The sequence below is a fragment of the Schistocerca americana genome, chromosome 4 (assembly GCF_021461395.2).
Source record: "Schistocerca americana isolate TAMUIC-IGC-003095 chromosome 4, iqSchAmer2.1, whole genome shotgun sequence".
NCBI classification, from domain to species: domain Eukaryota; kingdom Metazoa; phylum Arthropoda; class Insecta; order Orthoptera; family Acrididae; genus Schistocerca; species Schistocerca americana.
Window position 1 is genome coordinate 277,758,893 of NC_060122.1, and position 72,089 is coordinate 277,830,981.

General features: G+C 43.8%; 1 protein-coding gene across 1 annotated transcript; it reads left to right on the top strand.

The window, feature by feature from the left end:
• The first annotated feature begins 303 nt into the window (after positions 1 to 303).
• LOC124613403 (carboxypeptidase B-like) lies at positions 304 to 35,304 on the top strand. The gene is made up of 6 exons (XM_047142107.1): positions 304 to 318; positions 9,355 to 9,445; positions 22,656 to 22,801; positions 30,282 to 30,338; positions 30,462 to 30,546; positions 35,117 to 35,304. Exons 1-6 carry the CDS (start codon positions 304 to 306, stop codon positions 35,302 to 35,304), a joined length of 582 nt encoding a protein of 193 aa, XP_046998063.1.
• Positions 35,305 to 72,089: the final 36,785 nt, after the last annotated feature.

Genomic DNA, 72,089 nt, shown 5'->3' on the forward strand with positions numbered 1-72,089 from the left:
CTTCTCCGCGTCTTCTACTTGTTTAACCAAATCCGTATATTCGTCTACTAATATCACATTATAATGGGAAGACTTTTTGTTTTTACTCTGCAAAATTTCCTCCAGAAACTTTTATCTCCAAAGCTTTTGATTGGCTTGTCTACTACACGAAGGCTCATCCATGATGAAACGCCTCACAATAATACTACTAGGATTGTAATAAAATCTTTAAAACGCAACCAGGAACTCAACACGCGCAATCGTCGATGCAAAATACCGTTCAAAACAAAGAGCAGTGCGAGTGAAGAGCGGTTGAGAGGCGGGATGGACGAGCCGGAGGTAATCCGGGGGTTCCCCGTTCGTACAGGAAGCGACATGCGTTCTGACTAAGAAAAATTAGTTCAGACGTACGAGTTTGTCCCAAAGCAGGTATGTACATTCTAACTAGGATAAACCGATTCGACCTAGACCAAACTGTTTTATTCAGTCGGTAAGCCGCGCGGGGTAGCCTTGTCCACAGTCCGCGCGGGTCCACCCCTCCCTCCCCCCCCCCCTCCCCCCCGTCGTAGGTTCGAGTCCTCGCTCGGGTATGGGTGAATGGGTGAGGGACCGATGACCTCAGCAGTTTGGTCCCATAGAACCTTACCACAAATTCCCAGTTTCCTATTGGTAACAGGATGAACGAGTTAGACCTAGGCGAAACTAGTTCATCCTAAAATCAGGTTTTGCCGGTAACACATACATCTGATGTCTTCAACAACTGTAGTCACTGTCAAGACACAAATGTAGCAAGAGAGCACTGTGCATCGTTATTTAAAACCTACAACCAAAAATGTTCGAAATTGGTTTAATATTAATAACGAATACTGCTAATGAAAAGTCGTGCCTAATGATCATGTGACCACTCTGAAATCGTGTCCGGACCAGCGTGGTCTAATTATAGCATGCGGAGGCGAAGTTAACATCCCTCAGTGAGTGGTCATCGGCTATTAAGCAGCGACCTGATGAAATAAGTGATAAAACTGTGAGGTTCCTTTTTTTTTTGCCGTGAAAGTTTGAAGCGTTGGTATGAGAAGGATGATCCAAGGATAACACACACTGTGTGATTCCCTAGATGCTTGTTTCTGATTTGTGGATAATATCTGTCGAATGAAAAATGTTATAATTATAGCAGGTGACATTTTAAATATTAAACTAACAGCAAAGTGTCTTCTGAACAGCATATGGTGTCTCTCACTACAATGCCTGATCTCCCCACTACAGAGCACAGGCCTAAAATGAAGAACAACAGGCACTTTTGGACACTAAATTAACTATAGGCATTGATGGAGTGTCACTCCAGTGTGCGTGTGTCACAAGTGCGATACCATCGTTATATCGACATGATGCATATTATGCCAGGGTATACAATTTCTCAATTATACAAACAGATTTGATGCCACTCGACTAACATATTTTTGCAGGCTATGCTGTGATGTCATTATTTTAAACTGTCAAAGTATCTTACCTCACCAACAACTACAGCGTCTTATCTACTCACTACAAAGCTAATTACCTAGAAACTGTAGATCCCTATAGCTTTTTTACTTTTTTGAATTTTTCGGTTTATTTACGATTCCACAACAGTGCATGATTAATGAATAATTCAGAGCAGCTTTCGTTAGTGGTTATACAGTAGGCACATACACACACATCCACATAAAGCATTCATTTATTTTGACTTCATAAGAGTGGGGAGGGGGGGGGGGGGAGTGGGAGGCGATGTGGCAGGAGGCAGGGGTGGCCTTGATAATACAAAAGTGCCGTTACGGATTCAGGATTCCTGGAATGACTGTGCCTTGTTGCAGGATGCCATGATGTCATGACCTTGACTATAAAGAAATGCTGATTCTGATAAGCAAGTGCTGATAGATGACGAGTCAGAGAATTCTGTCAAAATGCCCAGTGAGCCACTACTTCTTATGTCAATTAAAGCTTTGTTGTACTTAATACGCCACTGAAAGAACATATAAATCATTATTTGACTAAATAACGTCTACCTGAAGAAACGAATGTGGGGAAGACTAATGTGGAACTGTGACAAATATCTTGGTGGCAGTGTACTAAGACGGACATATTTACATCTGAGGAAGTTTCAAAAGCACAAGAAGTTACATGTATATCGCAATTAAAGATCCAGTTTCAAAACGCTGTAAATATCACTGCTCAGAATTACGTCAAATTTGAAAGGAATGTTACGGAAGAACGTGGAAACGGTAGGGGGAAAAAATTTACCACTGGATGGCACTGTAAAGGGCAGAATAAAAGACGATCAATGTGATTGTCTCATAGGATTGCGCGCTGCTGGTAAAGCTCTTTTACGAAGACGGTGAGTATCTGCAAAAGTTCAGAACGCTCAGCGGTATGAAAGAGGTCGTTGGTTTGATGTCTGCCAAAGATCTCTAGAAAACAGTTACGAAATTCAGGTTCTTTTGAAGTACATTATGGCAGGGGGAGGAAAACAATTGATCCAATGTTGGTAGAATACGAGGTGCGACAGTAAAGTAATGAGTCTGATGTGAAAAAAAAATGTCGCTTACCGTTTTAGTCAAGTTTAGTGTTGTCTCCTTCAAAGTGGTTCCCTTCTGATTGGACACACTTTTTCGAGCTTCTGCCATTGATGGTAACATTTCTGGAACTCATCTTCTGTAATATCCTCCGAGACGCTCGTCACAGCTTTTTGGACATCTTGTGTTGTTTGATAATGGTGTCCCTTGACCGCCGTTTTGACTCTTGGAAATAGAAAAAAGTCGCACAGAGCAATATCTGGTGAATGAGGTGGCTGTGGTAGAATTGAAATTCGTTTTGAGGTTAAAAATTGCTGTACTGACAGAGCAGTATGCGATGGCGCACTATCGTGATGCAGAATCCAACTATCAGCAATGTTGGTACGGACACAAAGAACTTTTTTATGAAGTCTTTCTAAAATTTCTTTGTAGTAATATTGTGTAACTGTTTGTCCAGGAGGCACCCACTCTTTATGAACAATTCCCTTGGAATCAAAGAAGCACACAAGCATGCATTTCACTTTTGACTTTGACATATGAGCTTTTTTTGGTCTGGGTGATCCCTTTGAGCACCATTGCGAACTTTAGCGCTTTGTCTCTGCATCGTACTGAAAAAACCAACCTTCATCACCAGTGATAACACGGCTCAACAGTTCTGGACTGATTTCCGTTTGCTCTAATAGATCGGCTGCCACATTTCTCCGTGTTTCTCGCTGTTGTGGTGTGAGATTTTTGGGGACCATTTTTGCACAAATCTTTCTCATACCAAGATCTTCAGTTATTATTAGACGAACCTTTTCTCGATTGATGTTCAGTTCTTCTGCAATCATTTTCACGGATAATCTTCGATCAGATCGTAAGAGCTCACGCACCTTGGCCAAGTTGACATCCGTCAGTGAGGTTGATGGTCTTCCACTGTGGTCTTCATCTTCAACATTCGTTCTGCCTTCACTAAACATTTTATACCAATGAAAAACTTGAGCTCTTGACATAACCTCCTCTGAAAAAGCCTTCTGAAGCTTACCGTAAGTTGTTGTCGCGTTTTCACCCAATTTAATGCAAAAAGAAATGGCATACAATTACGCAATATTATACGGTTCCATTTCCGTGACGAGAGAGACAAACACATGTTAACTTATTACAGCACAACTCACGACTGAGCAGTTGCATCGATGTGCCGCTTGGACTAGAAGCAGCTTATAGACCAAGGTCAAAGATATTGTGCCTCCGCATGCCTGCAGGGTTGCCAGGGGGTTGCCACATCTTACAAAGAATATCAGCCTCATTACTTTATTGTCGTACCTCGTATATGGTCACAGTGTTGCAGAAGGGGGGTGGAGTGGAATCAAGGAGTGCAAAGGAAACTGCCCAAACTTTGAACATGGCTGAGAATATGGTGCACAAAATTTTACGAAATATCTTGCCCTGTTGTCCATACAAGACTACCCATGTGCAGGGGTTGCTTCATGCTGACCTGCCACTAAGACAAACGACTGAATTTCTTGCTCACATGGAAGTGCACAATGAATGGCAATGGTACATTCTGTGGAGAGGCGAAGCCTATTTCCAACTCCAATGACATGTCAGTGCACAGAGTTGTAGGATAAGGGCAATGTAAAATCGGCTTGCATGTCAACTGGTTCCACTTCATTCCACACAACTGCTGCATATGCTGCAGGTTGATGGCATTTTTTGTCGGAGGACCACATTTTTTGTGAAGAGATTGGTCCAGCAGGTTCTGTTACCTGTCCTGTCACTGGTAAACGCTATGAGAGTCTTTTGTGCACCAATTCATTTGAAACCTTCAACAGCGTGAATGTGTGGGTAGGATCATTTTTATGCAAAATGGAGCTCCTCTGCACATTGCACAGCCAGTGAAGCAGTTGCTCCAGAGGCATTTTGGAAATGCTAGAATTACCAGCCGTCACTTCCCTACAGCCTGGCCATCCATATCATCTACCTTAATCTGTCTGACTTCTCACTGTGGAGTTATCTGAGAGATGCAGTGTTAATAGTAAAGCATTGCGCAACGCATTCTGAATGTAGCCCTTGAGACACTCATTCCTGTTGTGGAGCATGGTGTTTCTCGGTTTCAACTTGTGGCTGAAAACGGTGGTCATCATACCGAAAATGTCTTTTGTTAGTCTCATGGCAGTTAGAAACTGATGTCACTGTTATTTTTATTGCCGTTTTTGGCCTAGGGTCAATTAAAAATCAGTTTTTCGATCAGATGTGGTACGATCTTGCTGTGGTAGGTGGGCTAACCCAGTGCCACAACTGAAGATTGCCCAACTTGTGCAGTCATGTACATTGCACAATATGGCTGGTTTAATCTGTAACTCACAACATAGCCGTCGCGCTGCGATTCATCTGTCATTTGTAGCCAAACCCATTATATTATGGCGCTTAGAGCGCCATCCAAGGGAAAAATTTTCGTTCAGGTTTTTTGGTTTCCATAACGTTTATCCGTACTTCAATAGTATTTCATCAAATTTTACGTTATTCTGAGCAGCGGTAAATATTTTGTAAAGCGTTTTGAATCTGGAACTTTAATTGTAACCGCCCTGAAGGTAGTCAAAGCGCAGCAGAATCGAAACAAACGAATCGGTCACAAACAAACCGAGCCAGACACAAAGGAAGGAAATGGCAAATTCTGGGAACAAGTATAACTAGCAGAAAAGACGGGAAAATGGACTCCCTCCCCCCCTTCCATCCTGTTTTTTCGCAACCTATCCTCTCTCTTCCTCCCTTCTCTCCCCCGAGTCCTTTTGCATTCTCCTCCACTGCCTTTTCCCACTCCCTGTTGCGTCTGCCCTGTCCCCCCCCCCCCCCCCTTTATGAGTACTCTCCCTCCATCGGCTCCTCCCCCCCACTTCGTTTTTCCTCTCCTTCCCGCCCTTTTCCCCCTCATCTGTCCAGGTCCCCCCCCCCCCCCCCCTCATCAGCCCTTGGCTGTGGTGTGTCATCTTCATGCCAACTTTTTAGTGCAGTGTTTTAAGTGAGTGTTAAGTGTTGTGCATCTTTTCCGAAGTGTTGCGAACAGAAATCATACTGTCGCCGCGTGTGATTTTTATATCTCTTGCGAACAGAAACCAAACTGTGGCAGTGTTTTTTTAATTGTCTGTCTACTATTTTCCCTGTCTACTTCCTGTGTATTTTATTAGAATCGCCAACCCTCTGTTTTATTTTCAAACTTCCACAATTTTCCACCATTTTACAATTTAAGGCACCTTTTTTACCTCCTGCTTTTATTGTTTATTATCTTCTTCTTCTATTTTAAAAATCTGTAGGCTGAAGAGTGCCGTACTAAGCTGCTGCAAGCCCGCCCTCTTTGGGAATCGAAAAAAAAAAAAATTCAAATGGATATGGATTCGAGGATGGTCAAGGCCAATATTGTATCGCAGATAGTACCAACGTGGTATATAAAACTGAGTAAACTATAAAATAATAAAGTTCTCTGATTACGATGGAGATCTAACTTTGTTGGCGGGTAGTGACACTTAAGTGTGCCTGTCTCGAAGATACAGACATACTAATTAGCTACACTAAATGTACCTGACACAAAGTTCTTTAGTTGTAAATTATATTTACACTTGAAGAGGAATGAATCACTGATTAATATAGAGAGTGAGACCAGGACAGCACACATACGAGGAAGGTACTGTGTGCGAAACGCTTCTGCTTTTACAAAACGTGAAGGAACTGTATAGTACAGATACAAGATCTACTTTTTATCGACATATACCCACCCTCTTTCCCCACTGGGTGTGACGCAAGATGGGAAGTTTTTATCAACGACACCGCAGGCTGACACATTATCCTAGTGGGAGATTTTTATTGTGTCCTACGCTGAGAAGATTACATCCAAATTTTAATCACAGCGGAGAATTACAAGCACTAACGAGCGAACTTTTTTGAAAGTGATTAGTACTTGGCGACATGTGCACCCGGCGAAAATAGCTTACACCCAAATGGCCTCCACTTCAGCACTGATCTACTAGTCTCCACACACCCAAAGGGACTACAACTTGAAGGTCAAGAGATTTGTTCGTCAGGGGTCATCGAGAATTTACAAGTACCTTGACGGCGGATTCTCAAACCAGCAGACCCACTGTCTCCTGAGGTCAGGGCTGTACGCTATAAAAGCTGCAACTTAGACGATTTCACCCAGTACCAAAATTCCAGGGAACAATTTCTCTTGCGGTGATAAAAATAAAAGGAAGCGTGAGTTCAATAAATTGTATTCCCGTTATTCCATTAGTTCTATAATGTCCAACCACATTAATGCCATCACCTGAATAAACACGTTTTTCAGCGAGGACTGCTGCTGGACGTGCATGGAAAAGGTCAGTGAGGTTCTGGAAGGCACCGGCAGGTATGCAGGTATGTGGGGCCACGCCGACTCCAGTGTCGTGGCCAGATAGTATAGGTTTCTCGGTGAAAGATCCATGGCGCGAACAGCTCGATCGAGATGTCCCAGAAAGGTCACAGTTCGTAGTAATAGACGGAAAGTCACCGACTAAAACAGAAGTAGTATCCGGCGTTTTTCAAGGAAGTGTTATAGGCCCTCTGTTGTTCCTGATCTATAGTAACGACATAGAAGACAATCTGATTAGCCGTCTTAGATTGTTTGTAGATGATGCTGTCATTTACCGTCTTGTAAAGTCATCCGATGATGAAAACGAATTACCAAATCATTTAGATAAGATATCTGTATGGTCGAAAAGTGGCAGTTGACCCCGGATAAAGAAAAGTGTGAAGTTATTCACATGAGTACTGAAATAAATCCGCTAAATTTCTATAACGGGTCAAGTCGCACAAACCTGAAGGCTGTAAATTCAACTAAATACTTAGCGATTACAATTACAAATAACCTAAATTGGAAAGATCTCATAAACAATGTTGTGGATAGAGCAAACCAAAGATTGCGATTCATTGGCAAAATACTTGGTAGGTGCAACTGGCCTACTAAAGAGACTGCTTACACAACGCTTGTCCGTCCTATTCTGGAGTACTGCTGCGCGGTGTGGGATTTGCATCAGGTGGGACTGACTGATGACTTCGAAAAAGTATAGAGAAGGACGGCTCGTTTAGTATTATAGCGAAACAGGGGAGATAGTGCCGGAGACATGATACGTGGTCTGGAGTGGCAATCATCAAAACAAAGGCTTTTTCGTTGCGACGGGGTCTTCTCATGAAATTTCAGTCATCTGCTTTCTCCTCCGATTGCGAAAACATTCTATTGGAACCCACCTACATAGGGAGAAATGATAATCACGATAAAATAAGAGAAATCAGGGCTCGCACTGAAAAATTTAAGTTCTCGTTTTTCAGGCGCGTAGTTCGAGAGTGGAACGCTAGAGAGACAGCTTGAAGGTGGTTCATTGAACCCTCTTCCAGGCACTTTGTTGTGAATAGCAGAGTAATCAAGTAGATGAAGGTGCGAGACGTTCCGCATACTGTCCGTCAGTCTACGAAGTGACGTTTTCTGCCAAAGGGGTGGCGCAGTGGCAGGCGCCTGTAAGTTCGTCACTCTGTAGCGTCGTTGACACAGGCTCCTATTCCATACTTGTTCCTCGAGACACCTTCTACAACACCTCGAAATTTGTCACTACCTTTGCGGGACACCCTGTTTACCAAATATGCTCCAGGCGTCTCTGAGTTACGTTTCTGTGTGACACCTTTTCATCTACACCCTCAGTCGTAGGCATGATAGGGTTGTCTTCCTGTCAAATAATGATTTCCACGAAGCAAGTGTGGCAAAGACGTTGCTTCAGGTTTTACCGAGGTACGCTGATACGTTGCTATCTTTGGCCCCCTACCCCTCCACCACGAATAGGGGTCTGTCACCACTGAGCCCAGTGACCCCCATAAAACTATGGATTAGATACTAATGTGAGGTCGTTGTCGAATTTATCTGCATGAGATGGCTTCTCATCCTCAAGTTCACCGCTGCGGGTATACTCCCATAGTATTTTTGCACAAATAATACAAATAATAAGTATTTTTTTTCAGTAACTCAAGAAGTTCCTGACTTAATATTCTATGTCAGCTCCTTTTTATCCTCACCTGCACCTGTATGGGCAGTAGGTGTGTCTTGCCTCACAGTATTTTTTTTTCAGATAATATGTTGTAAGTGTAGTTTCCATTTAATTTTGATAATAATCAGTCTTTAATAAAAAACTTAAAAAAGGTGGTCTATAAAGCTTCTTCCTTAAATCTGTGGAGCAATTACAAGCCGCTATCACTAACCAACGCTTTAAAATTTGGTTGTAATGATGCTGTCGATATGTGGAAGCTCATAAAACCTAGTCGTCTCCACTTTTACTGCAGCCGCGCGGGATTAGCCGAGCGGCCGCCGGCACCTTAGCTCAGCGTGTTCGGTCAGAGGGTTACGTGCCCTCTGTAAGAAAAAAATAAAGAAAAAAAAAAAAGGAGAGAGAGAGAGAGAGAGAGAGAGAGTGTTAATCGGTCAACAACAAACTTAAACGGGTGTCTTACGACGTCCGCCCCGAGCAGATGCAACGAACAAAAGCGAACAAAATGAGATAAAAAGAGAAAACAAAAAAGGTGGTCTAAGGCGCTGCTCTCATGGACTGTGTGGTTGATCCCGGCGGGGGTTCGAGTCCTCCCTCGGGCATGTGTGTGTGTGTGTGTGTGTTTGTCCTTAGGATAATTTAGGTTAAGTAGTGTGTAAGCTTAGGAACTGATGACCTTAGCAGTTAAGTCCCATAAGATTTCACACACATTTGAACATTTTTACACTTTTACTCAGGCGAAGACGCCCACAGTATATACCATTACTAATATACAGTTTTGTTTTTCGCAGGACCGTATGTGGAGGAAGACCCGACCAACGACAACATCTCCTAATTGCCCTGGAGTGGACGGCAACAGGAACTTTGACTTCCACTGGAATGGTAAGGAAGCAGTTGTGTTTTATATACTAAACGTCGGTTGCATTGTATTAGATTCGTACATACTGAACACTGACTTTACAGCGAACAGCTAAACAGTTTGGTCATACTGATCACAAAATTGCGCTACGTTTTCCTTCTTCATTGTACGATCCAGAAAATATGCCTTGCCAGTATTCACATCATGTGTTGTGTCGCTCCACGCAGCCACTCTCAGATGTTTGAGGCCTGTGAATGCAGTCAGCTTCAAATGGCTGTGAGCACTATGGGACTTAACATCTAAGGTCATCAGTCCCCTAGAACTTAGAACTACTTAAACCTAACTAACCTAAGAACATCACACACATCCATGCCCGAGGCAGGATTCGAGTCTGCGACGGTAGCGGTCACGCGGTTCCAGACTGAAGCACCTAGAACCGTTCGGCCACTCTGGCCGGCTCCAGTCATCTATCGCCTATTGTGTAGCCAAGCGATATCGCTTTTTTTCGCCTATTCACGCATTCTGTATTCGATTAATTAGGTAGAAGGTGGAAGCCATTCGAAAGCAAATCGCTGATCGACTACCAACTTCTCTTAATTTCGTAACAATTCTCTAATGGCATGCCTCAGTCTACACAAATATGCTGGACAAAAAAGTCTCCGAAACATTACGAAAGTACTTCGCACAGGAGTTTCGGAAATGCATCTTGACAATAAATACAACTGTAAATTATTCGTTCCTGATTGTTTTGTTTAAGTCTACTTTCAAACTGCAATTATTTTGCAATCACTATTGAATAAATTAAATTGGCAGGAATAGTTTTTCTTAATCTTGAAAGCTCTCAACACCCCTCCAGTAAAGAATTCTGACTCCAAGTCTATCTGTAGGAAAACAGCATTACCAAGCAGAAAAAGCCAGCGGTGGTACTTCGATAACTGAAAAATTAAATTCAATATCTCGTCCAGCGACAAGGAGAATACCTTAATAATAACAGCTAGCGATCCGCCACGCCTTCGCAAGGGTAGCATTAAATATCTACGCCCCGACGGCGTGCCTTCACGTACAGACATAGAAACGTGTCGGGGGACTTTAATCCATACGTATGTCCCACGTAAGCCCGGTACTCCTCACGCCCGAGATTCAAGTAATAACGAACTAACTAAAAAAGGGTAGATAATAATAATCTTTAAAAAAACATGTAGTTACTTGCACTTAATTTTCTGGTAAAGTGCAGTTTAGCCAAATTTCGCGACAGTGTTGCCACTTCACCAACAATTTAATTAGAAATGGTTAGCCAGTACACGAAGCGTACTGGTTTCATGTGGGAAACACTGTACAATAAAAAAGTATTTATGTGTGTATGTATATGTGTTCCAAAGGCGCTCAGTCCGGAGCCGCGCGACTGCTACGGTCGCAGGTTCGAATCCTGCCTCGGGCATGGATGTGTGTGTGTCCTTAGGTTAGTTAGGTTTAAGTAGTTCTAAGTTCTAGGGGACTGATGACCATAGATGTTAAGTCCCATAGTGCTCAGAGCCTTACCGTCAAGCAACAATCGCTATGGGGGTAATAACCGCCTACCTATCACAGTTCAGGAGATACGGTGACGTAAGCATTGAGATGCGTGTAAAACTGCCGAATCATGCATGACGTTTAAATTTATTACTTCCGTGCTACTGACTCTACTCGCAGTTAATCTTTCAGTCAGTGTCCACATATGGCGCTAAATGCACGTGCAGAGATATGACATGGTAGCACACATAGTACAGATGTAACGTCATAAAATCTAAGATGCGTGAAAAAACATTGCATTGTACATTAAGTTTAAATTTATTACCTCTTTGACTTTAACTTAATCCGCAACTTATTTCTCAGACGGTATCCACATATACTGCTGAATGTATCTACAGAATTATATCAATGTACAAGTCGTTGTACAAGAGATATGACGTTATAAACGTGAAAATATGCCGTATTATGCATGAAATTTTAATAAATTTACCCCCTATTAGTAATACACATCTATAATCAGCAAGGAAATCCCTGACACCTGACAGCATTTTTGACAGCAACTGGCTGTAGGTAACAATAGCCGCCTATAGAGATATGAAAAGACGTTACCATTGAGACGTTTACAAAATCGCATTGTAGTCAGTCAAACCAGCTGCGCTCTGCGTACAGAAAGTCTCCGGGACCACGTTTATTTATTTGGATACTGCACTTATAGATTTGTACGTTATGCATATTTTCTTGTACGACTGTTTCATAATTTTATACGTATTTTCACGAATATATGGAAATGATTTTTTTCGATTGTTCACTACAAACTCAATAGAAAACTGACGAAATAAATACCCAGGCAAAGCCACGTCTGCCAGCTAGATTATAATATTTATAAGTTCTGGTTAAGTTTCGCTGCTCTCTGGATTTACGGCGGCAGTTAGTTTGCTCTTTTCCCTCCAGATACGGCCTCCTCTCCTGCTGACGGACTTGTAACTCCTGTCGACGACAGATGATGTCTCTCCAAACGCCAATTAATTATGAAACACATAAAAATACGTATATTACACACTCATAATTACTTATAGATAATAAATTATGTACAGAAACCTTCTTCGTGAATCAAGCTATCTATTAGTGGAAACAGTATCAAAATTGCTACAGTATTTCCTGAGACTGGTTCTAACATACAGACAGAAACTTTGGCGGTGGACTTTATAATATAGACAATAGAACCAGAAAGATACTCCCCTCCTTTCCTCCATCCTTTTCCCTGGGCTCCCTCTTCCCCTCCCCCTTCCACCCTGCCTAACCTCTCCCTTCTACCCCTCCCCCCAAGTCCTTTTGTATTCCCTCCTCTGCCTTCCCCACTCCCTGTCACATCTGCCCAGCATCCCCCACCCTTCTTATGGGTCCTCATCCTCCATCGGGTCCTTTCCCCCCTCTGCCCCCCTCGTTTTTCCCTCTCCATCCCCCCCTTTTAGTTTCCCATCATCTGTCCAATTTCCCAGCACCTGCTCTCCGGCGTGGTATGTCATATTTGCCAACTTTTTAGTGCAGTGTTCAAGTGAATGTTCAGTGTTATTCGTCTTCCAAAGTGTTGTGAACAGAAACCATGTTGTCGCTGGGTGTGAATTTTTTGGTTTTTGTGAACAGAAACCAGACTGTCGCCATGTCTTTTAATTGTCTGTCTATTATTTTACCTGTCTGCTTCATATGTATCTTATTAACATCATCATCCCTTTGTTCTATGATTTTTTCACCATGTTACCATTTAAGTCTCCGATTTTATCGCCTGTTTTTATTATTTATTATCTTCATCTTTTTAAAACGAAGTCTGTAAGCTAAAGAGCGGCATACTAAGCTGCTGCCAGCCCGCCCCCTTCGGGGGAATCGAAACTCAGTAAAGAAAAAAAAACCAGAAACAAACAGAATGACCTTGACCTTTTGGCCGCATGGTGTAGCCATTGGCTCCTGAAAATCATCAATCCTTCCAAGACCCAGGCAATCATCATAGGTCGTACCACTCGCTCCTTCCAGCTCCTGGATTTCTCCCTTACCATTTGCCATCGTCCTGTCCTGTCTGGCTCTCCCCAACCCTCACCTACCTTGGCCTCACCATTGACCGTCACCTCACCTGGATCCCTCATCTCCGCTCAATCCAATCCAAAGCCCACAACTGCCTCCTCAAACTCCTCTCTGTCTGTACATGGGGGTTGCACTCCTCTACCATCCTCCACACCTACAAATCTTTAATCAGTCCCATCCTCTGTTGTGCCAGTCCCGCACGGATATCCGCCCCCCCCCCTGCCCCAAGTTCTGTAAGTCCCTCCATATTCTCAAGTGCCATGCACTCCATCTTGTCTTCCGTATACACCTCCCGTTCCCCACGCAGATCCTCTATGACCTCATTCCTTTCCCCCATCTGCTACTATTCCTCAAATATATCCGCATACTCTACACCTCACACTGCATTGATCCCCCTCACTCCCTGGTTGCTCCTCTCCTCTCAAATCCCCACCCTCTGCCACGCCTTCACTGTTGTGTCTCCCCTACCCTCCATCTCTACAACCTTTATCTCCTTTCCCAAGCTGGCTTCCGTCAACTCCCCTCCTGGATGATGCCCTCTCTCACTCAATTTATCCCTCCCATCAAAGCTGATCCTCACCCCCCCCCCCCCCTTCTTTCCTCTGTCATTTCCCTCGGCTCCCTCTTACCCATAATGAACAACACGGGCAGATGACAAAAACTATACAAAACTCCATCCGAACAGGTCTCGAAAGGCCCATCGATGCCAAGGGACCACTCTGCCATTCTCAGCTGATAGGTGTCAGTGGATGCGGATGTAGAGGGGAATGCAGTTAGCAGAACGCTCTTCCGGCCGTTGTCAGTTTTCGAGACTGGGGCCACTACTTCTCAATCAAGTAGCTCCTCAGCTGGCTTCACCAGGGCTAAGAGCAGATGACACCTACCCACAATGTATGGCTTGTACATACACCATTTGATCAAAAGCATCTGGGCACTTATTACTATGCGTTAATGTAGGATGTGTCAAAGCTTCGCCTTTATGACGTTTTGAACTCGGCTGATAACACTTTCATTTAGGTGTCTGAATGTGTGTGAAGAACTGCCAGCTCATTATTACTGAAGAGTCGACGCCAGAGAAGACAGTGATGTTGCACACTTGGTTCAGGAGCGAAGTCATCGTTGTAGCTTATCCCAGAGGCGTTCCATTTGGTCCAGATCAGGGCTCTAGGCAGGCCAGCCCATGTTAGGAAGATTATTGTCCGCAGGTTATGCCCCACAGATGCCTCAGCACTGCATAATACTGTAAAAGGTGTTCATATCCTTCTGCATTTAGCGTTTTGTAAAGCGCAGTAAGAGGACTACACACTAACCACGAAAAACACCCCCATGCCGTAACACCTCCTCCATACTTCGCTCTTGGCACTACACATTTATGGCTGCTAAATTCTACAGGCATTGACCGGACCCCTATCCTTGCATTGGATTGACACAGGGTGTAGCCTGATTCGTCATTCGTTTCCAGTCGTCCAATGTCCACTGGCGTTGCCCTTTACACCGCATCAGGCGTCATTTTTGGCTACAGAAATGTGTGGCTTATGAGCAACTGCTCGACCACTGTATCCCATTGTTTTTCATTCCCTGCGCCTATTCGTGGTTCCAGCTGGATCGCTGTTGCACTACGGAACTCACTCGAGTGATCCCTTCTGCTGATTATATGCCATTTTGTACCCCCCACCTCCCAGAAACAGTCAACGGTCCCTTTTAGTCAGTACATGAGGTCTACCTTGTCTTGGTTTGGCTGTGGCTGTTCCTACGTCTTTCCATTCTGTAATCGCACCACCACAGTCGGTTTTGGCAGCTTTAGAATGATTGATGTGTTCCTGGCAGATCTGTTACTCGAGTGACATCCAATGACGTTCTAAGTCAGTGAGCCGACCAATCCATTCTGCTGTTACTGGTTCTCTACTGACAACTCAATACTCCCCGCCACCTTTTATACTGGCCGGTTCCCTTCTCGTGACATCTAGCGGTCAATTCCATATGGGTGTCCGGATACTTTTGATCGGATAGTGTACCCTGAAGAGAATGTAACACAACTGCATACTACCCCTTTTTTGCAGGGTTCTGGCAGGATTGTGTTGGCACTCCAATTTGTCCTGTAGGAGTCCATAACGAACAACAGTACAAACTTGTCAATATGAATGAAGTTCTCCGACAGCCATGTAACTGTTGATAGCAGGTCCTCGAATGAAGCACTAGTGAAGCAGTTGAATTCACGACATCCAGGGATATATGGCACTATATAACATTTTCATTTATTTGGAGAGATTGCCGAAACAGGTAGCCTTCAAAATAAAATAAATTAACATCTTTGTTACATGGCAGTTGAAGAATTTAATTGATATTGACAATTACTTAGCCACCCGATGTCCCCTGTCCGTGATGAAACAACATAGAACAGTACAAACCTCTCAGCATAATGGAGCGCCAAGTAAAAGTTTGGAAAAGAAACACGTGGCATTGAATCTGGATCAGTGACGTGTATTCTCTTTACCAGCGAGTGTAGTATTTGTCTGCTGCATGACGATCATGGTAGACGAGTGTGGAGACAGGAAGGTGCGAAGGTACGTCTCAAGCATGGAATCTGCATCTACATCTACAAACACCTCCGCAGCCCACTGTACGGTGTATGGTGGATTGTACCAGTGCTAGTCATTTCCTTTCCTGTTCCACTCGCATATGGCCCGAGGGAGAAACGACTGTCTATACGCATCTGTGCAAGCCGTAATTCTCTTATACGTACGTTGGAGGTAGCAGCATCATTCTGCAGCTAGTCACAAATGCCGGTTCTCTAAATTTTCTCAACAGTGTTTCGTGAAAAGAACGCCATCTTCCCTCCAGGTATTCAACGAGTGAGGTGGGGCATTGGTTGGTGCTCTGCACTGCCATTCTGAAGAACTAGGGGTCAGTTACCCATCCGGCAATCTAGATTTCCATAAATTGCTTAAGGCAAGTACCGGCATGGTTCGCCTGACAGGTCACGGCCAATTTTCTCCTGTTGTTGTTGTCGTGGTCTTCAGTCCTGAGACTGGCTTGATGCAGCTCTCCATGCTACTCTATCCTGCGCAAGGTTCTTCATCTCCCAGTATCTACTGCAACCTACATCCTTCTGAATCTGTTTAGTGTATTCATCTCTTGGTCTCCCTCTATGATTTTTACCCTCCACGCTACCCTCCACTACTAAATTGGTGATCCTTTGATGCCTCAGAATATGCCCTACCAATCGATCTCTTCTTCTAGTCACGTTGTGCCACAAATTTCTCTTCTCTCCAATTTTATTCAATGCCCCCTCATTAGTTATGTGATCTTCCCATCTAACCCTCAGCGTTCTTCTGAAGCACCACATTTCGAAAGCATCTATTCTCTTCTTCTCTGAACTGTTTATCGTCCACGTTTCACTTCCATACATGGCTATACTATTTGTATATGGTTTCAGCAACGACTTCCTGACGCTTAAATCTATACTCAATGTTAATAAATTTCACTTCTTCACAAACGCTTTCCTTGCCATTGTCAGTCTACATTTTATGTCCTCTCTACTTCGACCATCATCAGTTATTTTGCTCCCCAAATAGCAAAACTCATTTACTACTTTAAGCGTCTCATTTCCTAATCTAATTCCCGCAACATCACCCGACTTAATTCGACTACATTCCATTATCCTCGTTTTGCTTTTGTTGATGTTCATCTTATATCCTCCTTTCAAGACACTGTCCATTCCGTTCAGCTGCTCTTCCAGGTCCTTTGCTGTCTCTGACAGAATTACAATGTCATCTACGAACCTCAAAGTTTTTATTTCTTCTCCATGCTTTTTAATTCCTACTCCGAATTTTTCTTTTGTTTGCTTTACTGCTTCCTCAATAGACATATTGAATAACATCGGGGAGAGGCTACAACCCTGTCTCACTCCCTTCCCAACCACTGCTTCCCTTTCATGCCCCTCGACTCTTATAACTGCCATCTGGTTTCTGTACAAATTGTAAATAGCCTTGCGCTCCCTGTATTTTACCCCTGCCACCTTCAGAATTTGAAAGAGAATATTCCACTCAACATTGTCAAAAGCTTTCTCTAAGTCTACAAGTGCTAGAAACGTAGGTTTGCCTTTCCTTAACCCATTTTTTAAGATAAGTCGTTGGGTCAGTATGTTGTTGTTCTTGTGGTCTTCAGTCCTGAGACTGGTTTGATGCAGCTCTCCATGCTACTCTATCCTGTGCAAGCTTCTTCATCTCCCAGTACCTACTGCAACCTACATCCTTCTGAATCTGCTTAGTGTATTCATCTCTTGGTCTCCCTCTACGATTTTTACCCTCCACGCTGCCCTCCAATACTAAATTGGTGATCCCTTGATGCCTCAGAACATGTCCTACCAACCGATTCCTTCTTCTGGTCAAGTTGTGCCACAAACTTCTCTTCTCCCCAATCCTATTCAATACTTCCTCATTAGTTATGTGATCTACCCATCTAATCTTCAGCATTCTTCCGTAGCACCACATTTCGAAAGCTTCTATTCTCTTCTTGTCCAAACTATTTATCGTCCATGTTTCACTTCCATACATGGCTACACTCCATACAAATACTTTCAGAAATGACTTCCTGACACTTAAATCAATACTGGATGTTAACAAATTTCTCTTCTTCAGAAACGCTTTCCTTGCCATTGCCAGCCTACATTTTATATCCTCTCTACTTCGACCATCATCAGTTATTTTGCTCCCCAAATAGCAAAACTCCTTTACTACTTTAAGTGCCTCATTTCCTAATCTAATTCCCTCAGCATCACCCGACTTAATTAGACTACATTCCATTATCCTTGTTTTGCTTTTGTTGATGTTCATCTTATATCCTCCTTTCAAGACACTGTCCATTCCATTCAACTGCTCTTCCAAGTCCTTTGCTGTCTCTGACAGAATTACAATGTCATCGGCGAACCTCAAAGTTTTTATTTCTTCTCCATGAATTTTAATACCTACTCCGAATTTTTCTTTTGTTTCCTTTACTGCTTGCTCAATATACAGATTGAACAACATCGGGGAGAGGCTACAACCCTATCTTACTCCCTTCCCAACCACTGCTTCCCTTTCATGTCCCTCGACTCTTATAACTGCCATCTGGTTTCTGTACAAATTGTAAATAGCCTTTCGCTCCCTGTATTTTACCCCTGCCACCTTTAGAATTTGAAAGAGAGTATTCCAGTCAACATTGTCAAAAGCTTTCTCTAAGTCTACAAATGCTAGAAACGTAGGTTTGCCTTTCCTTAATCTTTCTTCTAAGATAAGTCGTAAGGTCAGTATTGCCTCACGTGTTCCAGTGTTTCTACGGAATCCAAACTGATCTTCCCCGAGGTTGGCTTCTACTAGTTTTTCCATTCGTCTGTAAAGAATTCGTGTTAGTACGAGGGCTATTCGGAAAGTAAGGTCCGATCGGTCGCGAAATGGAAACGACTATGACAATCCGATAAAGCTTTGCACAGATGTGTTGGGTAGTGTCTCTAGTATAACCCCAGTGACCATCACGTCGCTCTTCCCATTTCTGAGCTCGCAGTGAGTGCGTAAAGATGTCTAGAAAATAGTGTCTGCCGCCAAGTACGAGGGCCTGGTGAGAAATTTCGCCTGAAGCTATGCAGCTAACATTACATAACTGTCGTGCTGTTTCTTCTTCAAGACCATTCTCCGCCGCATTCTGCAGGGGCAATGAAGATGCTCCTGCATCGTTGTCAATTGGAAATGTTTGACTACCCACAATACAGCCCGTAATTGTCTTCCTCTGAGTTTCATCTCTGCTCACATGAACCGCTGGCTATGAAGACAACATTTTGGCACAAGACAACGAGCCGTAGGCCAGCGTAGAGAAGTGGCGGAAAGCACTGGCGGCTGCCTTCTATAGCGAGGGTATTGGAAAGTTGGTACAACGCTACGATACACGTCTAAGTCGGATCGGCGACTATGGAGATAAGTAGCTGCAAGGTGTATCTAACTGTTGCAAATAAAACATTTTAGATTTTTACCGTGGTTTCCATTTCCCGACCTATCGGACTTTACTTTCAGAATAGCCCTCGTATTTTGCAGCTGTGACTTATTAAGCTGATAGTTCGGTAATTTTCACATCTGTCAACACCTGCTTTCTTTGGGATTGGAATTATTATATTCTTCTTGAAGTCTGAGGGTATTTCGCCTGTTTCATACATCTTGCTCACCAGATGGTAGAGTTTTGTCAGAACTGGCTCTCCCACGGCCGTCAGTAGTTCCAATGGAATATTGTCTACTCCTGGGGCCTTGTTTTGACTCAGGTCTTTCAGTGCTCTGTCAAACTCTTCACGCAGTATCGTATCTCCCATTTCATCTTCATCTACATCCTCTTCCATTTCCATAATATTGTCCTCAAGCACATCGCCCTTGTATATACCCTCTATATACTCCTTCCACCTTTCTGCTTTCCCTTGTTTGCTTAGAAGTGGGTTTCCATCTGAGCTCTTGATATTCATACAAGTCGTTCTCTTATCTCCAAAGGTCTCTTTAATTTTCCTGTAGGCAGTATCTATCTTACCCCTAGTGAGATAAGCCTCTACATCCTTACATTTGTCCTCTAGCCATCCCTGCTTAGCCATTTTGCACTTCCTGTCGCTCTCATTTTTGAGATGTTTGTATTCCTTTTTGCCTGTTTCACTTACTGCATTTTTATATTTTCTCCTTTCATCAATTAAATTCAATATTTCTTCTGTTACCCAAGGATTTCTACTAGCCCTCGTCTTTTTACCTACTTGATCCTCTGCTGCCTTCACTACTTCATCCCTCAAAGCTACCCATTCTTCTTCTACTGTATTTATTTCCCCCATTCCTGTCAATTGCTCCCTTATGCTCTCCCTGAATCTCTGTCCAACCTCCGGTTCTTTTGAGTTTATCCAGGTCCCATCTCCTTAAATTCCCACCTTTTTGCAGTTTCTTCAGTTTTAATCTACAGGTCATAACCAATAGATTGTGGTCATAGTCCACATCTGCCCCTGGAAATGTCTTACAATTTAAAACCTGGTTCCTAAATCTCTGTCTTACCATTATATAATCTATCTGATACCTTTTAGTATCTCCAGGGTTCTTCCATGTATACAACCTTCTTTCATGATTCTTAAACCAAGTGTTAGTTATGATTATGTTGTGCTCTGTGCAAAATTCTACCAGGCGGCTTCCTCTTTCATTTCTGTCCCCCAATCCATATTCACCTACTATGTTTCCTTCTCTCCCTTTTCCTACACTCGAATTCCAGTCACCCATGACTATTAAATTTTCGTCTCCTTCACAATCTGAATAATTTCTTTTATTTCATCATACATTTCTTCAATTTCTTCGTCATCTGCAGAGCTAGTTCTCATATAAACTTGTACTACTGTAGTAGGTGTGGGCTTCGTATCTATCTTGGCCACAATAATGCGTTCACTATGCTGTTTGTAGTAGCTTACCCGCATTCCTATTTTCCTATTCATTATTAAACCTATTCCTGCATTACCCCTATTTGATTTTGTGTTTATAACCCTGTAGTCACCTGACCAGAAGTCTTGTTCCTCCTGCCACCGAACTTCACTATTTCCCACTATATCTAACTTCAACCTATCCATTTCCCTTTTTAAATTTTCTAACATACCTGCCCGATTAAGGGATCTGACATTCCACGCTCCGATCCGTAGAACGCCAGTTTTCTTTCTCCTGATAACGACATCCTCTTGAGTAGTCCCCGCCCGGAGATCCGAATGGGGGACTATTTTACCTCCGGAATATTTTACCCAAGAGGACGCCATCATCATGTAATCATACAGTAAAGCTGCATGCCATCGGGAAAAATTACGGCTGTAGTTTCCCCTTGCTTTCAGCCGTTCGCAGTACCAGCACAGCAAGGCCGTTTTGGTTATTGTTACAAGGCCAGCTCAGTCAATCATCCAGACTGTTGCCCTTGCAACTACTGAAAAGGCTGCTGCCCCTCTTCAGGAACCACACGTTTGTCTGGCCTCTCAACAGATACCCCTCCGTTGTGGTTGCACCTACGGTACGGCTATCTGTATCGCTGAGGCACGCAAGCCTCCCCACCAACGGCAAGGTTCATGGTTCATGGGGGGGGAGGGTCAGTATTGTTGCACGTATTCCAAATTGATCTTCCCCGAGGTCGGCTTCAACCAGTTTTTCCATTCGTCTGTAAAGAATTCGTGTTAGTATTTTGTAGCCGTGGCTTATTAAACTCATCGTTCGGTAATTTTCACACCTGTCAACACCTGCTTTCTTTGGGATTGGAATTATTATATTCTTCTTGAAGTCTGAGAGTTTTCTCCTATCCATCACTAATCCAAGCTTTTGCTCCGTCTTTCATGACCGCGATGTCGACTGGACGCTAAACGCTAATTTTCAAGCTTTTTTACAGAAATTCTCATTTGAGTTCATAGATGATTTCTCCAGTATTCGTATAATGATCAAAACTACCGGTAACAAAGCCAGCAGTATTCCTCTGAATTACTTCGATATATCGCTTTAGTACGACCTGGTGGGGATCCCAAACACTCGAGCGGTAATCATGAATGGCTCGCACTAATATTCAACACGCGGTCTCCCTTGTAAATGAGCTACACTTTCCTAAAACTGTCCCAATAAACTGAAGTCCACCATTCGCCTTCCCTACTACCGTAATTACGTACTTGTTCAATGTCATATCGCTTTACTACATTACGCACAGATATTTAATAGACGTGACTGTGTCAAGAGGCACACCACTGATACTGCATTCTAACATAACGGTATTGGTTTTCGTACGCATTCGGAATAACTGACATTTTTCTGCGTTCAGAGCAAGCTGCTATTCATCACACCAAATATAAAGTCTGTCTAAGCCATCCTGTATCCTCCTAAAGTCACTCAGTGATGACATTTTCGCGTCACTCCTGATTATGCTCTTTGGTCAAAAGCTCGTCGTCCAGTGGAAGGTGCAAAATTCTACTACATAAGAAGTCTCCGAGCCAGTGACGTATCTGCGCTCTCATCAGGGAAGTGGTCTAGTCACGCTTTTCATCGGTGTCGTGTTTGGCTATCAGACACATGTCTTCGCTGACGAAAGTAATGTGAGGTCTGGCTGTACATACTGGTATAGCATTCTGCAACATAGTGTCCAGCCATACATCAACATTCGGCGATGACTTCGCCTCTCACGGTGAACGTAACCCAGCATACTTTCCCCACCTCGGGAAAGGTAGCAATCAACCGAATGGAACAGCGTGCAGTATGTCTGACGTAACTGACTTTGTATGGGGCCAGATGAGGCTTGCAGTTCGTCGCGACAGGAATCCTTATTCTTCAGTTTCATAAGATTTCCCTTTTCCTTTTTAGAGTAAGGACGCGTTCGTTCGCAACTATGCAGGTGGTGCAAACAATGTTCTTAATCAATTTCTGTCGATTGACCCGCCTCCTGATAGACTGTGGAGACGCATTTGGGTTGATCCAAGAACTGGCGCACATCACGGTGCTCAAAAATGGTATGCAGAGACATACGCTTACTTTTCGGGCACTTATCCTCGTCAACAAGTGGAATGGACACGGCTGCAATTTTCGTCTTTACCAACGCACAAGACAACATGGAAGGCCTCGATCTCTCACCAGGTGTTGGGTGCCTTTTTTTCAGAGGTCGACGCCGACAGCTATCCCTGTTCTGATGTTTACGCTGGTCCTCAGGCGTTCTCGGAGCCTGAGACGCAAGCTCTCAGAGACTACATCTTGGCCAACGCCGACCGCATCAAGCTTTACCTAACGTTCCATAGCTTCGGAGCCGTAAGTAACTAACACAGTATTATTTAGGTGTTGTTGTATTGGGTTGATGCCTAGGTTCGTAGCTTTGTTTCTAGCTTTTTCCCATAATTTTAATCCACACAACAGATACACATAACAGACACTTTAGTCATCAGTAATATAGTCTCCTTCACTATTTACAACAGTCTGCCAACGCTGGGGAACTTTTCGATTCCGCGACTGTGGAAACCACATGATTTTGAGGTGAAGAACTCGTTGAGCCATGTTCGAAAGCATTTTCATACGGAAAGGAATTTCCTTGAAGGTTGTACGATGGAGAACGGAAAAGGTGAAAATGTGAGAACGTAAGATCAGGTGAATAAGGTGGGTGCGAAATGTATTCCCAATATAGTTAGAACGCGGGTGTGCGCTATCGTGGAATAGCATCACTTCAAGCAGTCTTCCTGGTCGTTGTTCTTGGTTCGTGTCGGCAAGACATCTCAGATGCTGCAGTGATGGCTACACCTCAGGGTAATTCGTAGTATATCACACCATCGCTGTTTCACCGGTTACGGAACGTTACCATTCATGGATGCACTCAAACCTTTGTGCGGGCAGATGCTGCTTTATTTGGGTTCGCCCATTGCTTTCTTCTCGCCACCAGTAACGATAGTGGATACGAATGGTCGGTGTTGTTCACGAACCAGCTGATGACGGGCAAGCAGAGACGCATGTATAGTTACCAGCTTTTTGTTATTTTGGCTTAGAAAAAAAATGTTCAAATGTGTGTGAAACCTTAAGGGACTTAACTGCAGGTCATCAGTCCCTAAGCTTACACACTACTTAACCTAAAATACCCTAAGGACAAACATAAACACCCATGCCCGAGGGAGGACTCGAACCTGCGCCGGGACCAGCCGCACAGTCCATGACTGCAGCGCCCTGAGACCGCTCGGCTAATTCCGCGCCGCTTTTGACTTAGACCATGCGGTACCAATACACCCGAATTTTAAATCTGCCCCATTGCATGCAAATGTCGCACGGAGGTGGAATGATCACAGTCCATTACATCTGCCAGTTCTCGAGCACACTGATCTGGATCATTGTGGATTAATCATGCAATGAAGGCTTTCACGACCGGATGTTTCAGCTGCCGAGAACTCTTCCGGCTTGTATGGCCGTGGTCCATGGAACTCTTCTATCCCTGACGTTTCGTCCAAAGCTGCGTTGGACATCTTCGGAGGTGCTCCAGGTTGTGCTGAGTCTTGCCGACTGACGAGTCGGACGTCGAAGAACGGCCAAAATACAGTGGAAAGTGGGCGTGTCTGAATTTCACGTGATAACAGAGATAAACCTTGTCAAGGATAAAATATAACTATCGATCATAGTACGTCAAAGATAAAAACTTCTCATCGATACTGTAGCGTCACTGCCTATATATCCCTGAGTTTCATGGCTTCTTCTTTTCTGTTGAAATTATCCCCATGTTTTTATATTTCGATGGCTTCTCTATATAGCTGTGGATAATAGTTCGTCATAGTACATAAAACTTCAGTTTCCGAAAATTTCACTACATGATCACCCGACTGAAGACCACTTTCCGCCATGGCTGACTTGTCTCTTTTCCCTAGTCGGCATTCCACTGCTGAACCTTTCTTTTACTTTCACCATTGCGTCTTCCAAGTACAGATTGAACAGAGTGAGCGAAAGACTATATACTTATCTTACACCCTTTTTAATCGGAACCCTTCGATCTTGGTGTTCCACACTTATTATTCCCTCATGGCTCTTGTACACGTTATATTTTACCCGTCTCTCCCTATAGCTTAACCCCTATTTTCCTGAAAATTTGGAACATCTTGCACCATTTTGCACTTTTTCCAGGAAGACAAGCCCTACGAACGTGTCTTGATTTTTCTTTAGCCTTGCTTCCACTATCAACCGCAACGTTGGAATTGCCTCTCCAGTGCTTTTACCTTTCCTAAAGTAAAACTGATCGTCATCTAACACATCCTCAATTTTCTTTCCCATTCTTCTGTATATCATTCTTACTAGCAACTTGGATGCATGAGCTGTTCAGCTGACTGTACGATAACTCTCGTACTTGTCAGATCTTGCACTCTTCGGCATTGTATGGATGATATTTTTCCGAAAATCAGGTGGCATATCGCCAGACTAAGACACTCTACACACCAACGTGAATAGTCGTTTTTTTGCCTCTTTCCTCAACGATTGCAGAAATTCTGATGGAATGTTATCTATCCCTTCTGCCTTATTTGATCGTAAGTCCTCCAAAGCTCTTTTAAATTCTGATCCTGATACTGGATCCCCTATGTCTTCAAAATCGACTCCTGTTTCTTCTTGTGTCACATCAGACAAATCCTCCACTTCATGGAGGTGCTCAATGAACCTATCCGCTCTCTCCCGTGCATTTAACAGTGGAACTCCTGTTGTACTCTTAGTGGTACCACCCTTGCTTTTTATTCCACCGAAGGTTGTTTTGACTTTCATATATGCTGAGTCAGTTCTTCCGACAATCATTTCTCATTCGATTTCTTCACATTTCTGATGCAGCCATTCCGTCTTAGCTTCCCTGCACTTTCTGCTTATTTCATTCCTCAGCGACTTGTATTTCTGTATGCCTGAATTTTCCAGACCTTTTTTGTACTTCCTTCTTTCATCGATCAGCTGAAGTATTTCTTCTGTTGCCCATGGTTTCTTCGCAGATACCTTCGTTGTACTTAAGTTTTCCTTTCCAACTTCTGTGATTGTCCTTTTTAGAGAGATCCACTCCTCTTCAGCTGTCCTGCCTACTGAGCTATTCCTTATTGCAGTATCTGTAGTCTTAGAGAACTTCAAGCATATTTCTTCACTCCTTAGTATTTCCGTATCCCACTTCTTTGCGTATTGATTCTTCCTGACTAATCTCTTAAACTTCAGGTTGCTCTTCACCACTACTGCATTGTAGTCTCAGTTTGTATCTGCTCTTGGGTACACCATACAATCGATAATCTGATTTATGACTCTCTGAGTGACCATGATGCAATGTAACTGAAATCTTCTCGTATCTCCCAGCCTTTTAAATATATACCTTCTCTTCTTGTGATTCTTGAACAGAGTATTCGCTGTTGCTAGCTGAAATTTATTACAGAACTCAATTAGTCTTTCTCCTTTCTCGCCGGCCCCGGTGGCCGAGCGGTTCTAGGCGCTTCAGTCTGGAACCGCGCGACCACTACGGTCGCAGGTTCGAATCCTGCCTCGGGCATGGATGTGTGTGATGTCCTTAGCTTAGTTAGGTTTAAGTAGTTCTAAGTTGTTCTGATGACCTCAGATGTTAAGTCCCATAGTGCTCAGAACCATTTGAACCATTTCTCCTTTCTCATTCATATTACTGAGCCCACATTCCCCCGTAACCCTTTCTTCTACTTTTTCCCTTACAACCGCATTCCAGTTCCCCATGTCTATTAGATTTTCCTCTCCCTTTACTTACTGCACTACCCGTTCATTATCGTCATACACTTCTGTCTTCTACTTCTGCTTTTACAATCGCATTCCAGTCCCCCACGTCTATTAGATTTTCTTCTCCCTTTACTTACTGAATTACCCGTTCATTATCCTCATACACTTACTTTATCTCTCATCTTCAGCTCGCGACTTCGGCATATATACCTGAATTATCGTTGTCGGTGTTGGTTTGCTGTCGATTCTGATGAGAGCAAACCTATCAATGAATTATTCACAGTAACACACTTTGTACCCTACCTTTCTGTACACAACGAATTGTACTCACGTTTTACCATTTACTGCTGCTGCTGATATTAACCTATACTCATCTGACCAGAAATTCTTATTTTCTTTCCTTTTCACACCACTGACCCCCACTATACCTAGTTTGAGGCTTTTCATTTCCCTTTTCAGATTTTGTATCTTCCCTATCACGTTCAAACTTCTGACGTTCAACACCCCAACTGACAGAACGTTGTCCTTTCGTTGGTTATTTAATCTTTTTGTCATGGTCACTTTCTCCGTGGCAGTTCCCTCCCAGAGATCCGAATGGGGGACTATTCCAGATTTTTTCACGAATGGAGAGGTCATCCTCACACTTTTTCAATTACAGGTCATATATTCTTGGACACACATGACATGTTCTTAATGCAATGGTTTCCATTTCCTTCTGCATCCTAATGTTGTGAACATTCTTCCTCCTTTAGGGTCAGTTTCCCACCCCAAGGGCGAGAGAGTGCCCTGAACCCCTGTCTCCTCCTCCACCCTATTTGACAAGACCGTTGGCAGAATGAGGCTGACTTCTTACACCGGAAGCCTTCGCTCGCCAGTGCTGATTGTTATTCAAAATTTAAGCGGTGACGGGATTCGAACCGGATCAAATCACGTTTTATTACTGATCAAAGACGCTATTCGTAGACCGCGGGTGCACACTTGTATTTTCATATTAACCCCCCAAAAAACTAAAAACTTGAACGGAAGTGAAATGTACCTTTATTCGTGAAGTGAATTTTTTCTCACTGTCGGCTATTTTTTTCTTTTTTTTAGTAATTTCAGATCACAATTCACTTTACTTTTATCAGTGTCATTTTAGATTTGATTGTCGATAATGTGTGCTGAGTACAAATATATTGCTGAACGATTTTCATTTCAAAGCCGTGTCATGTTATAGTTTGTTTTTTTTTGTCATCAGTCTACTGACTGGTTTGATGCGGCCCGCCACAAATTCCTTTCCTGTGCTAACCTCTTCATCTCAGAGTAGCACTTGCAACCTACGTCCTCAATTATTTGCTTGACGTATTCCAATCTCTGTCTTCCTCTACAGTTTTTGCCCCCTACCGCTCCCTCTAGTACCATGGAAGTCATTCCCTCATGTCTTAGCAGATGTCCTATCATCCTGTCCCTTCTCCTTATCAGTGTTTTCCACATATTCCTTTCCTCTCTGATTCTGCGTAGAACCTCCTCATTCCTTACCTTATCAGTCCACCTAATTTTCAACATTCATCTGTAGCACCACATCTCAAATGCTTCTATTCTCTTCTGTTCCTGTTTTCCCACAGTCCATGTTTCACAGCCATACAATGCTGTACTCCAGACGTACATCCTCAGAAATTTCTTCCTCAAATTAAGGCCGGTATTTGATATTAGTAGACTTCTCTTGGCCAGAAATGCCTTTTTGGCCATAGCGAGTCTGCTTTTGATGTCCTCCTTGCTCCGTCCGTCATTGGTTATTTTACTGCCTAGGTAGCAGAATTCCTTAACTTCATTGACTTCGTGACCATCAATCCTGATGTTAAGTTTCTCGCTGTTTTCATTTCTACTACTTCTCATTACCTTCGTCTTTCTCCGATTTACTCTCAAACCATACTGTGTATTCATTAGACTGTTCATTCCGTTCAGCAGATCATTTAATTCTTCTTCACTTTCACTCAGGATAGCAATGTCATCAGCGAATCGTATCATTGATATCCTTTCACCTTGTATTTTAATTCCATTCCTGAACCTTTCTTTTATTTCCATCATTGCCTCCTCGATGTACAGATTGAAGAGTAGGGGCGAAAGGCTACAGCCTTGTCTTACACCCTTCTTAATACGAGCACTTCGTTCTTGATCGTCCACTCTTATTATTCCCTCTTGGTTGTTGTACATATTGTATATGATCCGTCTCTCCCTATAGCTTACCCCTACTTTTTTCAGAATCTCGAACAGCTTGCACCATTTTATATTGTCGAACGCTTTTTCCAGGTCGACAAATCCTATGAAAGTGTCTTGATTTTTCTTTAGCCTTGCTTCCATTATTAGCCGTAACGTCAGAATTGCCTTTCTCGTCCTTTTACTTTTCCTGAAGCCAAACTGATCGTCACCTAGCGCATTCTCAATTTTCTTTTCCATTCTTCTGTATATTATTCTTGTAAGCAGCTTCGATGCATGAGCTGTTAAGCTGATTGTGCGATAATTCTCGCACTTGTCAGATCTTGCCGTCTTCGGAATTGTGTGGATGATGCTTTTCCGAAAGTCAGATGGTATATCGCCAGACTCATATATTCTACACACCAACGTGAATAGTCGTTTTGTTGCCACTTCCCCCAATGATTTTAGAAATTCTGATGGAATGTTATCTATCCCTTCTGTCTTATCTGATCGTAAGTCCTCCAAAGCTCTTTTAAATTCTGATTCTAATACTGGATCCCCTATCTCTTCTAAATCGACTCCTGTTTCTTCTTCTATCACATCAGACAAATCTTCACCTTCATAGAGGCTTTCAATGTATTCTTTCCACCTATCTGCTCTCTCCTCTGCATTTAACAGTGGAATTCCCGTTGCACTCTTAATGTTACCACCGTTGCTTTTAATGTCACCAAAGGTTGTTTTGACTTTCCTGTATGCTGAGTCTGTCCTTCCGACAATCATATCATTTTCGATGTCTTCACATTTTTCCTGCAGCCATCTCGTCTTAGCTTCCCTGCACTTCCTATTTATTTCATACCTCAGCGACTTGTATTTCTGTATTCCTGATTTTCCCGGAACATGTTTGTACTTCCTCCTTTCATCAATCAACTGAAGTATTTCTTCTGTTACCCATGGTTTCTTCGCAGCTATCTTCTTTGTACCTATGTTTTCCTTCCCAACTTCTGTGATGGCCCTTTTTAGAGATGTCCATTCCTCTTCAACTGTACTGCCTACTGCGCTATTCCTTATTGCTGTATCTATAGCGTTAGAGAACTTCAAACGTATCTCGTCATTCCTTAGTACTTCCGTATCCCACTTCTTTGCGTATTGATTCTTCCTTACTAATGTCTTGAACTTCAGCCTACTCTTCATCACTACTATATTGTGATCTGAGTCTATATCTGCTCCTGGGTACGCCTTACAATCCAGTATCTGATTTCTGAATCTCTGTCTGACCATGATGTAATCTAATTGAAATCTTCCCGTATCTCCCGGCCTTTTCCAAGTATACCTCCGCCTCTTGTGATTCTTGAACAGGGTATTCGCTATTACTAGCTGAAACTTGTTACAGAACTCAATTAGTCTTTCTCCTCTTTCATTCCTTGTCCCAAGCCCATATTCGCCTGTAACCTTTTTTTCTACTCCTTCCCCTACAACTGCATTCCAGTCGCCCATGACTATTAGATTTTCGTCCCCCTTTACATACTGCATTACCCTTTCAATATCCTCATACACTTTCTCTATCTGTTCATCTTCAGCTTGCGACGTCGGCATGTATACCTGAACTATCGTTGTCGGTGTTGGTCTGCTGTCGATTCTGATTAGAACAACCCGGTCACTGAACTGTTCACAGTAACACGCCCTCTGCCCTACCTTCCTATTCATAACGAATCCTACACCTGTTATACCATTTTCTGCTGCTGTTGATATTACCCGATACTCATCTGACCAGAATTCCTTGTCTTCCTTCCACTTCACTTCACTGACCCCTACTATATCTAGATTGAGCTATAGTACCAGTTCATAAATTCAGTATGATGTGAATAACACGTCTGCAATCTCTTTCCAGTGCATACTCTACCCGTGGGGTTACACTAGCGAACTGCCTGACGACTGGGAAACTTTGGTAAGCCCTCTTTTGTACTTGCCGTTCTCTTTAAATCATCGACTATCTTCATTGTGTAGTACTATGAGTCTGAGCGGGAAAGCGTTCAGTGTTGCTAATGACTCTGTTTCCGTGCCGCTACAGGACGCCTTGGCACAACTAGCAAACGCCGCCCAGGAAGCAGCGGGGGGTCCTCGTTACGAGATCGGCAGCTCCACAAACGTCTTGTGTAAGTACTCCTCTCGTGTCCACTTGCTCTCATGAAACGGGAGGTGTAAGTGGATAAATGATCTTCCGTTGGAAGTCCCCTGCGGAAATATCAAGCGATGCTGCCTTTATAGGCGTCCATAATTACAGAAGTGTTGCCGGTGCTGGATTTTGTGCATGAACTGACCTGTCCATTATGTCCCATAGATGTTAGATGGGATTCACGTCGAGCGATTTAGATGGCCAGACTATTCACTCGAACTGTCCAGAATGTCATGTTATAGTACCAGTTCATAAATTCAGTAGAGCTTCTGTTAAATTTGGAAGGAAGGAGACGAGGTACTGACAGAAGTAAAGCTGTGAGGACGGGGCGTGAACCGTGCTTGGGTAGCTCAGTTGGTAGAGCGTTTGCCCGCAAAAGGCAAAGGTCCCGAGTTCATGTGTCGGTCCAGCACAGAGTTTTAATCTGCCAGAAAGTTTCATATCAGCGCACACTCCGCTGCAGAGTGAAAATCTCATTCTGGAAACATCCCCCAGGTTGTGACTAAGCCATCTCTCCACAATATCCTTTCTTTCAGTTGTGCTAGTTCTGCAAGGTTCGGAGAAGAGCTTCTGTTAAGTTTGGAAGGTAGGAGACGAGGTACTGGCAGAAGTAAAGCTGTGAGGACGGGGCGTGAGTCGTGCTTGGGGAGCTCAGTTGGTAGAGCATTTGCCCGCGAAAGGCAAAGGTCCCGAGTTCGAGTCTCGGTCCGGCACACAGTTTTAATCCGCCAGAAAGTTTCATATCAGCGCACACTCCGCTGCAGAGTGAAAATCTCATTCTGTCCAGAACGTTCTTCAAATCAGTCCTAAACAACTGTGACACGGTGACATGGTGCATTGTCATCCATAAAAATTCCATCGTTGTTTGGGAACAATCCATGTAAACACAGCCCACTCCATTACGGAGCCACCACAAGCTAGCACAGTGTCTTGGTGACAACTCGAGTCCATGGTTTCGCTGGTTCCGCCCCACTCAGGAAACTACCATCACCTCTTAACACTTCAAATCGAGACTCATTTGCCCAGGCCACGGTTTTCCGTCGTCTACGGTCCAACCGATATGGTCACGAGCCCAGGACAGGCGTTCATGAGATGTCGTGCTGTTAGCAAAGGCACTCAAGTCGGTTGTCTGCTGCCATAGCTCATTAACGCCACATTTCCTAACTGATAACGTTTGTCGTACATCGATATTGATTTCTGCGGCTATTTCACGCTGTGTTGCTTGTATCGTGGCACTGACAACACTACGAAAACGCCGCTGCTTTCGGTCGTTAACTGAAGGCCGTCGACAACTGCGTTGTTCATGGTGAGAAGTAATGGCTGAATTATATTATCTTGACACTGTGAATCTCACAATATCTAATTCCTTAATGATTTCCCCAATGGAATGTTCCTTGCGTCTAGCTCCAACTAGCGTTCCGCGTTCGAAGTCTGTTAACTCCCGTCGTGCGGCCATAATCACGTCGCAACAGTATCACGTGACTCAGCTGAGTACAAGTGACAGCTCGGCCAAAGCACTGCCCTTTTATACGTTGCGTACCCCATACCACCGCCATGTGTGTACCTGCATATCGCTGCCCCATAGCTTCTGTCGCCTCAGTGTATTGTCTACGTAGGGGGTCATTGGTTGGAGTTGGGTGGATAGTTTTGGCATCCCCCGCTCAAGATGACGAACTCTAGCTTGATTCCCTGGCCGTTATTTCAAATCGTCGTTGAAGCTATGCGGTAATGGATACATACAAAGTCTTCTGCGTTCTGGGATTCCCCGTCATTTCGGGCCACCCAACTTGAAGGCAAGAACTCGGTCGCTCCATTCAGACTGAACACCGGGAACGGCTACATCTCCAACTTCTGTTAGGTTGGCTACGAGCACCTTCTCGTATACACCGGCTCCACACCATTCCGTTGCAGTTAGTAAAGGCGTCGAAATCGCGAGTTTCATCGTGCAGTAGTTACCGCCATTATGTGGCAAGTGTTGTCTTCCACATCCTCGGGAGCAGCATTGTGTTAACCATCCGCGAGTTGCTCGTAATATTTAGAGCTACGAAGCACGCTGCAACTTTACTGTCGTTATATTTCCACCGCGAGATACCGGCACTGCAAATGGACATTTAGCGTGGTAAGCTCTATAGTCTGACCCCCGTTATTGTTACTGTTCTTGATTCATGGCTAGCTTCTTTGTAGTTGCTTAGACTGGTCTTCATACAGAGGAATTTATTGTTTCTGTGAACTTTTGTTATTTTGACTGGTCCTACATTAAGTCTACTGCTCGACTCGCGGCTGTTTTGTTATTTAGGAAACTTGTGAAGGGGCTGTCTCTTATTTATGTGTCCATTTCTGAATAGATACATGGCCAGACAATAGCTAACTTCCCTGCTGTCCCTGTAATCAACGCTTTACTAGGTGACGAAACACTGTATTAAGAAACGAAGTCCGATTTCTGCGACAGAAGATCGCCAGGGGAGCGATCTTCTAGGGAACAATGGTAGTTGGTACAATTACTTCAGAGTCTTAAGACGATATATGACAGAGACCGCAGCCAAAACTGCAGCTATCCGCCCAACCAACCCATTCGCTGCAACTGACACCAGCTGCCTGGGAAGGCGCCACAGCAGCCAGCCTTGGAATTCTGTTCATCGGATTGCCTGTTTACAGGTGCGAAGTAACAGTACGGACCGGATGATTAGTCTACGTGTACTGACATACCTACTCCCTAACGCAAATACCCCACGATGTGTATTACGAATCGAATCTGAGAGAGATGTTCTACTCACTGATGCGAGTTATTTTTCTATGTGCCTTGTAGTTTTCGTGCAGTAGCCTTCTAAAACCTTGGAGGTAATTACGAATAACTCTGTATGTTATAGAGACAAGCAAAGAGCAGAGGAAGAATGGATGAAGAAACATTTGTCAGCTTAGAATTACTTTGATTTATACTACCTGTATTTTCACAAAAATGATACGAAAGTTGCGTTTGTGCAACTCACTCCTTCTAGATAGTTACGAAAAAAGAGTCGGGCCAATCGAAAGTACACAGACTGAAGAAAAGGTGGCAACAGCAAGAAGGAGTTGTGCGACATAAACGAAAGTTTGTAGACGTGTTTCTACATCCGAAAGGTGATGTCTGTTCAAATTTCGCGCCAGTCGCGTAAGAGTAGCGCTAGTAACGCCACTATGAGGATGCAAAACAGCTTTGCTTTCTATTCACGCTGTAATGGTCGTGAATGTCAGTTAGCTTTGAGACTAGACGCGATGAGCTGATGCTAGTCAGGAATGCCGTTAAGGTGACAAGACGCCATTATGAACAACTGAATGTGTTTGAACGAGGTCGTCTAATAGGGCTACAGGAAGCCGGATGTTCCTTCTGCGACACTGCAGAAAGACGTGGCAGGAATGTAGCCACCATACCTGATATCTGACAACGGTGCTCACGAGAGTGGTCGGTAGCAAGAAGACCGGGCCCTGAACGGCCACGTGGCACTATTGAGGGGGAAGACCACTGCGTTAGGTGTATGGCTCTGGCGCATCGTACAGTGTCTGCAGCAGCAGCAGCAGTGTCAGTAGCAGTCGGCTCCACAGTGACACAACAAGCTATTACAAATCGGTTACTTCAAGGACTGCTTCGAGCCAGACGCCCTGTTGCGAGCATTCCACTGACCCCAAACCAGCGCCATTTGCGTCTTCAGTGATGTCAGACGAGAGCTCACTTGAGAGCAGGGTGGGGGTTTGTTGTGTTTTCTGATGGAAGTCGATCCTGCCTCCGTGCCAGTATGGCCGTGTGTTGGTTAGAAGGAAGCCAGTTGAGGGCATGCAGCCAACCTGTCTGCGTGCGAGACACGTTTGACCTACACCTACACCTGGTCTGGGGTGCGATTTCGTACGACAGTAGGAGTATTCTTGTGGTTATCCCATGCACCCTCAGTGCAAATTTGTACGTCAGGCTGATGGTTCGACCTGTTGCGCTGGCATTCGTGAGCATTATTCTAGGGGGTGTTTTCCAACAGGATAACTGTCGCCCTCATACCGCTGTTGTAACCGAACATGTTCTACAGTGTGTCGACACGTTTTCTTGTCCTGCTCGATCACCAGATCTGTTTCCAACCGAGCATGTATGAGACATCGCCAGACGACAACTCCACAACCAGCATTAATCGCCTCCATATTGACCGACGACATGCAGCAGGCATGGAACTGCGTCTCATAAACTGACATCCGGCACCTGTACAACGCAATGCATGCACGCTTCCATTCAGCGTTCTGATGGTCACACCGGTTATTAATGTACCACCATTTCACATTTGCAGTGGCTTATCTTGCAATGTTAATCACATACATATGTTACCTAGACAAATTAGTGTACATTAATTATCTTTTGGAGTTGGGACTTGTTTCCCCGTCAGTGTATTACTTTCTACTGAAATGCGTCGGTCGCCAGGTTGTTATACTCTGTTGTATTCAGATTGTAAAATTTCGTCGGTTCTTTCGTGGATGCACATTGGTCCATATTTGTTTCCATACTGAATGACGCTAACGTCAGGATGTTTTTACAGACGCAGCTGCCGGCGGCAGTGATGACTGGACCAAGGGCGTTGGTGGAGTAGCCCTCTCCTACACCATTGAACTTCCCGATGGCGGCTCGTACGGTTTCGATCCTCCAGCGTCAGACATCCTCAAATTGGTGACGCCATTCTTCGAAGCCGTGCGCGTCTATGGGCAATATATTGCTGATAACTACTGATAAAAAGAATCACTACTGAGTGATCATTTGTGTATGATACATGTATTACTGGAATAAACAAAGATTGCTTTATAAATTTGTGATTATCAGTGCAATTCTGAGTAGTAAATCGTTTGTAAACTTCATCTTCTCTCCTCAAATGTAATATACATTACCAGCAATGATGATGATGATGATGATGATGATGATGATGATGATGATGATGTTTGGTTTGTGGGGCGCTCAACTGCGCTGTTATCAGCGCCCGTACAAATCCCCAACCTTTGCCCAGTCCAAACTCGCCACTTTCAAGAACGATGACGAAATGATGAGGACAACACAAACACCCAGTCATCTCGAGGCAGGTGAAAATCCCGGACCCGCCGGGAATCGAACCCGAGACCCCGTGCTAGGGAAGCGAGAACGCGACCGCGAGACCACGAGCTGCGGACACCAGCAATGAATTACTATTGCAGGGTTATATTAGACCGAGCGACGATCGTTAGCTTCAATGGGTCGCAGCATTGTAACAAATTTTGAGAGTGTCTGGTGTTCCCTCATTTTCTTAGAGAAACCAGAAAAAACAGAATGTATCAGGCAAGTATTGAACACTATCGTAGAATTAATGTTCGACCTTGGTTTGGAGATAATCATTATCAACAGAACTTCAATGAAAATTTTTTGGGTTCCGCACCTCAGTCGGAGAAAACGGAGCTCTTGCAGGGTTACTTTGTCGTCCATTTGTCTGTCTGGTTGTTCGACTGGCAGAAACACTCATTAAATACACACATAAACAACCTGAACACAAGTTGGACGTGGTGGTGATCAAATTTCGACCGGACTATGGCCTTTTCAATCTTCGTTTCAACCCGCCTTCACTTCTCAACGACGTGAGGAGTCGCCGGAAACAATAAGAGGTTCGGTTTCCGCGTTAAACTGTAGGTCCCCCATCCCCGGCTGGATAACTGGCACAGGTGAGGAACAGGCAAGCCGCCGAAGTGGCGTCCAATAGAAAGACTAGCACTAGCACCAGGCCGTTGAGCGACGCGAAACTATCGTCTGTATGCACAATTAAGCTTGTACGTAGTCCTCAGAGGGCGAGTCCTATTCATACTTGCCTGACTTTATTTTTACTTTGTTCATTATTTTCGAAGGAGAATTATATTTGCTGGTTCGTAGCTTATGAAATTCTTCTTCTTAGAAACAGAAATTGCACAGTTACATTTCGCAAAAAGTGTAGGTGTGGAACTTCTGTTTCCGGCACGAAAAAGTCGACAACAAGCCTACTAGTAAAATTTTTCCTCAAAAATAACGGAAAAGATTATGGAAAATGCGTCATGTGAATAGGAATATGGGAAGAGATTAATAATTGTTTGAATAATTGGAATATTTGATAGGAAAGAACTGTTGAGAAATCTGTGCACAGTCTTGGATGAACTTTGACTGGTACCAATATCAACAGACCTTTAGTATCATTACATTCAAGGCCAATAAACACAATTTGTATCACTCCTTTCAGTAGTGTGCGGTATCAAATAATCACTGCAACCATTGAAACTGTTGATCTGTCTATAAGTTCTTAAACACATGAAGCACAATATTTTTAGTATGAGTAAACCAAGTTCAATAGGTGCCTATCAAGTCTGAGTCACTACCTTCACATTAATTGCATTATGTTTAGTCTTGAGTGTGACAATGTCGATGCAGGAACGCTCCCCCAGATACGGCGTTAATTATTCTTGTCTGCACCGAACTTCTCGATGCAGGATCTCGGCGGCGAGTGAATGATGAACAGATGGCAGTTGAACTTACAACCGTGCGAACAAATATTCCTTTTCTAATAACTTTTTATAACACTTTTAATGAAGGGTTAAAATACATATTCTTAACAATGCTGATACGACGGATCCAAGCATACATCCGTACGCTACCACTTCTCAAAACAAAAGGGTGAAGATACATGAATTATCAAATTGAAGAGCGTATTTCTTACTTTGTTTCATACAGATATTAAACGATGTATGAAAACATTATCCTTGCCACAAAACAATTCGTTAATTTACTTTTTAGCAGCGTCTTTGGTTTATAGCTCATTTAATTTACATATAACTTATATACAAGAAAAGAAAAGAAAGAAAAAATAATATGATTCAATACAAATACCAGGATCGATTAAGATTGGGGCTGCGACTGCGAAACTAGTCGTCGGGGCGCCGAAATATATGGGTAAAATAGAACAGAAGTAATAAGATGTAGATGTGGAACTTCTATTTCAAAAACATTCATTGTGACAGAGAAATGATCTCTACCGAAAGAAATTACGTGACGGTAAATATTGTCTTTGAAGAAACTGGCTGACGCAGTTTTCCATTTTACCTATTACTTTCGTTGTTGATTAATTTTGTTTTCATGAAGTAAAATGACATGAGGCGAAATTGCCTTGCACAGAAAATATAGCACTCTAGAGTGATTAATTTAGGTATTATCTGTGTCGAACATCACACGGCAGCTAGCGGTCGCAGACATAGGATTAACAACGATCCAGCTGAAAAGTTACGTAGGTAGTTAAACCAACCAATTCGAGTTACAGACTGTAAGCCAAATGGTATTTTGGGGGTGAAATGTTATCTTTCTAAAATGAAGCGATGAGCATTGGATGTACTGTCGCCTGCTACTTTTCCTCAATTTTCGTCAGTATTTTTAAAAATAACTAGGAATGTCCAGCATGTCTCGTTTCTGAAGTGCCACACGCAAATTTTCCTCAATTTTGGTCAGTATTATTAAAAATACCTAGGAATGTCCAGCATGTTTCGCTTCTGAAATGCCACACGCAACTTTTACGTTCCTTAGTTTACAAACTGCTACTAGATGCAATAAAATATATTTACACGATGATTCGGTTAAGCTATTCGCCGATTCATATGTTTCTTGAACCGTTTAAGGTACCTCAGTGCAGTTTCCAACTAAATGAATTGTGAAAAAAATTATCACTAAACGTCGTGTAGCGTCTTGTCACAACTATATGAACTGCAGAAATGCATGAAAAGGATTCTGCTGTCCACATTTCATCTGAAACTGATTCCACACATTAACATGAGACCATTATGACATCTGCCGCACTTAGTATGATCTCAAAATTGAAACTTAAAAAGAGTGACCCATCGTGTGCACCAATGTACCTATTCATGGAAAGCGTTCACATATCACATACACCAAAACATGTAGAAAACCGTCCAACCCTCATTCTACTAACTGCACAGAAAAGTCTTGTGACTCTTAAGAGACAAAAAGGGAAAAAAATATTTTTACTCTTTTACAATTCAAATACAAAGTACTATAAATTGTAAGTCCTCCTACCTGCTTTAATGCTATTGTCATAATGTGGCTGCTCATATTCTGTTAACAACTCTCATTAGTCTCCTACCATCACAGGACTACAAACGGTCAAACTCTCACCGTAGCAAACATGGGAAAAGGCTAACAGCACTCTCCTTGCTTCCTCCCTAAAACACTCACTTGGCAACATACATCCCTCTATCAGCAAAACGAAAACGCTCGTGAAACCTCATCATTAATTCGTAGATTCCTAATCTCACATACACCACTTATTAAATCATCGGAACGTTCCCTGGAAGTTTAACTACAGCGTATATCTTCCAGCTGGTGCCCTACACTATCCAAACAACAACAACAAAAGAAATTACCTTCTAACAGCCTGCACCTGTGGGGAACCAATACTAAAACTCACTTCTCGTCTGTTCATAAAGCAATACTAGTTAAGTCCGGTACCAAAAAAATAAACATTTTTATTTCCTCTACCTGGAGGGAATCAGCAACCATGTAACAATTACAGGAAATTTGTCCAGGGTGAGTCATAATGTTGTGTTCGTCAGTTAAGGCAAGACTGTTCGCTTAGAGACAATGTCGCCACTTTTCGTAGGCTGGTCGTAACATGGCCTTATATGGTAGCTTTGCTTTTCTTGGCCGCTGATTGGTCTAAAGCTATGAGACAGACACTATGACTGACAGAGACTTTAATGATGTCTGCTGATGTGAGTGGTCGCGAGTGCAGGGTAGTGGGTCACTATGGATAGTATTTTTCTCAGAAGTACATTCCCTGCTTATATGGTTATTATTTATTGTTATATTATTGATTCAGTAATATTCAGCAGTGACCTACATTAAAGATGATGAGCTTTTGGTTGGTGACTGACAAAGTAGTCACTGATGTAGAATGTTATGTGATATATTAGGATTGTGTTTTGTGCAGTATTGTGACAAGAATTGCAACGCTAAACAAATTAATGGCATCCCTTAGAATTTCAGTGCCTTATTGGAAAGCAGAGCTGAATTTTTCCCATAACAGATTCAAAACCAAATAATAAACGGAACCACGACCATGCATGGTCTTCTGTGAGAGGGACATCATCCATGGAAGAGGCCGGATAAACAAATAGAAATATGTGATATATGCCTAACATTGTGAAAACAAACAACTGCATCCCTGACAAGAAGAATCCAGGTATTACCACAGCCACATTATCACATCTTACAGAGTAGAAGTGTTGCTACAAATATGTTATTTGTGAACAACTTACAATCAATAATAAATTCAGGACCAGCACAGTTTAGAAAGGCTCACAATTCTTACACTAAATACTTAACTGAAACGCTTATCACAAGATCTTTCCTTTTCTTATCTCACATTTTAGACAATCTCTACATCCTTACTGTTCACTGACAATGTAATTACCACATTTCAACGGATGACCTGAACTTTGCATAGGTAGATGAAATCTTTTCATAATCTGGTACACTAGAAAGATGATAGTAAAGAGATCTATACTGAAATATAGATAGAAGAAGAATGGGTAGCAATACAGAAAAACACAAGTGAAGAAATACGCTAACATCTGCAGTTGTCCATGCATGGCACACATGTACCCACAAAAGGGCTGTGAGTCCCAAGGCCAGTCTTTGAACTGTCAGATTCAATACAGAATTTTTTATTTAGATCAGGATGTGACAGGATACAAGAAGTAAGATAAGACTCTTTAACACCTTCAAATAATTTATGTTTGGGCATCATAATCCCACTGAACATCTCTATCCATTAGTACACATAGATGTGGAGTACCTAAATGTTGAGCTGCATGAAATGTTTATAATGATTTAAAAGGCCTAGAAGTGAACACAGCTCCATCTTCATCGAAGGAACAGAAATTTTTGAATTACGTCAGTTTTATCTGGATCGAGAAGAATACATGACGAAGTCACAATATGTTCAACAAACTTTACTTGGCTTCTCCTGAATCCTGATTTTGTTAAACTGGCAGTAACCTCAAAACCTTCGAAGAGACTCAACAGTCTATTCATTATAGCTTTCCCAGATACTTTCTGTTGTGACACATCGACATAAATTGTATTCCTTTTTCACAAATCAGCAAGCAAAATACTATTTAAATCTTTATTCAAGGTAGCTGGGCTCATATTTAGCCAAAAAGGCAGCTCATGAAATTGACATCAAGAACTGTGACGCAAAAATGTAATATACTTTCAGTATGAGGAATATAGTTCAGTCTGTCAGTAACTTTCTCTGAAATCAATGGTCATCAGAACACTGGCTTCATAAATCTTTTTATAATTCATTTAATGTTAAGTGCCTATCAGTTTCTGGTAGTATAATAGTGGACATGTGTTCCCGTTGGCTACTGGAAGTTTGTGATAGAAGTTTCGAGATCTTTCGAGAGAGTCGGTCCGTTAAAAAGGGAGAATAAGAAATCCACAGGGGATACTTTCGATGCGAGCCAACTTGACCGTTGTGTGGCGCCTGGAAGCTAGAGCTGTGATTGGGCAGAGGGTGCACCGAAAAGTATGCCCTGTCGCGGGTCTAGTGGAGCGAACAGGGCAGTTACGGACGGGACGAGCTACATGCCGAATGCGTTGGAGACGCTGTTGTCTAATTGGGACATGCTGTGCAGCTGTACCACGAGGCAATGATGGTGAGTCACGATGCAGCTGCCTGCTGGCGTACCGTCAGTTATTTCGTGATCAGAGATGTTTAGTAGTACTAATTCTTTCTACCAAACTCTTTCTGAATTGCTGAGCTTCTTGCCACATGTGTCGCAAGCTAAAAGCTTTGCACTGCCCTGTTTGGAGTTGAACGATATGTTTACTCTTTTGTTTCATTGATTGTAATCAGCATCCATTATTTCTCTCGCCCTCCTCTTGTCTCGTGAAAATCGGTTAACGTAGTTTTAAGTTTATCAGCAGCGCGAATTTCTGTGAATGAGTAATAATAACTTTCTCTCTTGTTCTTTGCCCTCAGCAATGGTCATCTGTGTTGCGGCTTGTTGAATTACGGGAAACCTTATAAAATCTTTTCCCTTGTTCCTAAAGAGGCAACCCCCCCCCCCCCCCACCACCACCACACTAGCTAATTACTTCGTCTGTTAAGTTATCGTCAAGTCTGCATTTCGTAAAGGACAGTGGCATTTAAGAGCATCGTTTTTTGCGCAGTTAAACTTCCTCTATGTAAAAAGTAGCTGTAATCATTCCAAAGTTTTAAGTTCAGTCTTTTACTTCGAGCTTGCCAGGTCATTTTCAGATGCATCAGGCAACATATAATCGGGTTCATCTCCACTGTGCTCCTTGTTTCCGTTGAGTCATGGTAAAGACATTGTTTTACTGGGTTTCAGAACAGAAATCCCTTCTACTTTAATTAACCACAGTGTGGCTGTTTCGCTTATGAATACGACGCCTCCATCTGTGGATGTGATGAAAAGACAATGGGCATTAGCAGTTAATGATTCAAGTTCCATTTTTGTCTATTTTTGAAGACAAATACAGATTAAGATATCTACACAGTTAAAACAATTAGAGGATCAGTTGAGATATCTAGGTGCTGAAGTATTGTCATCGGCAGAATGAAATAAAATGGTTCGACGTCTTTCTGTCGGTTCTACGGAGTGGAGACAACAACATTACGGTCACCGAGATATTGGTAATAACGGAAAGTGGCTGCAGAGGGGGTTCGTGTTAACTTGTGTTTACCAAACGAATTACACAAGCAATTGGGTTCAGATAGTGTAGTGACACTACAACAACAACGTGACTTGCCCGAAGCTATGGCATGGAGAGCCATAGGATGGTTTGAAGCAGTACGGACACAGAAGGAGGTGGCTGCAGCTATTGGAGGGTACCAAAGTGTAATTTCCAGGACCTGCACGTGATTTCAGACAACAGGAACCTTTAAATGAAGGCAAGACCAAGGTCTTTCAGCAAGAGATGAACGTTATCTCCGGTTAACAGCACATCGAGACAAGAGGCTGAATGAAACTCAACTACAACTCACCCTCCATGCAGCAACATGACGCGCAACATCAGCACAAGCAGTCCCAAATCGCCCTCGGGAATATGGTCTTCACACACGGAGGCCTATGGCCTGCGTACCATTAAAATCACGACATCGTTTAGAAAGTGGGCGGAGGAACATCGGGATTAGAGTCGTAATGAATGGTGCCGGGTGCTGTTCACAGATGAGTCAAGATTTTGTGCTCAGCCGGTCAATCGTCGTTCCCTCATCTGGAGAGAACGTGGAACACGGAACAATCCTGCTTATGTACACGAAACATCACCGTATAATGGTGGTGGACGAATGGTGTGGGCAGGAGTCGGTAATCGCGGACGTACGGACCTCTACGCCGTTCAGAAAGGCGCTTTGACTGCTCAACGGTATAGAGACGAGATCCTTCGACCTTTCGTTGTGCCCTACGCTGGTGCCATAGGAGATAGATTCCTTCTGGTGGACTATAACGCTCGTCCCCACGGAGCTGCACTGGCGGAAAACATGCTTGAAGATGAGGGAATTGGACGAATGGAGTGGTCAACTTGTTCATCGGCCTTAAACCCGATTGAGCCTGTCTGGGATGCAGTTGGCAGACGCATTGCAGCCAGACACCAGCACCTCCCACAACGGTTGCAGAGCTGGAAATTGCACTAATTGAAGAATGGCTAAATATCCCTAAAGAACTGATTTATAATCTCACACTGTCCATGCCAGGAAGGTGTGCAACTGTACTGGCCGCCCGAGATGATCACGCACCATCTTAGAGGGCAACGAGAATGACTGTTTCACTATTATGATAGCCCCATGGTGCATCGTTCTACATAAACGCCATACAAACCTCAAGTAAAGAGTAGAGACAACAAAATGTTGTACTGTATCACACACAATTAACAATTGTAACAGATATCTGAATAAAGTACATCATGTGATCAAAAGCATCCGGAGTGTCAGATAGACCACCAGAGACATAGCACCTCCTGTTCCTGCCGCTAATAAGGCGAGTACACCATTCATTTGTTATATATTTTTACGAGTCTCCAACAGGAGCGATTTATTTACAGATATCTGTGTAGTTACTAGATTATTTTTGTAATTTCTTACATGTTCAAGTGCTTACTAGGCCCAAGCTTTTATTTTAATAACAGTGTAATGTACGGTACCGCCGTTGCTATCGACCATTACATCGACCTTCGTATCGTACAGGCTTTTGTTTGTTTTGGTTAGTATAGTTCAGTGTCGGATAGACCACCAGAGACAGAGAACCTCTTGTTCCTGCTGCTAATAACGCGAGTACACCGTTCGTTTGGTATATATTTTTACAAGCTTCCACAAGGAGCGACTGCAGTAATGGATAGGAACTGTGATTGCTGTGTACAGATGCGAGCAGAGTTGGCGACCCTTCGCTCAACCAGGCTGCATTGGCTTCCATCACACAGCTTGAGGCTGCTGCCAAGGGGATGCGGGGATGCGAGAGACGTCGAGCACGTCCCACGTGTTCCCCGATCACTGCTGTGTCCTCTCCAGGTACTGCTTGCACTGAGGTTGACCCCTCGCTTGTGGTCGAGTGCGATATTATTTCAAAGTCTGGTAGGCAGCGTAAAACTTTCCGAGGGGCCGATCGTAGGGTTTCCCTGGTTCGCTTGACGAACAGGTTTCGGGCGTTATCTGTCGCTGACGATGTCTCTGAGCCGAGTGCAGTCGTCCACCCTGTTCCAGAGGGAGCTTCTTGGCCGGCAAGCTCTGGGCATTCACAGAGGATGGGATTGCTTGTAGTTGGGAGCTCCAACGTTAGGCGCGTAATGGGGACCTTTAGGAACATAGCTGCCAAGGAGGGGAAGGAATCCAGTGTGCACTCAGTGTGCATACTGCGGAGAGGCATTCCGGATATGGAAAGGGTGCATCCAGATGCCGTGAAGAGTACAGGGTGCAGCCAAATGCAGGTGGTGGCTCATGTCGGAATCAATGACGTGTGTCGCTTTGGATCGGAGGAGATTCTCTCTGGTTTCAGGCGGATAGCGCAAATGGTAAAGACTGCCAGTCTGCTTGCGAGATTAAGGCAGAGCTCACCATTTGCAGCTGTGTCCTTTGGTGCAAAGCCGAGTGGAGGGTCTGAATCAGAGACTCAGGCAGTTCTGTGACCATGTAAGCTACAGATTCCTTGACTTGCGCCATCGGGTGGTGGGTTTCTGTATTCGGCTTAATAGGTCAGGAGTCTATTACACACAGGAAGCACCTACACGGGTAGCGGGGGCTGTGTGGAAGGCACCGGACTTTTTTTTTTAGGTTAGAGGGTCTCAGGGAACCACAGAAAGGGCGTCTGTCTGAAAGGGGACAGGTAAAACATAGTGTTAGTTGTAAAAACCGATCGATATTGTGGTTGTAAATTGTCGTTGCTGTGTTGGGAAGGAACCATAGCTCCAAGCTCTAATAGAAATCACAGAAGCTCAAATAGTTATAGTTACAGAAAGTTGGCTAATGCCGGAAATCAGTTCAGCCGAAATTTTTTCAAACAATCTAACAGTGTTCAGAAAGGATAGATTCAATACAGTTGGTGGTGGAATATTTATTGGTGCCAGAAGTAGTTTGGCTTGTAGTGAAATTGGAGTAGATAGTTCCTGCGAAATAGTATCGGTAGAGGTTATACCTGACAATCGGACTAAACTATTAATTGGATCGTTTTACCGGCCCTCCGATTCAGAAGATGTAGCTGCTGAACAGTTAAAAGATAACATCAGTCCCATTTCAAACAGGTACCCCACTCATACAGTTGTAGTCGGTTGTGACTTCATCCTACCCTTGGTACGCTGGAGAAATGTCATCCGAAATTGTACTGAATGCTTTCTGAGAAAATTACTTTTAACAATTAGTTCATGAGACCACTCGAGGCATAAAAGGTTGTGAAAGCATACTTGACCTCTTAGCAAACAAATAATCATGGACAAATAGTGAGTGTCGTGACTGGCAAAGTTTTATACAAGATCGAAATACAGAGCGTACTTCAATGCGAGATCTTTTTAATAATTTCCATAAGGAAACTTTGTCTGGAAATCTGGAAGAAAACCCACAGAGATTTTGGTCATACGTTAAGGACACATGTGCCAAGACGCAGTCAACACCTTTACTGCGCGATAACATCGGTGAAGTCTCTGATGGCAGTGCTACTGAAGCAGGGTTATTAAACACGGTTTTCTGAAACTCCTTCACCAAAGAAGCTGAAGTAAATATTCCTGAATTCCAATCAAAAACAACTGCCAAGATAAGAAACATAGGAGTAGATATTCTCGGTGTCGCAAAGCAGCTTATATCACTCAATAAAGGCAAGGCTTCTGGTCCAGATCGTATACCAGTCAAGTTCCTCTCAGAGTACGCTGATACAATAGCACCATATTTAGCAATTATATACAACCGCTCGCTCGCAGAAAGATCCGTACCTAAAGACTGGAAAATGCTCAAGTCACACCAATAACCAAAAATGGAAGTAGGAAAAATCCTTTGAATTAGAGGCTCATATCACTAACATCGATTTGCAGTAGAGTTTTGGAACATACGCTGTATTCGAACATTATGAAGTACCTCGAGGAAAACGGTTTATTAACACATAGTCAGCACGGATTCAGAAAATAGGGTTCTTGAGAAACACAACTATCTCTTGATACTCATGAAGTAAAGAGTACTATCGTCAGGGGATGTCAAATTGATTCCATATTTTTAGTTTTCCAGAAGCCTTTCGACACAGTTCCTCACAAGTGCCTTCTAACCAAACTCAGCGCGTATGGAATATCGCCTCAGTTGTGCAACTGGATTCGTGATTTCCTGTCAGTAAGGTCACAGTTCGTAGTAATAGACGGAAAGCCATCGAGTAAAACAGAAGTAATATCCGGCGTTCCCCAAGGAAGTGTTATAGGCCCTCTATTGTTCCTAATCTATATTACCGATATAGGAGGCAATCTGAGTAGCCGCCTTAGATTGTTTGCAGATGATGCTGTCATTTACCGTCTTGTAAAGTCATCAGATGACGAAAACGAATTGCAAAATGATTTAGATAAGATATCTGTATGGTGCGAAAAGTAGCAAATGACCCTGAATAAAGAATAGTGTGAAGTTATTTACATGAGTACTAAAAGAAATCCGCTAAATTTCGATTAAGCAATAAATCACAGAAATCTGAAGGCTGTACATTCAACAAAATACTTAGGGACTAAAATGACAAATAACCTAAATTGGAATGATCACATAGATAATTTTGTGGGTAGAGCAAATCAAAGACTGCGGTTCATTGGCATTAGAAGGTGCAACAGGTCTACTAAAGAGACTGCTTACACGACGCTTGTCCTCCCTATTCTGGAGTATTGCTGCGCGGTGTGGGATCCGCATCAGGTGGGACTGACGGATGACTTCGAAAAAGTACACAGAAGGACGGTTCGTTTAGTATTATCGCGAAATAGGGGAGATAGTGCCGGAAACATGGTACGTGAATTGGAGTGGCAATCAACAAAACAAAGGCGTTTCACGTTGCGACGGGGTCTTCCCATGAAATTTCAATCACCTGTTTTCGCCTCCAATAGAAAAAACATTCTGTTGGCACCCACCTGCATAGGGAGAAATGACATCACGATAAAATAAGAGAAATCAGGGATCGCACAGAAAAATTTAAGTTCTCGTTTTTCCCGTGCGTCATTCGAGAGTGGAAAAGGTAGAGAGACATTCTGAAGGTGGTTCATTGAACCCTCTGCCAGCACTATTATTTGCGTTGTGCTGCCACCATCTGCCAGGTACTCCGTATCACGGACATCAGAAGTCATTAGATATCATGAGAGAGCAGAATGGGGCGCTCTGAGGAACTCACGGACTTCGAACGTGATCAGGTGATTGGGTGTCACTGGTGTCATACGTCTGTACGCGAGATTTCCACACTCCTAAACATCCCTAAGTCGACTGTTTCCGATATGATAGTGAATTGGAAACGTGAAGGGACACGTACAGCACAAAAGCGTACAGGCCGACCTCGTCTGTTATTTGACAGAGGCCGCCGACATTTGAAGAGGGTCGTAATGTGTAACAGGCGGACATCTATCCAGACCATCACACAGGAATTCCAAACTGCATCAGGATCCACTGCAAGTACTATGACAGTTAGGCGGGAGGTGAGAAAACTTGGATTTCATGGTAGAGCCGCTGCTCATAAGTCACACATCACCGCGGTAAATGCCAAACGACGCCTCTACTGGTGTAAGGAGCGTAAACATTGGACCATTGAACAGTGGATAAACGTTTTGTGGAGTGGCATATCACGGTATACAATGTGGCGATCCGATGGCAGGGTGTGGGTATGGCGAAAGTCCGGTGAATGTCATCTGCCAGCGTGTGTAGTGCCAACAGTAAAATTCGGAGGCGGTGGTGTGATGGTGTGGTCGTGTTTTTCACGAAGGGGGCTTGCATTGCACCCCTTGTTGTTTTGCGTGGCACTATCACAGCACAAGCCCACATTGTTGTTTTAAGCACCTTCTTGCTTCCCACTGGTGAAGAGCAATTCTGGGATGGCAATTGCATCTTTCAACAGGATCGAGCACCTGTTTATAATGCACGGCCTGTGGCGTAGTGGTTACACGACAATTACATCCCTGTAATGGACTGGCCATGAAAGTCCTGACCTGAATCCTATTAAACACTTTGGGATGTTTTGGAACGCCGACTTCGTGCCAGGCCTCACCGACCGACATCGATACCTCTCCTCAGTGCAGCACTCCGTGAAGAATGGGCTGTCATTCCCCAAGAAACCCTCCAGCATCTGATTGAACGTATGCCTGGGAGAGTGGAAGCTGTCATCAAGGCTAAGGGTGGGCCAACACCATATTCAATTCCAGCATTACCGATGGAGGGCGTCACGAGCTTGTAAGTCATTTTCAGCCAGGTATCCGGATACATTTGATCACATAACGTATCTTAAGTAAACAGCATTGAAATTTTAATTCAGAATATTGTGCTTGCTTGCGAAATAACCGTATTAGTTATCGATTGTGAAATTCGAAAGCCCTCAAAGTTCATATCTCAAGTATTAGCGTGCACGAAGTTACTTCACAATGGTTTACTCGTAGTTAAATTTCCTGTTTACGTCGGACTTCTTACTTTCCTGGACGATAAGAATCTATTTTGTTTCTTGCTATCTGGATGTTGAACCCATGCCCTGTTGGCATCGTCTCACTTGCTTCGAAAACGGTAAGTCATTCTGATTTTACAAAATTAATCTGGGTTTTAGACCGCGTCATGCTGTAAAATCATTAACCAACATTACGGCCACTATTGTAAAAGATCTTGTTATACTAATTGGGGCAAAGCTCCTTGACTCTTTTATGCTATATTCATAACTGCTAAATAAGTCACTGAAAGGAGCGTAAGTAAAATTCGTCTGATTTGACTGACTGATTGTCAGGCGTGAAAAGAAAAGGAGCTGTTGTTCGTCATTAGGCTATTAGTAATTTAAGACTGAAATTTTTACAGTACGTCGCCGTGCACAAGACAGAAAAATTTAATGGTATCTGATGCTGGTTGACGTATTCTACCACTCACCGACGCATGGTAAGTCTTGGGTTACTCTAAGACTGGTGCTGCGACAGTCAGTTGTTCGGAGAAACACAGTATTAGGCGAACATGTCTGAAAGAACAGATACCCCGCAGACTCCACAGCTATCTTACATAGTATGTAAATTGAAGGGGGACGGGGTTAAAGGGAAGGAAAGGAACTATCGATATCAGCTGCGTGGGAACTATGCGTAGAATCAGCGGCCATGAGTGATCATGTGTGCCGGGCCGGGACTCGATACCAGGATCTCCTGCTTGTTAGACAGTCGCGTCAACCACTGACCCACAGGGACACAGTTTATTGTAAATGTACGGCTTATCGTGCTGCGCTCGACGGCCGTGTAACATTCCCACATAGCGCCACCTATCTGCCGTTCCTGTCCATGTCCTCCATGCTCGCTAATTATAGATTCCCCGCTCTTGAAATCGAATGTAAACATGCATCCGCACTGAACGTTATGGACTCATTGCCCATCGAGACTAATCAGTTATATGAAAGCATGGTATCTGTTCTTTTGGACACGTCCGAAAGAACAGACACCACAAGGAATCCGTAGGTGTGATACATATTACATAAACTGAAGTTGGAGGAGGAGAAATGAAAGGAAAAGGAAGGGACTACTGAGATCACCTGCATCAGTTTGTGCCGGGTACGGACTCTAACCCTGGATCTCCTTCTTACTAGGCAGTTGCGTTAACCACTGCGCCACCCGGATGCAGTGTTTATCGCGAATGCACAGGTTATCTCGGTACGCTCCCCGGCCGCCTCAAATTCCCACCTAACCCCACCTATCCGCAGCCAACGTCCATGACCTCCATGCTCGCTCATTTTAGATTCCTGCTGGAGGTCGAACGTAATGTACAACTATACTGAAGGTTGTACATTGAAGCGCCAAAGAAACTGGTATAGGCATGCCTATTGAAATACAGAGATATGTAGACAAGCAGAATGCGACAACGCCTATATAAGACAACAAATGCCTGGTGCAGTTGTTAGCTCGGTTACTGCTGCTTCAATGGCAGGTTATCAAGATTTAAGTCAGTTTGAACGTGGCGTTATACTCCGCGCACGAGCGATGGGACACAGTATCTCCGAGGTAGTGATGAAGTGGGGATTTTCGCGTACGACCTCTTCACGAGTGTACCGTGAATACCAGGGATCCGGTAAAACATCAGATCTCCAACATCGCAGCGGCCGGAAACAGTTCCTGCAAGAACGGGACTAACGACAACTGAAGAGCATCGTTCAACGTGGCAGAAGTGCTACCCTTCCGAAAATTACTGCAGATTTCAGTGCTGGGCCATCGACAAGTGTCAGCGTGTGAAGCATTCAACGAAACAGCATCGATATGGGCTTTCGGAGCCAAAGGCTCACTCGTTTACCCTTGATAACTGCACGACACAAATCTTTAAGCCTCGCCTACGTCCGTCAACACCGACACTGGACTGTTGATAACTGGAAACATGTTGCCTGGACTGACGAGTCTCGTTTCAAATTCTATCGAGCGGATGGACGTGTACCGTTATGGAGACAACGCCATGAATCCATGGGCCCTGTATTTCAGCAAAGGACTGCTCAAGCTGGTGGAGGCTCTGGAATGGTGTGGGGCGTGTGTAGTTTGAGTGATATGAGAACCCTGATACGTCTAGATACGACTCTGATGGTGACTCGTACATAAGCATCCTGTCTGATCACCTGCGTCCATTCATGTCCATTGTGCATTCCGACAGACTTGGGCAATTTCAGCAGGACAATGCAATACCCCACATGTTCCGAATTTCTAAAGAGTGACTCCAGGAACACTCTTCTGAGTTTAAACACTTCCGCTGGCCACCAAACTCCCTAGACATGAACATTGGTGAGCGTATCTGGAATGCCTTGCAACGTGCTATTCAGAACAGATCTGTGCCCCGTCGTACTCTTACGGATTTACGGACAGCGCTAACAGGACTCATGGTGTCCATTCCCTCCAGCACTACTTCATACATTAGTCAAGTCCACGTCACGTCATGTTGCGGCACTTCTGCGTGTTCGCGGTGGCCCTACACGATATTAGGCAGCTGTACCAGTTTCTTTGGCTCTTCAGTATAGATTCATTGCACACTGAGGTGACTCAGTTATATGAATTCATTGTGTCTGTTTTTCGTACATGTCCGAAAGAACAGACACCGTGCAGATTCAGCAGCCTTGATGCATATTATGTAAATTGAAGGGGAGGGAGGGAGAATGGAAAGGATAGAGATGGGGCTAACAATATCAGCGGCAACGGGACAAGCGAAAATATGTCTGTGACTGAGACTCGAATCCCGGAATTTAAAATTAGGGTGCATGGAGGATAGGTGGCGCTATGTCGGAATATGAGTCGTCCGGGGTGCGTACCGAGATAGTCCACAAATTTACAATAAACACACCGTCCTTGTGGCACAGGCGTTAACGCAACTGCCTAGGAAGCAGGAGACTCCGGATTTGAGTACTGGTACGGCACACATTTTCACTCGTCGCCGCTGATTCTCCACAAAATCCCGATGCAGCTGATATCATTAGTCCCTTCTTTCCTTTCACCCCATTCTCCTTCAGTTTACAGTATTAGCTGTACCGCAGATCGACACTGCTCCCAGTACCCCCTTAGACTCTTCTGGATTTTCCAGACAACAGAGAAAGATCGTAGTGGTGGTCGCATCACCTAATACTTAATAGTAACCAAAGGAGATAAGTGAAAAAGGGGAGAAATATTGTAGAAGCTAATCTATCAGGTTGACATTCATTTACTTAATACCATTAAATAAATATTCCTTAAACCCAAAGTTGCACACCTATTGTGTGCACCTAAATAGGATGTGCATACACTGAGGAGACAAAAGTCATGCGACAGCGGTTTGCACATATACAGATGGCGGTATTATTGCGTACACAAGGTATAAAAGGGCATACAGTGCCGGAACTCTCATATGGACTCAAGCGCATCGTACGAAAACTTTTCCGACGTTATTATGGCCCCACAAAGGAGATAACAGACCTCGAATGCGGATTGGTAGTTGGAGGTAGTCGCATGCGACATTCCTTTTCGGAAGTCGTTTGTGAACACAACATTCAGAGATCAGCAGTTTCAAGAATGTGCCGAGAATACCAAATTTCAGGCATTACCTCTCACAACGGACAACACCCGGGCCGGTGGCCTTCACTTGCCACCAAGGGCTGCGGCGTTTTGTGTAAAGTTGTTAGTATTAACAAACAAGCAGCACTGCGTGAAATAACCACAGAAATCAATGTGGGATGCTCCACGATCGCATCCGTTAGGACAGTGTCGCGAAATTTGGCGTTAATGGGCTATGGCAGCAAATGGTTCAAATGGCTCTGAGCACTATGGGACTTAACATCTGAGGTCATCAGTCCCCTAGGCTTAGAACTACTTAAGCCTAACTAACCTAAGGACAGCACACACATCCAAGCCCGAGGCAGGATTCGATCCTGCGACCGTAGCAGCAGCGCGGTTTCAGACTGAGGCGCCTAGAACCGCTCAGCCACAGCGGCCGGTTGCTATGGCAGCGGAAGACTGACACGAGTACCCTTACTAACAGCATGGTATCGCCTCCAACGCCTCTCCTGGGATCGGGATCGTATCGGTTGGACCCTAGACGACTGGAAAACCGTAACATTGTCAGACGAGTCCCGTTGTTAAGAGCTGATAATAGGTCTCGAGTGTGGTGCAGACCCCACGAAGCCATGGACCCTACTGTCAACAAGGCACTATACAAGCTGGTGCTGGCTCTATAAAGGTGTGAGCTGTGTTAACTTGGAATGGACTGGGTCCTCGGTTATGTTCGCTACTTGGAGACCATTTGCAGCCACTCACGGACTTTATGTTCCCAGACAACGATGGATGTTTTGTGGATGACAATGTGACATGCCCCTGGGCCACTGTCGTTCGCGGTTGGATTGAAGAACATTCTGCGCAATTCGAGCGAATGATTTGGCCACACATATCGCCCGACATGAATCACATCGACCTAATGGAGAAGTCAGTTAGTCCAAAACGTCCTGCATTGGCAAGACTTTCGCATGGACGGACATAGAGGCAGCATGGCTCAATATTTCTGTGAGGGACTTCCAACTACTTGTTGGGTCCAAACCACGTCGAGTTGCTGCATTATACAGGGCAAAAGGAGGGCCGACACTAAATTTGGAAGGTATCCAATGACTTTTGTCGCCTCAGTGCACATAATGTAGCTAAAATATGTATTCCTGATTTGTGATATTCAGCCCGAAGACCGGTTTGACGCAGCTTTCCGTGCTACTCAATCCTGTGCCTCTTCATGGCCTGTGAAGTCCTGGAACCTACATCCTTTTGAACATGCTTTCTGTATTCGTCTATTGGGCTCCAACAACTATTTTTACCCCTCCGCACTTCCCTCCAGTACTGAATTAGTGATCCCTTGATGTTCCAGAACGTGTCCTCTCAACCCATCCCGTATTTTAGTCAGACCGGATCACAAATTTCTTTTCTCCCCAATTATATTCAGTCCCTCATCATTGGTTTCATGATCTACCCATCCAATCCTCAGCATTCTTCTGTAACACCACATTTCATAAGCCTTGTCTCATTTTATATGAACTTTTTATCGTCCACGTATCACTAGTCTACAAGGCTGCATTTCAGACAAATACCGTCATAAAAATTGCTAGTAGTTAAATATACATCGAATATCAACAAATTTTTCTTCTTGAGACACGCTCTTCTTGCAGTTGCCAGTCTATATATTGTACCCTCTCTGCTTAGATCGTCATCAGTTATTTTACTACAGAAATAGCATATCTCATCTATTGCTTTTATTGTCTCGTTTCCTAATCTAGTTCCGTTAGCATAACTATATTTAATACAAGTATACTCCATTACCTTTGTCTTGCTCTAGTTAATTTTCCCCTTATATCCTCCTTTCAGCACTCTGCCGATTCCATTCAGTTGCTCTTCCAAGACCTTTGCTGTCTCTATGAGACAGGATTCCAATGTAATTGGCAAACCTCAATCTTTTTATTTATTCTCCCTGAACTTTAATTCCTTCTCCAAATTTTTCTTTGGTTTCCTTGATTGCTCGCTCAGTCTACAGATTGTGCAACATTGGGGACAGGCTACAACCCTGTCTCACTCCCTTCTCAACCAGGGCTTCTCATTCATGCCTCTCGATTCTTGTAAGTGCCGCCTGGTTTTTGTACAAATTGTATACAATCTTTGGCTCCCTCTATTTTACCACCGTTATCTTCAGAATTTCAAAGTGTGTATTCCAGTCGGCATTATCAAAAGCTTTCTCCAAATCTACAAAAGCTGTAAACATATGTCTACCTTCCATAACCTACCTTCTAAGAGAAGTCACAAGATTATTATTGCCTCGTGTGTTCCAAAGTCATACCCCGAGGTCGGCTTCTACCAGTTTTCCCACTCTTCTGAAAAATATTCATGTTAGTATATCGCAACCATGACTTATTAAACTGATATTTCTGTAATTAGCACTTGATTTCCTTGGAACTGGAATTATTACGTTGTTACTGAAGTCTGAGGGTATATCGCCTTGTCTGATACATACTGCATACCTACCTGGCTCTCCCATGTGTATCAGTAGTTAGTGTCTCCTCCTCCGGGGTCATTGTTTTGATTTCATCTCCTCCAGGGTCCTTGTTTTGACTTACATCTGGCAGTGCTCTGGCAAATTGTTGTCGAAGTATAATATCTCCTTATCTTATCTTCATATAGCCTTCTTGTGTTTCCAGCCACGCGGGGTAGCCACGCGGTCAGATGCCTCTTGTCACGGTCCGCTCGCCTACCCCCGTCGGAAGTTCGAGTCCTCCCTCGGGCATGGGTGTGTGTGTTGTTCATAGCGTAGGTTACTTTAAGTTAGAGTAAGTAGTGTGTAAGCTTAGGGACCGATGACCTAAGCAGTTTGGTCCCATAAGATCTTACCATAAATTTACAAAATCTTACAACGGTTCGACATGCATCCAGTCCTCCCCACGAGCCATGGATCATCCTTGTTGGATCCTCGAATTTCTTCTTCTGGCGATTGCAAAGGAAGCGATATGCACAGCATTCCCGTTGACACGCTTAAAAACTGGACCAGTGAATTGTACATTCTTGTCAAACATTATGAAATGATCAGAATTTGTTTGAAATGATTCGTAGTTCACTGCAGATACGGGTGTAGGGTAGTATCCAAATGTGATGATGAAATGTGAGACACCTCATGTTAACAGGGTCCACTGTACAGTACCACATAATGCGCTGAAGTAGTACTTTATTTCTTTCGATCAGAGTGCCCATGTGTGAAATTTGAGCCCAGTTAGGTGCTATTTAACCAAATAGTTTATATTTTACTTGCATTTGGCCTAATAAGGGCACTATTTCATAGTGAAGACATTGGTGGCTTGTAAATGTACATTGCTAATTATCTCGCTAATCGTTCGTTCGTGGACTAATGTTTACAGATACTTTTTGCTTCTACGATTGGCATTCAGTAGGTAATACAACACGTTTTATTCCTCTGCTAATTTCGATTGAAAACATTCGTAATTGGTTGTGGAACATGGAGGAATAGTCCCGCTTCAGCCACTATAGTTTCATGACGTTCCGACAGGCGGCAGCTCTATACGTAGACTTTAAAATGGCGTCTGCAATGGAAGAGCGTTTAGACCAGAGAGCTGACATTAAGTTTCTTTTGGCGGAAAACCGGAGCATAACAGATATTCATGGCCGCTTGCAGAATGTCCACGGAGACCTAGCAGTGACCAAAAGCACGATGAGTCGTTGGGCGAGGCGTCTGTCATTGTCGCAACCAGCAAACTTGTCCGACCTTACGCGTGGCCATCCGCCACACACAGCTGTGACCGCTGCCATGTTGGACCGTGCTGACATTCTCATTCGAGGTGATCGACTGATCACAATCAAGGATCACTGCTCAGCTGGACATCTCTGTTGGTAGCGCTGACACATTCGTCCACCAGTTGGGGTACCCAAACGTGTGTGCCCGCTGGGTGGCAGGACCTCACACTTGAGAGGAGCTCACTGAACTGTTCTTCCTCATCCACCCTGTAGGCTGGATCTCGCACCTTCCAAGTGCCATTTGGTTGGCCCAATGAAGGATGCACTCCGTTGGTAGCGGTACGTGCATGATGCGGAATTTATTGATGGACCAAGGCATTGGTTCCGACGTCGACCAATGGAGTAAAACCACGCGAGCATACAGCCCCACCAAGTAAGGTGGCATTGAACGGGGATTCTGTTGAAGTCTACGTTTTTGTAGCCAGTAAGCGGGCAATAAATGGTGTATTGGAATCCTGAATAAAACCAACTTGGTATCAGAAAGAAGTTGCATTACTTACTGAACGCCCCTGGTACTCTTCTGTACTTTCGCTATTCACTTTTCACTCTTACTTATGATTACACATGTCGTCCCACGAGAAGACCATCGCGCGGCAAGAGTGGCACCTTTTTATAATGGGGTATGCGTTCTTCATTTCCTGCAGAGGCAGTTGTGCTGTGGTATGGATAACAGGTACCGCTCAGTGTGTGAGTGAAATGGTGCACAACTGGAAACGCACTCCAGAGTTGAAGTACGCAGGAGAGTACGATTCTTGTGGGACAAATGTTTAAATTGCACACGGTACAGCGTGCCTATGCAATAAACGAATAGAATACATACAGGGTGAGTCACTATTACCACCAAGAATAAATCCGAAAGTATGACAGGAGCTGAAACGTTTCTTGGACAAAAGTTGCATGGGACAAAGGGGGCCATAATATGACGTTGGTGTTTTGTTACTAGGTGTGGTCGCTTCAGAGATATGAAGGTCAACTTTGTTTCTTTAAACAGGATGCTATAGTTTCTTACTTATTTTCTGAGAACGGCTATCGAGACGAATCCAATGATGTGTAACAATTAGGTCTTTGAAGGTCAACAAAGGTCACAAAGGTGGCATGAACGTCCATTTACAGAAAGTGGTCGAAGTGATGACCGTTGGTATCAATGCAGTGCTGCAATCTTCTTATCATGGATTGAGTGGTATTCCTTAATACATCGGTATTTATTGAAGGACATGCTCTGACAATTCTCTCTTGCATATCATAAGGTGGAGTTGGAACGTCTTTATGTCTTTTACGAATCCCCACAAGAAAAAATCCAGAGGCGTGAAGTATGGCGAACAAGCCGGCCACGACCCATCTCCTCTGCGTCCAATCCAACGATTTGGGAATTGTTTCTGTAACTCATTTCTAGCCATCAGCGAAAAATGTGCCTGACTCCCATCGTGTTGATACCACATTCTCTTTCTTGTTCCTAAAGGTATTTTTTCCACAGACCTAATGTTCCTGTCATTAAGATTTCCTTCGATGACCATACATTCACCGATAACGGTTTTTGGTGTGCAACTTGCCGCAACCAACATGGATTTTTAGTTGCCCAATAATGTATGTTATGCAAATTAACATTTCCATGGTTCGTGGATGTAGCCTCGTTAGTAAATAAAATCAAATTAATAAATGTGTCTTCCCTCTAAATCTGAAGTTGAGCCCATCAGCAACATTCAGTGCGATGCATACAACCCGTACCTGTCAATTCTTGGTGGAGACTGATTTGGTAAGGATGATATTTATGGCGATGCAGAACATGAACAACACTACTCTGGCACATTCCAGATTCTTTTGCGATTTGACGCGTAGTAAGACTAGGATCTCGAACCGCAGAGCAAGAGTACCAATTTCCGTTTCCTAGTTAGTAACTTTCCTTTGCCGAATATGTTTCCGATACGTTAAAGATCCAGTTGCTCTCAATTTATCATTTTCCTTTGCCGAATATGTTTCCGATACGTTAAAGATCCAGTTGCTCTCAATTTATCATATGCATATTTAAATGTACGACGTGCGCGGTAACTATGTTGAGGATATCTTTCAGCGTACAAGTCTCTAGCTCTAACTGAATTTCTTTGGCATCCTCCGTAAATGACAAGCATATCGAACGTCTGACCCGCCGCCTATGATGACCCGGCCATCGTCCACGGACTACGACATGGACGACGTATCTGGTGAAGATGATATCGTAGTGCACGGCGCACTACTGGCCGACGAGAGGGCGCGAAGTATAAAGGCCAGCGCGCAGCAACGCCCAGCGGGCGAGCGGCGCAAGAGGTCTTATACTACCGCAGCAACCGGCGCCAAAAAGACGCCCAAGAAGAGGAGGCAGCTCGCTGTCTCAACTAACGGGGGCATACGGCGCGCCCTACCAGACGACAGCGGTGCTGGATCGACATGGACGACCGTCACGTCGAGACGTGCGGCCAGACCACGGACGACGCCTTCACCGCCGCCCACATCGACCGCAAACCGATTTAAGGCTCTTGCGGTCGAAGAGAAGACCGAGCAGCCTACACCCGAGCAGTCGGCGCCCACGGCCGCTGCTCAAGCAGGCCGCTCGAACGATGAAGACGATGAAGAAGCCGTCCCCACCACCGGACGGTCACACCGGAGGCCGCCACCCATAGTCTTCGAGGTGGCAGAAGACTATAAAGGCTTCCTGCAGCTCGTGAGGCAGTGGACGACTGCCGACTTCACCTTGCGAGCTGCGACAGGGAACCTGGTGCGGCTACATCCGGGTGACGAGCGAGGCGCCAAACCAGGGCCTCCACTGGTTCACACACGCCGCCGTCCCCGAGCGGCTACTGAAGATAGTCTTCAAAGGACTACCCATGGCAGCTCAACCAGAGCTGCTACAAGAAGAACTGGCGGAGCTCGACTTCCGTGTGCGCAACGTGACGCGCGTGAAGTCGCACGTCAGTCACAAGGAGTCTCCGTCACTTCTGGTGATCGCCACCGATACACCGGAAAACAGGCGGCTCTACCAGGTGACGAGGGTGGCCAATACAAAGGTCACCGTCGAAAACCTGAAGCAGAAGAGGGGCCTGGTACAACGCTTCCGCTGCCAAGGGATGGGACACGTGGCTCGCCACTGCTCCTTCCCCGAGAAGTGCGTGAAGTGTGCCGGGGCCCACGCCAGCAGACTGTGTCCGCTACCGAGGTCGCACGCGCCCAAGTGTGCGAACTGCAGCGGCCCACACGTGGCGAGCTACCGCGGCTGCCAAGTCTTCAAAGCCGCAATAGCTCGCCAAAACGGGCAGCAGGCCACGAGGACTGCCGACCGCTCCCTCCGCCGTCCGCGCCCAGGCGCAAAACCGGCGAGGCGGCCGGCACACGCAAGACAGACGCCGGCAGCCAAAGCTGCCAACTCCTGCCCCGCTGAAGGGGGCAACAGCAGCTGGCGCACTCGCGTCAGAAAACGTGCGCGCGAGCGCACACCCGAGGACCAGCGCGCCTTCCACGTCCAAGGGAAGGCGCGCAGAGAAGACCACGCTTCGACGGGAGGCGAAAGGCGTGGTAACGCGCCAACCGCCTCACGTCACCCGGCAGCAACCAGCCAAGGCGCCACTACAACAGCGCAAGAAGGAGGGCTGGCTGCAGCAATTTACGCACTCTCTGCGGCAATCGACAAGGTAACACACCTTGCCGACACGCTGCAGACAGTTGCGGAAGCCGTGATGACCGCCGCACCGGCGGCTGCTCGGCAGCCGTCGAAATAAGGCGCTCCCTACGCCGTCCGCGCCGGGAACAGAGAAGACGGCCTGTCATGGGCCCATCCAGTGTCTGCAGCGCAGACGCCAAGAAGTTTCAACATTCTGAGAAGGGCCACCAGAAGACACAAATCAACAGAGAAGAATAAACCACACCAAATAAGAGAAGACTTGGAGGCAAAGTAGGGCAAGCCTACTAGGACTCCGCCAACCATGGGTCGGGGGGCCCCTGCAGAAGCCCGGTTCGTTCGTTCGTTCGTTCGACTTGTTCTTCAAAGGAACACATCATTCACATTCGCTTGATTCGACGATACTAGTCTTACCGTTCCTATTAGTATTGTATTACGAAACTGTTGAATGGTGTTTACATGTCAATGGCACGTTAGATGGATACGCCGTATTCGGCGAATATTTACTATTTGCACGATATAAGAAGGGGACTGTTCAGAGCATGTGCGTCGGTGAGTGCCGAAGTGATAAGAAATAACACTCAATCCATGATAAGCATTTAAAAAAACAAACTTGACTTCATATCTCTGACGTGACCCCACATAGCAACAAAAAACCAACGTCATATTATGGCCCCCGTTGTCCCATGCAACATTTGTCCCACTAACGCTTCAGCTTCTACACTCCTGGAAATTGAAATAAGAACACCGTGAATTCATTGTCCCAGGAAGGGGAAACTTTATTGACACATTCCTGGGGTCAGATACATCACATGATCACACTGACAGAACCACAGGCACATAGACACAGGCAACAGAGCATGCACAATGTCGGCACTAGTACAGTGTATATCCACCTTTCGCAGCAATGCAGGCTGCTATTCTCCCATGGAGACGATCGTAGAGATGCTGGATGTAGTCCTGTGGAACGGCTTGCCATGCCATTTCCACCTGGCGCCTCAGTTGGACCAGCGTTCGTGCTGGACGTGCAGACCGCGTGAGACGACGCTTCATCCAGTCCCAAACATGCTCAATTGGGGACAGATCCGGAGATCTTGCTGGCCAGGGTAGTTGACTTACACCTTCTAGAGCACGTTGGGTGGCACGGGATACATGCGGACGTGCATCGTCATCGCTGAAGACGACACGTCTCCATTCGTCCCTCCATTCACGCCTGTCGCGACACCACTGGAGGCGGGCAGCACGATGTTGGGGCGTGAGCGGAAGACGGCCTAACGGTGTGCGGAACCATAGCCCAGCTTCATGGAGACGGTTGCGAATGGTCCTCGCCGATACCCCAGGAGCAACAGTGTCCATAATTTGCTGGGAAGTGGCGGTGCGGTCCCCTACGGCACTGCGTAGGATCCTACGGTCTTGGCGTCTTGGCGTCGCTGCGGTCCGGTCCCAGGTCGACGGGCACGTGCACCTTCCGCCGACCACTGGCGACAACATCGATGTACTGTGGAGACCTCACGCCCCACGTGTTGAGCAATTCGGCGGTACGTCCACCCGGCCTCCCGCATGCCCACTATACGCCCTCGCTCAAAGTCCGTCAACTGCACATACGGTTCACGTCCACGCTGTCGCGGCATGCTACCAGTGTTAAAGACTGCGATGGAGTTCCGTATGCCACGGAAAACTGGCTGACACTGACGGCGGCGGTGCACAAATGCTGCGCAGCTAGCGCCATTCGACGGGCAACACCGCGGTTCCTGGTGTGTCCGCTGTGCCGTGCGTGTGATCATTGCTTGTACAGCCCTTTCGCAGTGTCCGGAGCAAGTATGGTGGGTCTGACACACCGGTGTCAATGTGTTCTTTTTTCCATTTCCAGGAGTGTATATTGAAGACGCAGAATGTCTCCTATCCCTTCTTCTAGTCAGATTGTACGACGAATTTCCCTTCTCCCCAATTCTCTTCAGTACCTTCTCATTAGTTACGTGATCTACCCATATAATCTTCAGCATTCTTCTGTAGCACCACATTTTAAATGCTTCTATTCTCTTCGTGTCTAAGCTCTTTATCGTGCATGTTACACTTCCATATTTGGCTATACTCTGTACCAGCATTTTCAGAAAGGACTACCTGACACTTAAATCTATACTCGATGTTAACAAATTTCTCTTCTTCAGAAGCGCTTTTCTTGCCATTGCCAGTCTACTTTTATATCCTCCCAACTTCGCCCATCTTCATTTATTTTGCTTCCCAAATAACAAATCTCATCTACTACTTTAAATGTCGTATCTCCCAGCCTAATTTCCTTGACATCACATAATGTAATTCGACCACATTCCATTATCCTCATTTTGGTTTTGTTGTTGTTCATCTTGTAGCCTCCTTTCAAGACACTGTCCATTCCCTTCAACTGTCTCTGACAGAAGTACAATGTCATCGGCACACCTCAAAGTTTTTAGTCCTTCTTCCTGGCCTTTAATCCCTACCCCAAATTTTTCTTTTGTTTCCTTTACTGCTTGCTCAACATACAGCATGAACAACACAGGGGACAGGCTACAAGCCTGTCTCACTCCCTTCTCAACCACTGCTTCCGTTTCCTTAACCTATCTTCTATGAGAAGTCGTAGGGTCAGTATTGCCTCGCGTGTTCGTACATATCTCCAGAATCGAAACTGGTGTTCCCTAAGGTCGGCTTCTACCATTTTTTCCGTTCTTCTATAAAGGATTCGTGTTAGTGTTTTGCGGTGTTTTTCGGTAATTTTCACACCTCTCAGCACTTGCTTTCTCTGGAATTGGAATTATTATATTCTTCTTGAAGTCTGAGGGTATTTCGCCTGTTTCATACATCTTGCTCACCATATGGAAGAGTTTTGTCATGGCTGGCTCTCCCAAGGCTATCAGTAGCTCTAACGGAATGTTATGTACTCGCGGGGTCTTGTTTTAGCTTAAGTCTTTCAGTGCTTTGTCAGATTCTTGACGCATTGTTATATCTCCTTTCTATCTTCATCTACGTCCTCCTCCACTTCCATAATATTGCCCTCAAGTACATTTCCCTTGTATAGACATTCTACATGCTCCTTCCATCTTTCTGCTTTCCCTTCTTTCCTTAGGACTGGTTTTCCATCTGAGTTCTTGATATTCATACAGGTGGTTCTCTTTTCTCCAAAGGACTCTTTAATTTTCCTGTAGGCAGCATATGTCTTACCCCTAGTGATATATGATTCTACATCCTTGCATTTGTCTTCTAGCTATTCCTGCTTATCCGTTTTGCACTTCCTGTCGATTTCATTTTTTAGACGTTTGTATTCCCTTTCACCTGCTTTATTTATTGCATTTTTATATTTTCACCTTTCATCGATTGAATTCAATATCCTTTGTGTTACCCATGGATTTCTACTAGCCCTTGTCTTTTTACCTACTTGATCGTCTGCTGCCTTTGCTATTTCATCTCTCAAAGCTGCTCATTCTTTTTCTGCTGTATTCCTTTCCTCAGTTCTTGTCAGTTGTTCCCTAATGTTCCCTCTGAAACTCAAGTCCCCTCTCCCTAAATTCCCACCTTTTTGCTGTGTCTTCAGTTTCAATCTGCAGTTCATTGCCAATAAATTGTGGTTAGAGTCCACATCTGCCCCTGGAAATGTCTTACAATTTAAAACCTGGTTCCGAAATCTCTTTCTTACTGCAATGTAATCAGTCTGAAACCTTCCGGTGTCTCCAGGTCTCTTCCACTTATACAGACTTCTTTCATGATTCTTAAATCAGGAGTTAGATATGGTTAAATTGTGCTCTGTACAGAATTCTACCAGGCGGCTTCCTTTTTCATTTCTTTCCCTCAGTCCATATTCACCTACTGCTTTTCCTACTCTTCCTTTTCCTATTAGCGAATTCCAGTCCCCCTATGATTAGTAAATTTTCGTCTCCCTTAACTGTCTGGACATTTTCTTTTATCTCATCATACATTTCCTGTATCTCCTCGTCATCTGCGGAGCTAGTTTGAATATAAACTGATACTACTGTGGTGGGTGTGGGCTTCGTGACTATCTTGTTTACAATAATGTGTTCCCTATACTGTTCATAGCAGATTATCCGCATTCCTATTTTTTTTATTCATGATTAAATCCAATTCTGCATTATCCCTATTGTATTTTGTGTTTATAGCCCTGTATTCCCCTACCAGAAGTCCTGTTCCTCCTGTCACCGAACTTCACTAATTCTCACTATATCTAGCTTTAACCTATCCATTACCCTTTTTAAATTTTCTAACCTACCAGGCCGGTCCAGGGATGCGACATTCCACTCTGCGATGTTTTGTTTCTCCTGAGTAGTCCTCGACCGGAGATCCGTATGGGGGACTGTTTTACCTCCGCAATATTTTACCCAAGAGGATGCCAGCATCATTTAACCATACAGTAGAGCTGCATTCCCTCGGGAAAAATTACGGCTGTAATTTCACCTTGCTCTCAGCAGTTCGTAGTACCAGCACAGCAAGGCCGTTTTGGTTGATGTTACAAGGCCAGAACAATCAATCATCCAGACTGTTGCCCCTGGAACTACTGAAAAGGCTGCTGCCCCTCTTCAGGAACCACACGTTTGTCTGCCCTCTAAACAGATACCCCCCGTTGTGGTTGCATCTACGGTACGGCTATCTGTGTCACTGAGGCACGCTAGCCTCCTCACTAACGGTAAGGTCCATGGTTCATGGGGGGAGGAAGACTTTAAAAAGTTTAATTCTTTAAGGACAACATTTCGGAAAGAGGTGCTGGCTCGGATGAAGTATTGTTAGTGGTATTTCGATGAAATGAGTTTTCTTCTTGACCAGATGTAGTGAACTCGGCAACACACTGGAATCTGTAGGTGGCCTGGAAGTACCACTCAGGTGTGTAAGTATTTTCCGGTTGATTTATTATACTCCTGTGAAATACGCATCAGTTGTTGATAATAAATATGTCAGATTATAAAATACGTATGTCCGTTTATCAAAATACATTGAAGCGATGCTAACACGCTTTATCTTCCCAATGTACTTTAGCCTCATTATTGAAGTAACATATGAAAGAAGAAAAGTTGTTTGGACTTTCAATTCAGCGTCATTCTAATTACTGATAAGCTTTACTGCAGGTCAATGAAACAGAGGCTGCAGATTATGCATTGTCTCCAGTCAAATGAAATTAGAAATTGTCGAGTCAAGAGGAGATCCTAACTTCATCCCGTCAGTGGCTGCTTACCACAGGAAGCGACACGATGGCAACTGTCAAAGCTTGGACTGTGAAGCTGCACAGAATGACTACAGAACAACAGATACATGCTAAGAAAGCAATTCATCAAATATTATATGAAGGGTGAACGGGAAATTCTTACAGGAACTGTTTATCGATATACTCACCTCCCATAACCACAGCTTTGCTCTCTGCAGCTATTTGTATCTCAACAGATCTGAGTCTACAGGGACTATAACAATCTACATAGCGGATGCAGCGCAATGTTTTTCGCTGTTTGAGTCGTTCATTCATGTTATTCTCGTCGAAATACCATAAAGTACGTTCCAATACTTCATCAGAGCCTGCACTAGTTACCATGAAATATTTTATTTTTTTCACTTCTTTCTGATTATTTGTCCTTAAAGAAATATTTTCTGTAGCACATCATCCATTGTGGCTGTGTGATAACTTCCTCTGTATTTTATTAGTAAAACCTTAAAGTAGTCATGCTTTATGTTACTGTTTTTGTAACAACGCAAAGTTTGCACATAATTAAGCAATTCCATAGAAAAATATGCAAATAATTTTAAAAAGTCACATAATTTTTCTACCTTAGGTTTACTCCACCGTCATAACTGTACTAGGTGGACTATACCTGTCATTGTAGGCTAACCGTTTTGCGTCCGCACGTCAACACTCCTGTTGCCCCAGAGAAAATATACGTTAACGGCTTGTTCTTGCCACATGTACCAACCTAAAAGCATACCTCTCCTAGTAGCTATAATTATTAGTCTGCAAATGAGGTAAATTCTGATATAATGTTGTCCAGTACACTGGTCTCAGTCACCAATTAAAATGTCTGCAATTGTACCCGTTATACTCTGTACGTTTATATAGGCCTGTTATTCCAAGCCATGTTTCCATAACTAATTCTGCAATGCTGTGTTGTGTTGCTATTGTGTAGTGTTTTGAGAGTCTGGAATAAGTGGTAAAAAAAAGGGAGAGAGCCTTTTCATTAGAATTAGATCATTGCTAGCATTGTGCCATGTGAGAGAGAGCTTAACGGAAACACTTTTGTAAATATTTTTGTAAATGACTTCTTATATCCATGTGAAACGCACATAAGGTAATGACTACACATGTAGATAACAAATATTAGGTGCCCGTGAGAACTGGATAATACATGCCAGGTTATCATAATCCTTTCAAATACAAGTAACACATTTTACAATGTCAAGATACTCTATCCTCGCAATTGAAGTAATTACGGACAAAATCTTTGATTATTTTGCTACTTTGTCACGAATTTTTTTGCGTATGTGGGCTGAAAACAAACTAAATCTCTCCATGATCCTTGGTATCGTACGTCTCTCCTCCTTGTCACTATCTGTTTGACCTGTATAGCAGTAAGATACAGATTTCCTCCTCCTCAAGCAGTTGATGCAGGCAATGAAGGGACACGGCCGGTTTCCTTCCCCATCCTTGAGACAATCCGAGGTTGTGCTCCGTCTCTAATGACCTCGATGTCGACGGGACGTTAAACCTAATCTTCTTTTACTACTGAGATAGTAGTTGGAAATTCTTTGTTCCGTAGTCAGTTCTACCTGACTATAAGGTTTCAACAAATTATCTGTCATTGCAAATGCTTTATTCCCGGCGAATACAAAAGAAGCAGAGATGACACTCATTGGTAGGCCTTCTTATGGTAGGATACTACGTTTGTTCGATCTAAACAAGTCTCCAAATAATGAAGAACACCGCTACACAAGACCATTCGCTCCGACGTCCAGCATTAACAACTCATAATTGGCATTTACAACTCCCAGAATAACTGTGCTGAAAAAGTGTTTGTAGTACTGATAAAGGGTCCCAGGGGCCAGGTGGTATTTTGATGGATACATGTTGGGATTCAGTGGTCAAGCAAGCTGTGGAAATACAATGAACAGACAATGCGCTGAACGAAGCCGAGTGTTCCAGCTAGACAGATCATGGAAACCACACTTGACACGTCTGCCCTCCCAGAGGAATTATTGTTCTGAGTCTTAAATGTCTGGCACTCCGGCGCGTGCCATCTATTTTGATAATCAACCACTTAATTCTGAAGTACTGTAAATTTGCTTCCTTTGTTTTACTCTTAGATACATGAAGTTTTATCTGCGACTGAAGATCCTGTTGCCGACAAAGTTATCTCTGACGCACGCGCGTTTGCTCTACAGTATTGCGCCAAGTGGTTTAAATTCTACCACAGGTTTGTGAGACCTTACGATGATGACAGACGCCTTTCCCAACGATTCAACATGCATTTGTTCACTGCCAAGAGTCCGCAGAAATCCTGCAAACGTCTATGAATATCGGCAATGTTTCGGTTTTCCGCCAAAAGAAACTCAATGATAGCTCTCTGCTTGCAACGCACCTTCATTTTGAAGGCTACGTAAAGCGCCGCCACCTATCGAGATTTAATGAAACTATAGGGGCTGAAGCAAGGATGCTCCACGACGGCGCAGAATAAATTCCGCGCTTTCCATTGTCCAAGAAAATAAAATATGTTGCATTACCTATTGAATGACCCTCGTATAACGTAAGACTTTGGTCCAAACTGTAGTCGTTTGTGAACGTGGTAGCTCACTGACTTCTAACACAGCAATGACAGATGACAACTCTGTCAGTGCCACCTGTGTGATTTGTATGTGAGAAATGGCCAGTCATCTCTGCTGGCTGTAGGTCCAGTAGTGCCACAGGGCAGTCGAATACGTCTTAGAGCCACTACATCATTTCTCATGAGCTTTCCCCAATTCGGAGTTATGGATTTCCAGTTGGTGACGCAGTTCGTCTTTTACAGATCCATCAACTCAGTCATCGCCGTTCTGGTCATACTGAAGCAGAAAATACAACAGCAGTATTTGCCAAAAACGATGGTAGGGTCTAATACTTTACAATTAGCAAAGAATCTCTAAATAATTAGTTCTTTCACTCACAGCTCATCACAACATAATCCTGTTCTGCCACCATTACATACTGGTACAGGGAAGTGATTGGGCCGGTTTGAGCCATGAGTGAATATTAAATTAAAATTTTAGTAGAGAACATGCATGAATTTTCAATTTCCGACAAATTCAGAACCTTAATAATAAATTTAAAACACCCACCAACGCGCCAATTAAAAACAAATATTTACCAACAGACTAAAGCTTGGACAATCAAGGAAACATGAAAAAGTGATTACAAAAATAATTAAAATCCGGGTGACAGAATAAGCGCCAAAAGATAAATGGAAATAACCATAACTTTAAAAATAAGGCATTGATTTGTACTAGGCAAAGTCGTGGACTGAAAAATGTTCAAAAATAATATACAAGTTTCATAATAAGCTCGAAGCAAATGGAACCAGAGGTTTAATAAAATCACTCTATACAAGACGCAATATACACGTAAAGGTTATTGTCGTAACCGTGCCCCCAGGCTTACCAGAAAACAGGAAGACAAGAAGTCAAGGTTTACACGAAGCCTTATTTACCGAAAACAGTTTTATTACCCAGATGTACAAAGATCTCTAATCACAAAATGGATGATCAGTTAGAAATAATATAAGCCCTTGTAATCAGACACAGGTACGATCATTCTTAATAAGTTGCTTACTAACAGTGTGATAATAATATAGTCAGCCTTACGCAGAGTAATGGTCCATACACATCACACAGTACTAACGTCTGTTCTTCCGTATAAATACAGTAACAGCCATACAGTGGGTAGACTCAGCAGCAACATGTAGTGGAGCAAGGGACACATAGACATCTCATAACATTGACCCAGTTTATGCTTTGCAGGAACCGCAAGGCACTGACTACTCTACACCCAATCAGCACTGAACGTGCATAACAGGCACGCTGTACAATTGCATGGTTGTAGGGTTTGTGTGGCTTGTTATATAGCATGTCTCTAACATTCACCCAGCTGTCGTACAATGAAGGAAAGCGAAACCACTTAACTAAGACCTTTTTCTTCCAATGTTTTATGACATGCCCTAGAAGAAACAAGTCTGGTTCACTGTCTCTCTGTAATTCATCTTCGTAAAAACTACCAGCTAGTCCATTAAAAACGTTATCCTTTAATACGTGTGTTCTAGGTTTTCCCTGTTGCACTTTGGAAACCGTAATATATCTATTGACCAGTTTGGTAGGTATGATTCCGCAAATGCAGTTTTGTATTAAGAAATAAATACTACACCACCTGCATTAACTTTCTGCATGCGAGGATCCACCATTGTAATAGGATTGTATACTATATTTAGTAGCTCATTATCATGAACATCAATTTGTTTCTTTTTCATAGTTCGATTTATGGTTCAGTTATTCCAAACAATTATTTGTGAAAGAAAATACATCCACGTGTATGACCAATGAAAATAAAAATGCATCCAAAATAGGTTTTTACCATTCTGTTCAAATGTGCCGTGAAATTTTCCTTCATCTGGGAGAATGTTGAGTATTGGCTTATTCCAAACTGCTCCTGCATAGTTTTGATATATCCATAACTCGCCACTATGATCAGTTCTAAGGTTTGAAGAATATCATCTAATACCCATCTACAGCGATTGTTCAAGTACCCGTGAAAGGTCCCTGCCCATCTCTATTTTCGCAGGTAAGGCCCAGAAAATTTTTGGATACGTTTCAATAATCATTAAAATACATTTCGAACTTGAATTTGCTTGTGAATATTGCCTCATATCTATAAGACCTCCTTGCCGCAAATCACCCAAACCTTGCATTATAACGCAGCTAGACAGGAATGTTTGGGGTGCAGGTTTGTGGAACTCTTGAACTACTGTCACCATAATTTTTCAGAAATGCGTCTGTCTTCAAGCTCTGAAGTTATTAATATGATTCCATTCATGGGAACTGTATTCTTGGTTGTGGCTGATACCATGAGCAGCCGTAACCGTTCTGTAATTCCTTGGGATCGTCATAATATATATTATGCACAGATCGAGTGTCTATCTTGATATATTGAAATTTGATAGCATTTGCGGTGCGGTGCTACGCCTATCAGATAAAACAAGTTTAATCATATTTTTGTATTTCCTATTGGTTTTTGAGCTTTTTATTTATCCATCTGAGGCTTAGTTTCTTCTTAGTTAGCTCTCGTATGTAGTATTTCAACAATTCTTTGTATCTTTTTTGGAAAATATTTGTGTTAAGCTTTTAAGAATATCAGATCCAGCAAACGAGGTGTTCTTTCAGATCCTTAATTCGCAAGCTTTTTGTTAAACTTATAGGTTACATACCCAACATACATGGTTGGCCCCTGCTGACCCCATGTGCTATATCTGTCACGGGACCTCCGCGAAGGTTCGTGAAACCAATAAATTAAGAAACTGCTGGCAGTTGGTTATAGTTAAAGTGCTCTATGTGACAAAACAGGATTTGTCTTCTACAAGTGATTTACAAAATGCAGAGTTATTGAAGAAATGTTACCAAAGTACTAGTTTTAGCCTTTGAGGGACATTCAAGTCTAAAGTTAATTGGATGACAAAAAAATCGTTGTTGAATTGTTGTGGAAAGGAGGGTGTGTAGTTCATAAGAGGATAAAGACGTCCACTCTAAGACCAAAAACAAGAACAGCAACGAAATAATTATCCAAATGTGATGGAAATCATTAGACGTGATTTACATGTACACAGAAAAGGATGATTTATTCAAGAGCAGCAGCTTCACAATTTGAGCAAGTCAATAAAGCATTCATCCACCTTTGGCATATATACAAGCAGTCATTCGGCATGGCAATGATTGACGGAGTTGTTGGATGTCATCCTGAGGATATAGTGCCCAATTCTCTCCAGTTGGCGCGTTAGATTTTTAAAATCCCGAGATGGTTAGTGAGCCCTGCCAATTATGCTCCAAACGTTCTCAGTATGGCAGATATCTGGCGACATGGCTCCCCAGGGTAGGGTTCAGCAAGCTAGAAGACAAGTGGAATAATCTCTCGCCAAGTGTGGTCTGGCATTATCTCACTGAAATACAAGCCCAGGATGGCTTGCCATGAAGGGCAACAAAATGGGGCATAGAATATCGTCGACGTACCACTGTGCTGCAAGGCATTGCGGGGTCTTTGGTCTGGAATGTCATTGTCTGGAGTAGAACCGTCTTCACCATGAGTCCCGCTTCCAACTGAGCCCCGATGATCAAAGAAGACCTGTCTGGAGACGCCCCCGACAGCGGTGGGTTACCAATCTCATTGTCGTCCGCCGTATGGCCAGACAACCAGAAATGATAATCTGAGGTGCCCTTTCTTTTCGTACCAGTGCCACTTTGGTTCTCACCCGTGGTACATTTACGGCACAGTGGTAGGTCGACGATATTCTACGCCCCGTCATCTTTCCCTTCATGGTAAGCCATCCTGCGCATACTTTTTGGCAAGATAACGCCCGCCCCGCACAAAGCGAGAGTTTCTACCGTCATTCTTCATGCTTGCTAAACCCTACCTTGGCCAGCAGGGTGGCCGGACCCGTCCCCAAATAACAACGCTTGGAGCATAATGGGCAGAGTCCTCCAATAGCTCGGTATTTTGACGGTCTAACGCTCCAGGTGGACACAGTTTGAGACTATATTTCCCCCGGAGGAGATCGAACACCTCTGTCAATCTGTACTAGACTGTACGACTGCTTGCGTCAGGGACAGAGCTGCACCAAAGCGCTGTTCGCTTTCTCAGTTCCTGAAGCTGTTGTTGTTGTATGAATCACCCAATTTTTTTAAAAAAAATGTGATTATTTTTTGTCTGTACATGTACATTATATCCGCCGATTTTCGTCGCATTCGGATAATTCCTTCGTGGTACCTTTGAGAGGCACCCACATGCCTTGCTCATACTGTAGCATCAAGCAGTCAGGCCTGCAAGATGAGTGGTCTGCCAAGCTAGTTGATTCATTCTTATTTATCGAGTAACATGAACTCTCGTACTTACAATTAAGTTACAAATTATCCTCCTATATGAATAATACGCAACGGAAACGCATACCTGACTATCAGTAATTTACAGAACTCTGACTGTTCACTACGCACTGGCAATACCACATTTACTTTTTTTTTTATTTAACGCCTTTTATCAACACGTGGCCATCGCACTGAAGATGAGTGGCGCACACATTATAAATTCTGGATATCATGACAACATACAATTCGAAGG

What these genes read in the sequence shown, in the direction of transcription:
- LOC124613403 (XM_047142107.1), top strand. An exon ending in CTTTGACTTCCACTGGAATG is followed by an intron (nt 9,446 to 22,655) that starts GTAAGGAAGCAG and finishes CCTTTTTTTCAG; the next exon opens with AGGTCGACGCCGACAGCTAT. An exon ending in CTGACGACTGGGAAACTTTG is followed by an intron (nt 30,339 to 30,461) that starts GTAAGCCCTCTT and finishes GTGCCGCTACAG; the next exon opens with GACGCCTTGGCACAACTAGC.